General features: G+C 36.0%; 1 protein-coding gene, 1 long non-coding RNA gene and 1 other non-coding gene across 3 annotated transcripts; 2 read left to right on the top strand and 1 right to left on the bottom strand.

Annotated features, from left to right (window-relative positions):
- Nucleotides 1-2,330: 2,330 nt before the first annotated feature.
- LOC110777834 (uncharacterized) lies at nt 2,331-9,006 on the bottom strand. Its single transcript, XM_021982422.2, has 3 exons — nt 8,219-9,006; nt 3,339-3,524; nt 2,331-2,829 (listed from the first exon to the last, which is right to left on the bottom strand). The coding sequence occupies exons 1-3, from the start codon at nt 8,903-8,905 to the stop codon at nt 2,530-2,532; spliced, it is 1,173 nt and encodes a 390-aa protein (XP_021838114.1). The 5' UTR covers nt 8,906-9,006; the 3' UTR covers nt 2,331-2,529.
- Nucleotides 9,007-36,724: 27,718 nt separating this feature from the next.
- Nucleotides 36,725-47,515, top strand: LOC110793689 (uncharacterized). The gene is made up of 5 exons (XR_008927362.1): nt 36,725-37,161; nt 45,992-46,054; nt 46,145-46,254; nt 46,343-46,470; nt 47,211-47,515. It is a non-coding gene; the product is annotated as an uncharacterized lncRNA (long non-coding RNA).
- Nucleotides 47,516-51,770: 4,255 nt separating this feature from the next.
- Nucleotides 51,771-51,852, top strand: TRNAS-GCU (transfer RNA serine (anticodon GCU)). Its single transcript has one exon. It is a non-coding gene; the product is annotated as a tRNA-Ser (tRNA).
- Nucleotides 51,853-51,976: the final 124 nt, after the last annotated feature.

Below are 51,976 nucleotides of genomic sequence, written 5' to 3'. Positions count from 1 at the left end.
TTTTTTTTAATGTGATACGCCGCCGTAAAAGATGACTTTTATAGGATGATCGAGTACGTTAAATTTACGAATTATTGATAAGTGCTCACACACTTGAATAATTAAACACCAGCCCAGCCCGCCAACAAATATTATCAGCCCACTTATAAATTATATATGCTGGGGATATTAATTAATTAATTAATTAATATAATAATCTGCTGAGATAAGTGCACTTCAATTCTTTCTCATTCCAGGTATGTTGCCAATTGCAAATACCCACACCGGATTATTATTGTTAATTATTACATTAGTGTTACTAATTTACTACCATATGTTTGACACTCACTAATCTATATATATATTAAAACTTCAAGGCATTTTATGACATCTCTCCATGTGTCACGATTACTTGACAAGTGACATGGTATAGCAGTGACATGTCATATACACACATCGTTTATTGTATCATCATAAAAAAAATGTTGTTATCCATACTTGAACTTATGACCTCTTATATGTTAATGCAAAGTTTTAACCATCACTCCAATGACACAACTTATGACTTTAAAACAATTAAAAATGAGAAAAATCATACTTATGAATGCATAAATCTTTAATACCCAAAATTTATGTATTTGAATAATAATTTATGGTAACAAAAAGTTTCTTAATTTTTATTCATTTACTAATCAAATCATTTATCTTTTCTAGAAATGTATTTATATCAAACTGATAGAATATGTATTTGTAATTAATGTAATTTAATTATTTTGTAATTACTAGAATAGCCTTAGATAACCCTAATCTAGCTATGTATATATTCTGAGAAAATTAATGAGAAATCACGGCAAATGCAAAATTACTCAAAAAAATAGTTTAACGGCAGTTGGTTAACCAATTTTATTCTTAAATTGGACATGTAATGAAATTCATATTATGGTCAAACTGCGTATATGAGGAAATTTATAAGTGAATTTGAAATGATTAAAATAAAACTTGAATTATATGCAACACTCCGGGGCATCGACTGGGCCACTAACTAGTTATGAATTAAAGCTCCACTACAATATTATGTATTATTAGAGACGGATTTTGAGACGGATGTCGGATACTATAAACATCTCAAACTTAACACGGGTTACTAAAATTTTGTCTTTAGTAATTTATAATGTAATTAATAATATATTTTATGTAAAAAAAATCATAATTATACATTACTTTAAAATATTATTTTAATGATTAGGTTAGTTTTTTATGCAGGATGATATCACCCGTGGAAAGAAATAATTATAAGTTTAATTAAAATACCAAATCGTTTAAAATATAAATTACATAAATTAAAGACATATTTTCATACTTCGTATATAAATTAATTTTCATTATAATAGATGTGTCAAACAGGATAGATGAAGGTGAAAGACCAAAACCAATGCCTTCTTTATCTTTTACTTCGTATTTTCTAACATATTTTTATTTTCTAAGTATAAATTAGTAAATGTATTTTTTATTTTAATTTCCTATATAAGTAATATAAAAGTATTTTTTTTTCTAATTTCCTATACAAATTATAAACATTTTTCTGAAATGAAAAATTACATTTTCAATTTGTAAATTAGAATAGATTTTCCTACCTTTTTTGTAACATGTATAATATGTTATGTAAGTTAAATTTTTGGTTTCCTGTTACATTCATAAGTCATGACACATAACCATGGCATGTCATCATTGTGACACGGCTTAAAAGTCGCAAATTACGACCTTTATCATTTTTATTATTCCGATCCTCATGCATTGTGACACGATTTAAAGGTCGCAAGTTGCGACCTGTATATTTTCGAATTTATAATTAGTGAGTGTCAACATATAGTAGTAATACTAATGTAATATAATTAATAAATAAAAAGGTACGCGTATATTAATTAATTAAGCTTGATTATTAATGATGATATAGTGGATCATCAACTTTAAACATTCTTGGACTTTCTCAATCCGTGGACCGTGGGTTTAATGATGTCTTCCACTTTCTCAATCCTTTTTTTTAGTTTTTAGATTACTTGTATTTTATTTTATAGGTACTCCGTATATACGAGTACACTAGTACAGAGTTGATTCATGAGGTAAACTTGAATTAAAATATAGTCGATGGATTACATGCGTGTGTTTGGCATTCCCTTAGACGACAGATTTAGATTGAAAATTGGAAATGGCGTGTGTCCTCCACATGGTAACCTAAACAATTCCATCACTACTCTCCACCTAGTCACTAGTGGACCAAACACCAGCTCAAGTAAGATGCACTAATTTAATGGTTAAGTATATTACAGTGGTACACAAATACAAATACGGAGTTGAATACTTGAATGGAGTTAAAGTGGGTAATTAAATTAGTTGGTCCATTAACTAATATGGGAATACAGGATTATATGCTTCTCCATTCCCTTGATTAAATGACAAGAGAAGTTACAATAGAAATATACTGTTTGGACTTTGGTTGTGGGCTTGTACATATATAGGTCGATAACCACAAATTTAAGAAAATAAAAAAAATTAAGAAGATAGAAGGTGGCAGGTGGTATTGTAAGACTGGGTGATAGTGCGATGTTTTTGGTCATATAAATTATGAAGAAGCAGTAAACAATGAGCCTGATGATGGAAGCGGGAGTGAATCAAGTTTGGAACCACTCTGAAATACGAGTTGAAAGTGAGAGTGATAAACAAAGGTAGTCCACTTGGTGAATTAAGCATGTCTTTCATATTTGACCCACCTCCGTACATTGCCTTCTTCATTGTTCCTGCGTAAACTGACACTTCCCTCCATTCTCGGCTTCGAATGTACATCTTACTTCCCTACAAAACAAGTTCCAACCCATTCAATTACTAATTTACTAATTAATAATACGTAGTACGGACTACGGACTACTTTTCCGTACACCGTAATAGTATTGCAATCCAGATATTTAACCACTTATTTTTGGGTTGAAGCTTTCAACTTTCAACTTTCAACTTTCAACTGATGGATTTGATTTCAAGTTAGCAGTCAACTTTCAACTGATGGATTTGATTTCAAGTTAGCAGTTTGGGGGGAACATACAAACATTATACATTATATTAAACATTACAATTTTACGAATTACGACTACAACCACTAGCCTTCTAAATTCACCCGCCCAATTGTTTCATCAGCTTTTAAGTATATCGTACATCGGCCCATTCACTTTTCATTGGCCCAAAAGATTCCCTATGTTTAACCAATCACTTTTAAGTTTTAACCATTCACTTTCACTACAAATTACTTAACTAACCACTTGATTAAAAGTTTTAAACAAATCCAATTAAAACATAATTGATGGACTTACTTGAGATATAACGAAAGGTACACGACCAAAGTAAATATCTACCACCGGAGATAAAATATGGACACCAAATACTTTAGATTTGTTGTCAATTATAAGCGCCGTTGAAATGTTGCAACTCAATAAGGTTGTGGCTACACCCGTTAAATCCACTCCCTCCGTTAGCTCAAATTGCTTCACTCCTATCACCTGTAATACATTTTACCAAATTAATACATTGTTCAAACTTCAATTTCGTTTCATGGAATCCAAATGGGCTCTACTTGGAACTGTTATATGTACTGTATGTATACATATTGATTCAATATATATTGTCCTTTTGACTCATTCGCACATGAAAATATGAAAATCCATACAAATCTTATACTTGTATCAAGCTTGAAAAAGTGTGCCTAAGTTCCTCAATTCACACAACTTATAAATAGGCAGAGGAGATTATATATGTAAGGCCCTATTCCTTTTACCTTAATTTTAGTTTTAAGGCTTTATTTTCAGTTTAGTTCAGTTCAATTCAAAAGAACTTGACTTATTCCGGTGGACAACCTCATTGATTTTTCTGCATTTATTGCATGTGATACTTAAATCAAGATGCATCGTGCATGTGATATCCAATTAATGCAAATGGATAAAATGTCCTAGAAGTTGAAGTCCATTATCAACTCAAAGAGATGAGCAGTAAGATAGTAGTAGTAATAGCTGCTATGTAGGTTTAAGGCCCATTGACAAAATTTAAATTTGTTATGAACTCCCGTCTCTCCTTATCCCTTAATATCTGCCGTATTTAGACCTGATCAAAAGGCGGGTCGAGACGGGTTTGGATCGGGCCAAAGCTTAAAAAACATCATATATGTCGGCCCGGGCCGGGCCAAAATTAGGTCGTTTTTCCATGTCCAACCCCATTATTTCGGGTCTAAAACATCGGGCTTTCGGGCCGCCCAAAGTTATAACTAAAAATGTAGTTTTTTTACGTTTCCCAAGCCCGTCAAAAATTTTAAATTTTCGGACCGGACCCGAAAATCGGGCCTAAAACTTCTGCTCAGACCCGCCAAATTTTGGGTCGGGCTCATCCTAATCAGGTCTAGCCCCTATTTAACTTATTACTGTATCTAAGACGCGACTTAAAACATACTCCTTCCGTTTCTGAATACTTGCAACACTTATGTTTGCGTGTAGTTTTAGGAATATTTCTAGGTACGTAATACACAAAAACGAATAAATTAATGTGCAATCGGGACTAATAGTGATATTTTAATTGTTTATGTGAGATAGAAATAATAAAGAACTGGTGTAAGTGGGTAAAAAGTAGAGAGAAACAATAAAGAATTACTCCCTCCGTCTCTAAAAGATTGCCTCATTTCAATTTTTTGGGTCAAACTTTGAAACTTTGACCATGAATTCTCATTAGCCTATAAGAAATAATATAGTCATGAATGTCTTGTTAGATTCGTTTGAATATACTTCATATTTTTGGAATTTGAACATTTATAATTTTTACGCGTGTAGAATTAGAGATATTTACGTTTTAAGTTTTGTTTTGGAAACCGTAAAAAAGTCAAATGGGGCAATCATTTAGGGGCGGAGGGAGCAGTTGTTTCAAGCCAAAAGAGGAAATGTTGCAAGTACTTCGAAGTAAATATCTCTCTACAAGCGTAAAATTAAAAAAAAAAAAAAAATTGAATTGAGTCCAACATGACCCCACATAACCATACTATTTTTTATAGGTTGAACCTTTAACCCAAAAAAATGAAATGAGATGAATATCGAGGGACGGAGGGATTATACTCTTTCCACATGCTGTAAAAACTTAGGAGCAGTACTCCTTATACTTAGAGATGTCAAATCGGGTCACCGGATGGGTTGTGGGTAGACCCATGACAGTCCGGGTCTATTCGGTTCGAGTTAAAAGTTATCGGGATCAGATCGGGTTTGGGTCGAGTCTATTCAGTACGGGTCAATTTCAGGTCAATTGTTGTTGGGTCCGGGTAAATTTCAGGTCGGGTCAAGTTCGGTTCGGGTAAAAAACGGACCCGGTGATCCCGTGTCGGGTTCTAAACGGGTTTATCGGGTCAAACCCGGGTCGGGTAACTTTGGGTCGGGTAAACTTTGACTCGGGTCATTTCATTTCGGGTCAATTCAACACCAGTTCGATTTCGGTTCGGGTCATCACAGTTAGGTCTCGGGTTGGATCGATTTCATTCTAGATCTTCTCAAGTCATTATCGATTAATGTTTTCATTCTATTTCTAATTAAACAAGTTATTAATCTACGTATTTACGAGTATTTTTAATTTACTAAACTACAACATTGTTATATCAATAAGAGTTTGTTTTAAGTTATAAGATGGTTAATGATTATATAACGAGAACCATATGTAAACAGTTGATACACAATATATATAAATCTACAGTAGAATATAACTCTTTAAGTTGACACGAAATTAAACTTACTAAATAATAACAGTTCGGGTGGAGTTTAGGTCGGGTCAAATCGGTGTCGGTTAGACAACAATTCGGGTCAAACCAAATCGGGGAAAATCAGAAATTTACCGGGTCTAATCGGTGTCCGGTGAAGTTCAGGTCGGGTCAAATCGGTGTCGGGCGGAGTTTGGGTGGAATCTAACCGGTGACAGGTGAAGTTCGGGTCAGATCAAACTGGTTACGGGTGGAGTTCAGATCGGGTGAAACGGGTATCGGGTAAAGTCAAATCGGTTACAGATCGGGTTTCGATCCTGAACTTTCCGGGTCAAACCAGTTCGGTTAGAATTCGAAACAGATAATTTTTCGGAGTCGGGTCAGTTGCTGACACCCCAACTTATACTGGTATGGGATTGAGGTCCGTTAAGTAATCCAAAGTCCTAAAGACGTGTGAATTTAAGGCCCATAAAATATGTTATCACAGTTTGTACTAGTGTTTTTAGTGCACAAACTATTTCATGTAGTAATAAGATTGTTGTTATGGTGTTACTCCATTTTACACACCTGGGGCCTCAAGCCCTCAACCTCCTAACTATTAATCCGTACGGGAGCCCGGGTTTGACCGTTTGATCCATTGACCTACAAATCCGGAATGAAAAATGACTGGATAAAACAAATCAGACCAAGGTACTCAAAATCTCAATTATGTGTTTAAGGGTTGCCTAAACTTTACTTAATGTGATAATATATAGTTAAGTGTTACTCCCTCCGCTCCGGAATACTCGACCCGCTTTGATCGGCACATAGTTTAAGGAACTTGAATTGACTTATTTAATTTAGTAGGTAGTAGTTGATAGTGGGGTGTTATTTTAATGTAGTTAGTGAGAGGTGGGTTAAGAGGTAGGGTTGGGGGAGAGTAGGGGTTGAATTTTTAATTATTTTTTGTATGAAGTAAGGGGTAGGTGGGTTAATAGGGGTGGAGTGAGAAATAATATAATATTGTTAGAATATTTCCATTTTAAGAAACAGGTCAAGTATTAAGGTACGACCCGATAAGGAAAACAAGTCAAGTATTCCGAGACGGAGGGAGTACATATGAAAATTAATAGGCATAATGAGTGACGGTGAGCAGAGATTAAGGTTTCGTTTGTCTAGACGAAAAATTCCGAAAAATAATTTTCTCAATTTTCTTTGTTTGTTTTGTTGAGGGGAAAACAATTCTCTCGAAAGTAGAAAACAAAGTATTTTCTTAAAGAATACCTTAAATTACTTTTACTATCTCATTTTAACTTCTATGGTTTATTTTTTATAACTTTTTATTAATGAAACTATTTTTCCTTCTTTTTCCTTAAAAACTTATTTTACATGGAAAATCATTTTCTAAAAAAGTTTCCCGGTTACGAAGGGAGTCTAGGCAGAGCTGGAATATACAAAGAGATAAAAGAAGAATGATAAAACAATACACATCTATACTCTATTAACGGAAAAAATGCTAACATAAGCATCTACTTCCTCCACTCTTTTTTAAATGACACAATTATTTAGGCACGTTTGCCAATGCACGATTTCAAACATTAATAACTCTAATTATGGATAAAGAAAAATTATAAAAATTTGATATTTAATATTGTTGAGACAAACATAATAAAACCCATGCGACCGTATTTTTTCTTAAGTATAATCCACAAAAGGAAGTCAAATGAGCTTCTGTGAATAGAGTCCAACACCCAATTGTGTTATGTAAATAAGAACGGAAGAAGTATTACATTATACTAAAAAAACATCAGGAGTGACACGTGTCACTTCCTGGTGCAAAATTTTCTCGCCAAAAACGTTTTTCTGAAAAATATCAACTTTATTTCTTTTTTATTTTAAATCTTTTTTTTATATAAACTGCTTATGTATGGGGAAAAGTTAATAGATATCTATATTAATAATTTGTTTAAAATGATTTTGGTAATATTTTAGTCAAATAGATATATCAAATGGAAAAATTAGCATATTAAGTTTGTAATTAAAATATGTAATACGTATAGGATCACTACAAGAATTTGTATTTTTAACGACAACCTAATTATATTAAGACGGGTTAAAAATCCCGTCAATAAGGAAAAATATGTAATACGTATAGGATATTATTGACGGAAAAAATTACATAAGGAATGACATATGTATCGATGGAAATTTCATATTAAAAGAGTATGTTGAAGATGTATTAATTATGCATTTTCTTTACGAGGAGAAATATATCGATTAAATATTTTATTAAAAAACGATATTTTAGATATCCGTACGAGCAATGGATCTAATTTGGTAAGATGGGTAAAAGACATGCATGAAACACATAAATGGTTATTCCGATGGATCTGGTGTATTTCCTTTACATACTTGATACTTGTATGTGGTAGAACGGAGTAATTAATGAATAGACGTATATTTAAGGAAAGAAAATAAAAAAAGAAAAATTACCTTAAGAGAAATGTTGGGAGGAGGAGGCTTGGTGACGAGGTAGAAAACAAGCAAGGCAAGCATGGCACTGATGAGAAACCTCCACACAAGTTGTAAAGTAATCCAAACTGGAGAAGTGTAAGTGTTGAAGGAGAAATATTGGCAACACTTTCCTTGTTCATCATTATCATAATTATAGTACTCCTCTTCACCATGTTCAACTTTTCCCAAATTTGTAACACCAGTACTAGTATATGTAGTAGCAGGAACAATCATCTTATTATTATTGTTAAGTTTTTTGTTGTTTTTTGCAGCTGAATTATTATCAAGGAGATCAACATTTGCATAATGATGATCAGCAGCAGCATGAGGTGGTAGTAGATGATGAGCCGGCATCCTGATGATGTTATTCTGGTGGACGAAAGAAGCTCGTGAAGACGAGCAAGGAGAGAGATCTGTAGTAGAGTTAGTAATTTGGTTGAGAAGTGGTTTGGTATTGTAAAGTTGTTCTTCTTTTAATTGTAAAGGAGAGTGGTGAAGATGGTAATTAGGTTGTTGATGATTACGGCATAAATCTGCAGAATCGTCAATACTAATAGTAGTAGTGCTGTTAGCATGAGAGACTGAAGATGGGCTTTGAACGACATAGTAGTTGCTGTAATTACCATACTCTATAATTGATTCTTCTTCTTCTTCCATTTCTATCATTTTCTCAATTCAAACTTTCAAAGGAAATGAGGCTATTTTTTTGATGGGACTGCTATACAACTTATTTCCCGTGACCGCAAATAATAAGCTGGTCCTGCTATATATCACTGCTAGTGCTATGTGCCTGCCCTTTTATAACACTGCTTCCAAATTAAAGACTTTACTTTTTGTGATTATTATTTTATTTGTGGGGAATATAATTATGAATAATTATCAATAATTATTCATTCTTGAGAGGGTATGTGCAACTATAATACCTAGCTACCTAGCTAATAATGTGCATCGATTTTCATCATTTGCAATATCCAAAAATATTACTTAACGTTATTATAACATCAACCTTAGCTTGCTAATCAAGTTTTGCTTTACTTCACTTGTACTTTTTATTATTAACTTTCTAATCATTAATACTATTGCATTATATTATTTCTTAACTATATTTCCGCTATATCTATCTATACTATATATTAAAAAGCGTTTCTACAAACGTCTACATATCGCATGACGCTAATTTCATTTAATATAATAATTAATTGGTATTCACATAATACTCCATACTAGTTATGGAACAAAGAGGTGCAAATGAGCCAATATGTTCATGAACAAGCACGCGAAAAAGCTCGGTCAAAACTAGTTCATTAAGAAAATGAAAAAGCTCAATCAAATATGTAAGGCTCGTTTATTAAACGAATTTTACTCGAACATGATCGTGTTCGACTTGTTAGTCTCGTTAGTGTTCACAAGCATCTAGTTAATAACTCCTATAGTTTAATTAAATAAATATATTTCCAAAATTCCTATAATTAATGATAGTAAGGTCCAAATTTTTTACAACATACTTGTGTAAATTTATCTTTTATGTTCGTAAGAAAGAGGATTGGTTGCAAAACTTGTTTTAAAGCTCATTCGATTAGGAACTCGATCTCAAAGTACAAACAAGAAAGTTCAAGTCGAGCCAAACAAACATTTTATTAAACGAGCACAGGTCGAAAATAAATAAATTAAAAGCTCTTTTTAATTCAAACATGCTTAGATACCAATATTCCTTAACAAATTTTTATATCATACTCAGCTAGACTCGGCTCATTTACCATCCCATGACAGTCACAAGGCCCACAACCACAACATCATCTTGAACGTTAGCTCCCATAATTTTCTGTAGCTAGTGGGCAGTGGCTATAGCAAATAATAATGGATATGAGCTAAAGCAACAAATAGGAGTATTGCTTTACACCGAATGAAATTAAACACCCCATCTTTTTTTAGCGGAGAAATGATGCGAAACTAAATCACACTTTGTCCTTCAATTTCGACTCATTATCATTATGCTTACTAATATTTTAATCTAATAATATAAAGGTTACCTGCTTTTAGTGTATGTTCTTACTGTTGCCAAAGTACATATGCAATAGTCCACTACATTATACTAAAATAGGACAGTATAAAACAGATACAGAAGTATGTCATTCCTGATGTAAATTTTTCTGTCAATAATATTTTTCCTAAAATATCTCTATTCTTTTTAGCTTCTATCATTTTTTATTAATGGTTTAATTATAGAAAAAAAATATTACATGGCAAATTTTATTTTCACAATTTATAAACAAAATTATTTTTTTCCATACATAAAAAAGGAAAAGGAATAGCTAGGCGCCTAGGCCCCTAAGTCTGTTCGTATTTCTAATTTGTTTTCTAGATTTCAACATTATTACGTAAGCACGGTATACACCAATATACATATATTGGTGCATAGATGTTTAATTTGTATTGCCCTTTGTGACTCATTCAGGCAAAAAAATAAAAGTTTTGGTACATAGATTAAGTTTCCATTACAAAAAATTAAAATTGAACAGGTAACTTTTCATGATGATTATGGTATAAATTTGCATATTAATTGGATGAAAATACACAGGAATTAATTCGGTATAAGATGATGGATTGATAATAAGAAGCTAGGAGGAGAGTTCGGTACTGACAAATAATACTCAAGCTCGTATGTTCTCAATTTCTCATTAATAAGCAGGAGGAAACCTATTTATGTAACTTAGCATATAAAAGACTCTACTATACTCCATATTAATTAACATAATATTGATATCGTAACATCCTTTCTCAGGGTGGAGCATCAAGATCTCGAATGCCCATCTTGTCAAGAAAAAACTCAAACTGTGATATGTTCATATTTTATAGTTTCAGGTTTATCATTGTAGGAATTGACATATTTGAATGCATTTCCTACTCATTTGACCCATTACAAAAGGTGATGTACTTTTGAGAGCACGAACATTGAGTTGGAAGAGTTTTGAAGCAAAGCGAATAACGAAAGAAGTAGAAAAATGACAGTATTCCTCTATTTTCATCATTACTCAAGTTCTACAAATCCAAATTAAGTGATTCTAGACTTCAAGAGCTTTCCAAAGAGTGGTCACTCGCCTAATTTCGACGAATAACGAAGGAGATATGGCATTTCGAAGATAGGGGATCTTGCAGTTTGTAAGCGCGCCCGATCGCCAGATTGGGCGGCCATTACCCGATTGGGCGACGACAACCTCTGGCGCGCATTTTACTTTAATGATTCCGTTTTTAATTTGTTTTTCTTGGGCAAGAGTATAAATATTAAGCCCTAAGTTATTTGTAATCATCTTATTTTCTAGCACACTTAGTTTTCCTTAGTTTTATTTTGCTCTCAAATATTGTCAAACACTTATTTTTATTCAATTCAAGTTCTAATCTTTTAGTTTCAACCCATGTTCTTCAATTAGGTATTAATTCATTTCTTATCCTTATAATTTAATTTCAATTCGTTCTTTATTTTATTCTTCGAATTTACTCATGCTTTCATTAATCATGTTTGTTTTGTTTAATTTAAATATGTGTGAGTATTTTATTTTCTAGGGTTTAGGGGATCCATGAATGCATGATTTGAATTGGATTGGATTTTATTATTGATTGTTGATTGTAATTTCTATAGCTTGTTTTAATTGTTCGTCAATTCTTTCCGGCCGTACTATTTTGATTGAGTTTGATGAATCTTAGATTATGCGTCGAGAGGCATAAATCTGATGTTCATGATCTCTGGCTATTAGATATGAATTGTTTCTAGTAAATTGCGAGAGCCTGCTAGTTGTTTTTCCTAAGGAATTCATTAGATTCAAGAGATGCATGTTTTCCTAGTTATGGTTATTGATTAATTGTTATTGTCCGTTGTCCAATCCTAGTCTGCATTTATGGTGAACCATTGCCCTAGATTCCTTTAACATTGATATTTTCCGATTTAATTATTGTCGTAGTTTTAGTCATAAAAAAGCAATATTTTTATCTGTTTCCCAATAATCATCTTTGTTTTAATAGTGGAAAGAACGCCGTTTCCCCGTGGATTCGATCCTGACTTCCCTTGCTATTTAGCTAGTGATTTTAGGTTTATCTTTGGTTAGGCGATACGACTTTAGCCTGTCAAACTGCATCTTCCCCAAAGCTTTGGTGAAGTTATCTGCTAACCGTACCTTCGTTGACACATGCGAATGACAAATAATCCCCTCTTTGATCGCATTCACAAAAAGCATATGACTCAATATGCTTTGTCCTCTCGTGAAATACATGATTCTGTGCGATATGTAATGTTGATTGACTATCACAAATTAAACATACGCATACCTTGCTTGTGATCTACTCTCAAATCTCATACGTAGTAGTTGCTTCAACCAATTTAACTCACATGTCAATGCTAGCTACTGTGAGGGGGTTGGAAAAGCACGAGGCTAATGCGTGACCTTGTCCCTCGTGGGTGTGACGTTTCTTTTTGTCAAATCAAGTGTAATTGGATTTCCTGTGAGTTTACACCCAATTGACTAGTAATATAGAAGTCGCCATTCAGTTTTTAACGACAATGAGAAAAAATGACAAAACCCGGTTATCGTGACATAAAGGGAGTGCAATTATGTTTGACCACGACGGCCGTAGGTTCCCTTGTGATCCCTGGTGTGGGGATCTCTCAACATACACCCGCAAGGTAGAGACTGAGGGTTCGGGGGACTGTAACTACCGAGAGGAGTACTCGCTCTTCGATAACTCCAGAGGCAGGATATCCTTACTAGCTCAGCATAAATAATTGAAGGGACATGCGTTAACTATTAAACTAACATGAGTTGATTTTAACAATATGCAACATATAGTACTAGATCGATCGCGATTATCTGATTTAGATTGTTTTAAGGGACCTAGCATGATAATCCAATTTCCCAACATATTATCTTTTATTAGGCGTGATAGAACAATCAGATTTAATTAGTTTAACAGTTCATAAAAGGGCGAGGAAAGCAATTAAACCATGGAAGAGGGACACATTACGACGCACCCTTGAGAGGTGCGTCACGGTTCTCAGAAAACTAACCACTTTGACTTTGCTATTTCTCCTTTTATTTAACGAATCTCAAATTATAGGACAGGATACGTTCTGTTCGATGTTTGGATCGATTGCGACAGAATGCGTGATCAGTTTTGCAGCGTGAGGCTTAGGCTTAGGGGTTTAGAGTCAATACTCAGAATAATAATTGTGTGCTGATTATTTAATTAAAAATATATATAAAGGAAAGTGAGGTAGGATTTTCTCTCTCTCTAGGATTTTCTCTCGGTGCACGTCTTTCACACGCGACACCGTCGCCATTGCAGGGAAGTCGTGGGGAGGAAGAAGGGAGGTAGCAAGGGGAACAGTAACAAGCCACGAGGTCCGACATCCTCATCGGCGGCCGTGAAACACCGTTCGATGACGGAATTATCGGGTATTCCAGCACTGGAGGTGGCGGTTGAGGAGGAGATTTTCACTCCGGTTTCGGGATTGGCGGAGCTCCGTCGCCAATCAGAAGTCAGGCGACAATGTTCTGAGTGGTTAGGAGTGGTGCGAGGTGCTTTGACCACCGTTGGTGCGAAATCCACCAATTCGCAGGAGGTATGCTCTGTTTTTTCTTCAATGTCTGATAAATCTGATGAAGTGCCTTTAAATGTTGATTCGGAAATACATGTTAGTCCTAACTCAGTAAGGAGGCCGGAATTCCATAGACCTAGAGTCAAAATTACACAGGATGATATTTGTGATGAAATCCAATTTTGGGAATCCTCTGTAGTTTGCTTTGTGTTGGGGGCGAATCCACCATCTCATGTAATTGAGGGGTTTGTTCGACGCATTTGGGGGAAAATGGGTGTTGACAAAGTAGCAGCTCTAGGTAATGGGGTTCACATTGTGCGATTCACTACTCTGGAGAACAGGGACAAGGTGCTCAATATAGGGTACCAATTTTTTGATAAGAAACCTTTCATTGGGAAGCCATGGGAGAAATCAATGAGTATCAATAAGGATGAAATTCGTTCTGTTCCCATTTGGATTCAATTCCCACAGTTGAATTTCATGTACTGGGGTGAGAAGAGCATGTATAAAATTGCAGGGATGGTGGGGAATCCTGTGAAGATGGACCAAGCCACCAAAAGAAGAGAAAAATTGCAATATGCTAGAGTCTTAGTGGAGGTATGCCTATCACAGGAGTTGCCAGAGATGGTGGAATATGAGAATGCTGAAGGAGAGGTGGTCAACCAGAAGGTGGTGTATGAATGGAAGCCAACAATCTGTGATGTGTGTAAGGGTATGGGGCATTCCACTGATCAATGCACCAAGAAGGCAAAAACAGTTTGGAGGCCTAAACCTATTCCACAACAAGCACAGAAGGGGGATGGTGGGGGTTTTCAGGTGGTAACAAGGTCCCTTAGACCAATCAGAACAAACACAGTACATACACCAACACCTGTCAGAAACTCTTTTGATATTTTGGGTGAACATGTATCACCAAGGAACTTAATGGAGGGAGTGTGTGATGAACAACCAGCAGTCCATGTTGCACAGGGGGTGATTCTCCCTACACAACATGGATAGCATCCTTTGTTGGAACATAAGGGGTCTGAACAAGAGATCTAAGCAATATGAGATCAAGAATTTTCTCCTGAAAAACAACATTCAATTGTTCAGCCTCTTAGAAACAAGAGTCAAGGCTCCAAACCTTGGCTCCATGTACATAAATGTTTGCCCTGGTTGGTGTTTCTCTTCTAACATCTCAAAACATGCAGGGGGAAGGATAGTTATTGGGTGGAACCCAAACTGCTTCACTGTTAACATTGTTTCCATGACCAGCCAACTCATCCACTGTTAAATCATTACTGGCAGCAAGAAAACAAGTTTTGACTGTACTTTTGTCTATGCCATGAATGAGGCAAGGGATAGGAGAATTCTGTGGGATGATTTGGAAGTGATTGCTAGAAGGATTGGAGGTGCTTGGATTTGTATGGGGGATTTTAACAATGTCCTCAATCTGACAGATAGAATTGGTAGCCCTGTAAGATTAGGAGAGGTCCAACCTATGAGAACTTGCTTTTCAAACTGTGCTATTGAAGATATCAAGACTGCTGATTGCTTTTATACCTGGACAAATAAACAAGAAGGCTCCCATAGGGTTATGTCAAAGATTGACAGGGTGGTGGCAAATCAGTTGTGGTTAGACATGTTCAGTGATGCAGTGGCAAATTTTCTTCCTGAGGGGAGTTTTGACCATTGTCCTGCTATCATTCGTACCTACAACCATGATAGCTCACATAAACCTTTTAGGTTTTATAATATGTGGTGTAATTCACCACAGTTTGATGAGATAGTGCAACAGGCTTGGAGAGTTAGTATCACTGGTTGTGCAATGTTTAGAGTTTGCCAAAGGTTGAAATTGCTGAAAAAAGAGTTTCATAAGTTGAATAAAGAGGGCTTCAGTGAAATCCATGCTAGAGACATTACTGCTTTGGCTGATATGGTGGAAGTACAGCAACAACTTCACCAGAATCCTATGAATGATGACCTCAGAGAAAGGGAAAGAGAAGTCAGCCTTGTGTATACTTCAGTTCATAAGAGCTATTTGGAATTTCTACAACAGAAAGCAAAGGTGGACTGGCTCACTACTGGTGATGAAAACACCAGGTTATTCCATCAAAGTTTGAAGAAGAGAAGACAAAAAAATGCCATATACTCCATTGTTGATAGCAATGGATCATGGAAGGATGACCCTATGGAGGTGAAAAATGCTTTTCTGGAATACTACATGCAGCTGTTAGGCACCACCCCCCCATCCAGAACTCATGTGAAATCTAAAATCATTGCTATGGGACCTGTGCTGAATGAGAGCCACCATCTGCTCCTTGCTAGAAGTGTCACTGCAGAGGAAGTAAAAACTGCAATGTTCTCCATTGGAAATGACAAATCCCCAGGCATGGATGGATATGGCAGTAAATTCTATAAACAGGCATGGGGTATTGTTGGGCCTGAAGTAGTAGAGGCAGTGCAACAATTATTTGAAAATGGAAAGCTTTTGGGTACTCAAAATGCCACATCCATTACTCTTATCCCTAAAACCAACTGTCCTACTACAGTCATGGATTTCAGACCTATTTCCTGTTGCCATGTGGTCTACAAATGTATTACCAAGCTCTTATGTTCAAGACTGCAATTGATTCTTCCTGATATAGTTTCAAAGAACCAAGGAGCTTTCATCTCAGGAAAAAGTATCCTTCACAATGTTCTCATTTGCCAGGATCTGGTTAAACATTACACAAGGAAAGCAGGGCCAAAAAGCTGTATGATCAAAATTGACATCAAAAAAGCTTATGACACTGTGGATTGGTGTTTTGTGGAAGAGATGCTTAAGGCTTTAAATTTCCCTGATCACTTTAGCAAACTCATTATGGTGTGTTTTACCTCCACCAAGTACTCTCTTCTCCTCAATGGTAGCCCTCATGGGTTTTTCTCAGCCAAAAGAGGGCTTAGACAAGGGGATCCGCTCTCCCCCTTGCTTTTTGTTATCTGTATGGAATATCTTTCTCGCACAATGATGTATGGTGGCACCTTACAACAATTCCAGTTTCATCCTAGATGTTCTGGGTTGGCTCTAAATCACTTATGCTTTGCAGATGATGTTCTGCTGTTCTGTAAAGGAGACTATCAGTATATTTTTTGCATGATTCAAGGTTTGAATCTCTTCTCCCATACCTATGGCTTGGTGGCAAGTAAAGAAAAAACTGCTATCTATTGTGTGGGAATGGAAGACACTGATGTTCAGAGAATTGCTTCTGCTTCTGGTTTCTCTCTAGGATCTCTCCCCTTTAGATACCTAGGGGTTCCAATAAGCTCAAGGAAGATCAGAATTGCAGATTGTGAGCAATTGGTGGATAAAATTACTGCAAGAATTAGAGTTTGGAAGTCTAGAAATGTCTCTTATGCAGGAAGATTGGTGTTAATCAATGCTGTACTTATGAGTATTCATGTCTACTGGGGGCAAATCTTTCTTCTCCCCAAAGCTGTTTTCAAACAAATTATTTCTATCTGCAGGGCCTTCCTTTGGTCAGGTGATGTAAACAGCTCAAGACATGGCTATGTGAGTTGGGATAAGATGTGTGAACCTAAAAAAGCAGGTGGGCTTGGTCTGAGAAACATTATGCAATGGAACAAAGCAGCAATTGGGAAATTAGTTTGGAATGTTGCTCAGAAACAGGATTCACTGTGGGTTAAATGGGTACATGAGGTATATGTGAAGAATGGGGATTGGTGGGAATTTGAAGCTCCAAAAACTGCAAGTTGGAGTTTCAAATGTATTTGCAAGGTTAAAGCTGAACTTGTGCAGTCTGTTGGATGTAATACTTGGCCTAATGGTCAGTCTTACTCCATCTCTCAAGTGTACAAAAAATTGCTCCCAGAGCTTGTTCCACCTTACTGGTCCACTTTCATCTGGTTAAGGAATGTGGTTCCTAAACACAGGTTTATATTATGGCTAGCTATGCTGAAAAGACTCCCTACTAGTGCAAGACTATTCCATATTGGCATCAGTGATTCTGATGCCTGTGTGATCTGTGGGAATGCAGCTGAAACTCAAGACCATATTTTTTGTTCTTGCACCTATGCCATAGGTTGCTTCTCTGCTGTCATGCAGTGGTTACAGGTTCCTTATAGAACTGTTGGTCTGGACAATTTGTGCGGATGGATTAGAAATGGTTACAAAGCCTCACAGTGGAGGAAGCATGTTCTCCTTGCTGCAGTTGCTGCCACAGTTTACATGATCTGGCAAGTAAGGAACAAAGGGTATTGGGATCATAAAATTGGTAGGATTGATAAAACTGTACAGCACATACAATTCCTTGTAAAAAATAGATGCACTTATACAATAGGAAAGAAGGTTAGTCGTGTAGATAGGGAGTGGACTAACTCCCTATAGAGTGTTTTTGTTCTTTTGGTGTTTCTTCCCCAAGCTCTTCTTTAGGGTCCCTCCTAGAGGGTTCGTTTTGTAAGAGCTAACCTATGGGGCGTGTGTGTTTTGAGCCTTCTATAATACTTTACTCTTAACAAAAAAAAAAAAAAAAAATTGTGTGCTGTTTTTTCACGTCGAACTTGGGCTATATTTATAGAAAAGAGTTCGTGGAAAGATAGAATTGTAGAGCTCTAATCCACGGGGAATTAGGAAAGAACACGTCCCAGGTAATTTCAGCGCCCAGGCCTAGGCGCCGAAGATTTCGGCGCCCAGAGCCAGGCGTTGAAAATAGGAACTGGGCTGTTTACTTAGTCAGATTCGGATTCCTAGAATCCGGAGTGTACCAGACTTAATCGAGTCTTTTAGTGCGTATTAATTTTATGACGAGATGCGTCTGGGCCCGTTACAAACTCTAGGCTCGTTAGGATTTTAATTAATACGTAACTCTTATTTTCGAATCGTATTAGGAACAGGATTCTCTCGCAATTTCTATCTCATTTAGGATTTATGTTGGAGTGCAACACCTAATTCTGACAGGTTTCTATCTTTTATGACTTGCCACTTTTAACAACTGCCCATTAGCAGGTTTCGGGTAAAATGAAAAGGGGAATTGAGATTCGTTATTTTATAGGAGATGCGTTGTCAAGTGGAGATTTATGTTCTCATCATCGAACCTTCCCTTTCGGAAATGGGGACAAAAGTAGGTGTCTACAGTTAGCCCCCACTTTGACTGAGTCTTGGAGTAAGACGATGGTCAAAGTATTAGACGGAGTGCGCCACACAAGTCATGGTGACCTGCTTTTGCGAGGGTCTCACGAGCCCCCGAGTGATAATATTTGACTTAAGGGTCATCACTTGAAGTGTCGAAATATCCCTCACGTGTCATTGGGATTTTTCAACGGATAATATAGAAACTCCCTCACTTTGTCATTGGAAGTATCTAAAGAGGCGTAGGAACTCCCTCACTTTGTCATTGGGAGTAGCTACAGATGTTTTCGAAATCAAAGCTATAAAGTGTAATTGGGCCTGGCCAAGCCCAATCACGAGGTAAAAATGTTTTAAAGATTCTCATTTTCAGGGTTAACTAAACGAGAAAACCCCCTTGTTTTTATGGGACGTAAAACGAAGGAAAATCCAGCACATCGTTCTTTTTTTTTGGAAAAACGGAAAGCCAATCTTTTAAATTTTGGAAAAAGGGAAACTGCTCACATCGCTTTTTGGAAAAAAACGGAAAACCAAAAGCTACTCACATCGTTCTTTTTTGGAAAAACGGAAAACCAAAAGCTACTCACATCGTTCTTTTTTTTGGAAAAACGGAAAACCAAAAGCTACTCACATCGTTCTTTTTTGAAAAAACGGAAAACCAAAAGCTACTCACATCGTTCTTTTTTTTTGGAAAAATGGAAAACCAAAAGCTACTCACATCGTACTTTTTTGGAAAAACGGAAAACCAAAAGCTACTCACATCGTTTTTGGGAAAAACGGAAAACCAAAAAAAAGTTATCGCTGCAACGACTAAAGACCTGCGCGGTTAGTGGCGCAGACCCCGCCGGCTAAAGATGGCGGGCCTATCCGCTAAGGGTGGACACCCCGTCCGATAGAAGTGGACGAATCTGTTTTGAAATTTGTTTGTGCTTTTTGAAAATAAGGACCTACGCGGTTTGTGACGTAGACCCCGCCGGCTAAAGATGGCGAGCCTATTTTGAATTTGAAGATTCTATTTTTCGAAAACTGAGGACCTGCGCGGCTAGTGACGCAGACCCCGCCCGTTGAAGGTGGGTGAGCCCTGTCCGCTAAGGGTGGACGCCCCGCTCGCTGGAGGTGAGCGAACCTGAATTCGTCTTTTTGATTTGGGATTCGTGTGCCACGGTCTTGCCTGATTGAGGTGGACAAGTCCCTATTTCATTTTTTCTTGTGATTTCTCTTGGGAATTTCTTTTTATTCATTCTTGTAGGAGCGAATTCTTTCGAGGGATGCTCGGATTTAGTTGTAACCTGAATGTGGGTTGACAACGTGCTTAGACGGACCATTGTCTTGTGGTCATCATCTTTCATGGTTTTGAGCTAGTCTTTACGGCTCAATCTTGCCACTACCTGGGTCCTTGATTAGGGGACTATGTATAAGTGTCAATGGCGACCTTTGTCTTGAGGTCGTAAACCGGTTTTATTTTTTGAGACATCCAAACACGGGACTTCGTACAGCGTAGTCTGGGAATATTGTTTTAACTTTATATATTTTCCTTCGAGCCTCCAAGCACTCGTGCTTGATGGTCATTTCTTGTTCCTTGGGGATACGCATTCTGTAATGTCCTTGATCGTGTTTGGGATCGTGCTCGTAAGTGCGAGCGATCTTTGTAGTGGTGTGCTACTCTTAACAAAGCCGTGAGGTGCGACTTTCAGTAAAGAAATCGGCAATCTTCAAGTCGAATGAACATGGCAGGGCCCTATAGAAGTCAGAGCTGTTTTTGGGGTCTGGGATCATTTTCGGCGCCCATGCCTGGGCGTTAAAGATTTCGGCGCCCAACGCTGGGCGCTGAAAAAAATTTCTGGCGAGGTTCCTGGATGACACAGTTGGCCTCTTGTTCGTTCGTTTTCTTTTTTCTTTTCTTCTAGAGATTCTATTTTTGGAACGAACCGTTCATTTGAGATCACCGTTGATTGGTGAATAACAATTATTTCTCGAGAAACCGTAGCCGATTGGTGGACTACGGTGTTTGTCGTTTTTGGGAGATTATTTAAAGGGACTGTAACTCTTAAGGCGTGCAGTTATTGCAATAGTTGGGCGAGTCTATATGGCCCGAGGAACATACCTTGAGGCGTAAGATTTTGATCGCTCTTGTATATATTTTTTCTCTTGAACGCGTTCGTGAATGTTCGATACTTAGAATGATGATATGTATGTGCGAACGAGCGTTCATAGAATGGCCGTTGTGTGCGGTCCATTAATCAGTTTGCTTGAATCATTTCGTTTTTTTTTAGCAATGACTGATTTTGAATAGTTTGCTTAGAAGCTTGATAGGGTTCAGGCCCATTCACGAGGTGGGCTCAAACATCGTGCCCTTTTGATTGTTCAAAAATTTGCTTCGAGATTTTTTTTTATTTTGCTATGGTTGTTTCGTAGCTTGGAGGCCCCAAGTATGCATGTTGGGATGCTTCCTTTGGGCGTACGATTTTTGTAGGTTCTTTCGAGAAAGATGCCTTGGGGTTCCGCTCGTGTAGGTGCGAGCTATCCCTTCCGTGGTAGGTAATGTTTTGATACCTTTAATCCTTAATGTAGAAGTAGTGTGGCTTGCATTTTGAATTTGGGCGATAAGTAGTCTTTGCCTCTTTTACATATGCTCTTTAGTGCAATAGGCCTTACTCTCTTTTTTTAGACTTGTATCGTGGGACGGTTGAACTTATGGTGCGACGTAGGCTTATGTGGCCTAACGGCGTATCTTAGAACATTCCTCCAGGTGTTGGGATATCATTATTATTTTTGCATTGGAGTACTTCATCACGCCTCGTTCAGGTGTTTGAACAAGTGTAGCACCTTCTGCGTGGGTGTGCATGGCTTATTACTTCGTTCGATGCGAGGATTCATGGATGTTTCTTTCTTGTTTTTATATCTGGGAAAAACTTGGCAGCCGAGAGAATCAGCGCCCAGGCTGGGGCGTTAAAGATTTCGGTGCCCAGCTCTGGGCGTTGAAAATGAGTTCCGGGTAGAATTTGACAGTTTTTTTTTTATCCTTGATTTTTCTTTCGCTTTTGCTTTGGAACGACGTAGACTGTGTAACGGGTGCTTGTAGGGCGAGCGTTATGTGCAGTAGTTTGATCGGAGTTTTGGTGACTCGCGATTTTCAGTTACCCTTGATAGTGGGGTGGCTTTATATCTTCTAAGTAGTGCTTAGAATTTGGGAGGGGTTGTAGCCATTCGAAGGTTCGTTTTACACGATTAAAGCTTAGGATTGTGCCCCTATGACGTGTGTATAGCATTAGCGTCGAGAATTTGCGATAAAATCGTCATTTCGGGCATTTTTAGAGTGTTTTTCTCAGGCCCCCGATTGTAGCTACGGGATTGGTTTGATGCTATAATGCTTGGCACACGTTTTTATGCATTCATGGTGACATGGATCATGAATAGTTTGAACCAGACTCGTTTAGTGCGAGGTACGTTCGAGTAGTGATTTGCTACTTCTCTTGTAAATGTCGTATTGTGCGACATTGCCATGGTCAAGGTAGTCACATGTTGAAGTGTGCCTTGACCAAAAGCTAGGTGCCTTTCTTTACCCATAACCATATTTAGAAATCTTTTGACTCACTTGCAACATCGAGATAAACGCATACTTAGCTTAAACCAACGACACTTTATTATGTTCGAAGAAGTCTTTGAAAATTATTTGAAATCCGAGTGCTACTATGTACAATCCGAGGTGTCCTAAGCAAGTTGACTTATAGAAGGGTTCGTACAGGATCACATGAGTGAATCAAAATACTGTTACGATTTTTGGAATGCTGTCTAAGGATTTGCTGGAAGCCAGGGTGCATGCGTCAAGATATTACTTGTGCCGTGTGGTACATGCTTTGGGCTTTTAGGGCCATCTTTTCCAGAATTGCGGGAATATAAACCGTTTTCAAATTGACTTAGATTTACTTGGTGTATGTCTGTACAAAAGGTCAAGGTATACTTAGTTCTTTCCCTAGCTCTTTCATTTCAATTTTTTAGCCCCCAGTTGCTATTATGTCTTCCCATTAACGATGCTTTTAGATTTCGATTTTAGATGCCCGTGTCATATGTCTGAGTAGGGTGAGCCTTGGTTAAGTGCCAAGTCCTATTGACAATGTCTGATTTTTTTTTCAAAGGGGATTAGCAAGCATTCGAATTACCATGAACGGGTGCCCTGAGTTCGAAGGAACGATGGGGTGATGCCGTAGAACAATCCTCTTCATTGCAAGCTTACTGCCTTTACTACTTGTTGGCGACTATGACTGTGTCTAGTGGTGAAAGAAGGTCTTTAAGCGAACGACTATGTCTAGTGGTAAAAGAAGGTCTTTAAGTGTGTTAGTTCACTTTAGGTCAAGTCGAGTACTTTAGAGGTCCTGGACGCTTGCGCTAGCCCCCATTCAATTGAGGCAAAGTGGTTTTTGAGTCTTGGCTAAGTGCCTAGGAGTGTGAGTGCTCCTTCTTGGCAAGGGTATGTGCCCTTATTATTTTTCGATATGTGCTCGTTTTGGCATCTTGATGACTTGGATTCTTCCTTTGACTTAAATTTTTCTTTCGACTTGGGTTGCAAGTAATTAAATTTCAATAAGGGACTTTATTTCTTATTCTTGTTATTCTATAGGCTCTAACATCTTTGCAAATTGGTTGGACCGAATCATGGATTGCCTACGTATCCGCCTTAAATAGATTTAATTTGGAATCAGGTCTTGCGTAGTTCTTAGCCTAGAAAATGGTTTCTTAGAATGCCGATTTTAAACAAGTACGTTATGAGGTGGAAACATATTATTTGAAACGGTAGAATAAGTGAAGTTTATTATTATTTTAATATGTTGCTTTGCCGTAAGTCAAAAATTTGTTTTATATTTTTTTTGAGTACATGTATTTTTTTTTTTTGGTGGTACGTATATCTGAATACGTGTTGTACCCCTCCAAGTGTTCGTTATTTTTCCGTGTATGTGCGGATAAAATGACGAGCACTTCTGGACAAAATTTGGCGAGCAGAGAGATTCAGCGCCCAGGCTGGGGCGTTAAAGATTTCGGCGCCCAGCTGTGGGCGCTGAAAATGATTTATGGGCGGATCTTTTTTGGTGCGCTAAATGCTTCTTTTTTTTTTTCTTTTTAGACGAACTTTAAAGGCGCTTTGCAAAGTTTCTTTTGTATTATTTACATTTTTTGTACTTTTCATTTGTCTTCTTTTTTTATTCGTGACTCAAGACGGTTTGAAAGATGGGTTGAATGAGATAGGATAATTTGTATAGGTATTGGTCAAGCACGAGGATTGCATCAACCTAGGGCCAATGAATAGCATGGGGACGGCTCAAGGGTACATCAACAGGATGTATTAAAACAAGTTATATGGTCATTATGCTAACGGTGGTGTAATAATGGGTATGACGCACGTGTCAATGGCCGTGCGTGGTTTGCAGTTGACAACAAGTTCAAGAACAAGAGTCGAGGTAATGGTTTCTTGGGTTATGGCAATGAGAACATGGATGAGCTGAACAGGGGCCCCAGAGCGAAGGCGTCTAAGAACATAAGGATTGGAAAGGGTAGACATCGTAGAATTTTATGATTTGGATTGGGTGACTCAATTCTTTTCCTTCGTTTACTTGGGTAAATTTCGCACTTCGGGAGGTACGGGCTAAGTATTTCATGGCTCGCTCTTTTCGCTCTCCTTTCATGGCTTGCTCTTTTTGCTCTCCCTTTTCTCTTTCTTTTTTTTCTTTTTGCTTGGGATTTCTCCCCAACATAAATCCTTCAATTTTTTTTTTATTTGGGCTAAGAGGTAGATGGTTGCGGTCTTTGAGTCACGAGGCGAGACTGAGTGAGCCTCGTTTGGTAGGCCTATAGTGGACCTTTAATTTTAGTAGGCCTAGGGTGGACCTTTAATTTTAGCAGGCCTAGGGTGGACCTTTAAATTGTCTTACTTTGCAAGCGTATTTAGTCGTTTCTTAAAATGTGCAAATAGCGTAGATTCAAAATGTTGTTTTTACCTTATTGAAATTTAACGAAAGAATTACATCGAAAATAATTTTTTACAGTTTTCGGGATTTAATTGGAAGTTGTGATTTAGACTCGAACTTTCATTAATCTTTCTGATTATAACCCGTGTATGAATACAAGGGGGTGACCTAGACTCAAAATAATGACGTGGCGTAAGCCTATAATACTTGACCAAGCAACTCTCAGACTTAGGCTAATTGGACCATAACTTTCGTTGGTTGACACTTTAGATTTTAACCCTTGGGTGTTCATTTGTCATGCGCCATTTTGCTTAATGTTGGCAAGGTAGTTAATTGGGGAGATCGAATTTTCATTTTTGCAAGACTAGAATCATTAGTGCGGCTTCTCTCCTAGTGTGTATTGCTTTACCCCAATGGTAGCCTTATGGTATGCCGATTTGGGTATTTTCATGGTTGGTCATGTTGCATTCATGGAAAATCTTTTAGTCCGTACTTAGGAGTATTTAAAGGAGCGAGTGGCTCGAGAGGACTATGATGGTCGTGACCCAATGTGATCATAAGCCTTGAGGCCTTTACTTTTTCTTGCCAATGGTATTGACACCTTAGGTTCACTTTGGGGGTTGTGCGACTATGGGGGAATGATTTTCAGAATGTGACTGTTTCCATTTTGCGAATACTATAATATATTCTTTTTATTGGTTAGAGAGAGTATTGAGGCCGTAGATTCTTAGCAAGGGATGACAATTACATATGGGTGCTTATTGATTTAAATGTTAGGAAGGGAGACTCAATATGGTTTAACCTTTTAACTTGCAGAACGACACCAAGCATTAGGACCGATTCTATGGATAAGACAACTAAGACTTAGGATTTAGATTGTACTTTGGCATGGCCTAGTCTAGACTCGGATTTATTTTTTATTCGAACATTATTTTTCCTTGAAGACTCTATTTGAACATTATTTTTTGAAAACCTTGCCCATGTGACATTCAAGGTCATTAGCATGCTCAGTTTTGGTGCCGAACATTGTCTTCATAGGAGGCCTAACAACGACACAAAGAGTTATTTATTACTATATTTTTTTAGTCGCTTTTAGAATCGAGTGCCTTTTCATACGCCCTCGCAGCAATTTTTTTACGAAAAGTTTTTTTTTTTGCTACGTACTTTTTGCGCGGGCACTGAGGCTGCTGCGCCTGACCAAGAGGCCAGGCGGCAACTTCAGCGCCCAGCGTAGGGCGTGAGAAATTTTGGCACCCAGCCAGGGGCGTTGAAAATGCGTCCCTGGCTGGTTCTCGTTTTCTGTTTACGTCTACTTTTGTTTTTGCGACTTTAATCTTGCGTGCTTGCCTTATAACGTCGTTTACGCGTTGTGCAGCGTTTGTGGGATTCGTTACAGGCCATCCCGAGCGTCGCTTATTTTTGTGGCGAGCGTTCGGGTTTGCGGAACACGTACTTTGGTATAACTCTTTGGCCAATTGGTATATGAATGTTTGGGCAATTTTTTAAGGTCGTTGGTTTTCTAACATTGTTTGTCACACACAATCACATATTTCGCTACACATAACTAACATTACATCATGAGGCAATAATAATATGTCATGTAGTTTATGATAGGCTTCTATGGGTAGTATTTGCGCCGACTTGGTACCGCTTCTATCGCAGATCCAACACATGCCCCGGTCGAGGTAGTGCCTTCAACAGACGAATTTCGCCCAAGAGGCCAATCACGATGTAAGCCAAGGGGGCATGCACCAATGAGAGGGACCTAGTGGGCGAGCGATTGGGTTTGGGACGGGTGTACTACTAGCGAAAGTGCCGAGTGGACAACGTTCGAAGCGTATGCACCCCCCGGTTGGCGATGGGTATCCTTAGTCCCAACTCCCGAGATGAAACATCCCAAGGGAGCCAAGATTCGTTATGCGGTTCTGCCCGTTCACATTAATATGCTGATTTTCAGGTCGTCCCAACTTGATGGGGAAATAAACGCGGGGTAGGATCGTTTCACCCTTCGGCTATTTTGATTACCTACGAGCACGAGTATTTCCTTCACTATCCCCAGTGGAGTCGCCACTGTGAGGGGGTCGGAAAAGCACGAGGCTAATGCGTGACTTTGTCCCTCGAAGGTGTGACGTTTCTTTTTGTCAAATCAAGTGTAATTGGATTTCCTGTGAGTTTACACCCAATTGACTAGTAATATAGGAGTCGCCATTCAGTTTTTAACGACAATGAGAAAAACTGACAAAACCCGGTTATCGTGACATAAAGGGAATGCAATTATGTTTGACCACGACGGCCGTAGGTTCCCTTGTGATCCCTGGTGTGGGGATCTCTCAACATACACCCGCAAGGTAGAGATTGAGGGTTCGGGGGACTGTAACTACCGAGAGGAGTACTCGCTCTTCGATAACTCCAGAGGCAGGGTATCCTTACTAGCTCAGCATAAATAATTGAAGGGACATGCGTTAACTATTAAACTAATCTGAGTTGATTTTAACAATATGCAACATATAGTACTAGATCGATCGCGATTATCTGATTTAGATTGTTTTAAGGGACCTATCATGATAATCCAATTTCCCAACATATTATCTTTTATTAGGCGTGATAGAACAATCAGATTTAATTAGTTTAACAATTCATAAAAGGGCGAGGAAAGCAATTAAACCATGGAAGATGGACACATTACGACGCACCCTTGAGAGGTGCGTCACGGTTCTCAGAAAACTAACCACTTTGACTTTGCTATTTCTCCTTTTTATTTAATGAATCTCAAATTATAGGACAGGATACGTTCTGTTCGATGTTTGGATCGATTGCGACAGAACGCGTGATCAGTTTTGCAGCGTGAGGCTTAGGCTTAGGGGTTTAGAGTCAATACTCAGAATAATAATTGTGTGTTGTTTTTTCACGTTGAACTTGGGCTATATTTATAGAAAAGAGTTCGTGGAAAGATAGAATTGTAGAGCTCTAATCCACGGGGAATTAGGAAAGAACACGTCCCAGGTAATTTCAGCGCCCAGGCCTGCTTCGGCGCCCAGAGCTAGGCGTTGAAAATAGGATCTGAGCTGTTTTCTTAGTCAGATTCGGATTCCTAGAATCCGGAGTGTATGAGACTTAATCGAGTCTTTTAGTGCGTATTAATTTTATGACGGGATGCGTCTGGGCCCGTTACGAACTCTAGGCTCGTTAGGATTTTAATTAATACGTAACTCTTATTTTCGAATCGTATTAGGAACAGGATTCTCTCGCAATTTCTATCTCATTTAGGATTTATGTTGGAGTGCAACACCTAATTCTGACAGGTTTCTATCTTTTATGACTTGCCACTTTTAACAACTGCCCATTAGCAGGTTTCGGGTGAAATGAAAAGGGGAATTGAGATTCGTTATTTTATAGGAGATGCGTTGTCAAGTGGAGATTTATGTTCTCATCATCGAACCTTCCCTTTCGGGAATGGGAACAAAAGTAGGTGTCTACAGCTACCATCGAACTATATTCTACTTCTATAGAGGAACAGAAAATAGTATGTTGTTTCTTGGTCTTCCAAGACACATGTGACAAACTAAGTAACATTAACCAATCAGTCAATGAATGACGAGTCAATGTACAACTAGCCCAATCTGACTCGCACCGACCTTCTACTTAGCGCATTGTCAGAAAGTAGAAGAATTCCTTGACCCGGGCATTTTTTCAAACAATGCACCAGCCATTCTCAAAGTTTCTTCCCAATGCTCCTCCTTTGTTGCTTCCATAAATTGTTACAAAATATCCACCGAGTATGCTAAATTTGGTCGAGTGACTGCTAAGTAAATCAAAAGCCCAATTAGGCTGAAGGAAATATGTCCTTGCTCCAAGTTTGGATTTAATGCCAAGTCTAATAAATGCGGTTCAGAATTCATTAAGCAAGTTAATTATCCAGTGAGATCAAATAATCTGAATGCCTAGTGATGCACTCCTAGCGCTCGTCAAACACTAGGAGCGTCACACAAGCTAGTGATAATCATTTCCCACTTGACTCAATCCTATGACACTACACAATATATATTGTATAGTAGACAAGGGGTAAGTAAGGGGTCGAACTCTCGGTGATCAAGATTTTTTACACTAGCAAGGGACATGCACTCACTATACACTTTACTTGAACATAACACAATAATTAATGTTGATCGAGTTGTTTGCACAACTTTGCACTAATTGTACATATGGGGGGTAATCAATATAAAAGGAATAGGACTAGGGAAGAGGTATTCCACCTAGTATAGACATGGCATATCAAGGTCTCTCTACTCTACTCAAAAATGAACAATTGGTGAATTAAAAGTCAGTCTGGGGAGCATTGTACACTACTACAAACCATTACCACCCAGTGGTCATTGTGTGGTTCAAGAGTTTAGCATTGTGTTTCCGATTTTCTAACTAAGTTCCCGATGGTCACGTTGACAACTAGGCAAATAGAAATGATCGAGGCTCAACACACACAATAGTAACTCTCATAGGGTCGACACGAAGAACGGACGCTTATCCGTGTCATAGTGAGAGTTTCCGGTGTCAATGGCTCCGTGCTCAATGCCTATATAGGAGAACAACTATAGCACATGAATCACTTTTTTCCTTAGGGTTTGGAACAAGGCAACAAGCAAGCATGCAAGGTTTGTGCCTAAGTATCTATCATGCAAGCAAGGATCAACCTAAGGTATCTAGCAAGCAAGGGTCAACCTAAGGTACCTAACATGCTCATACACCCATCTCAGGCAAGGAAATAATCCCACAACAACTAGAAAAGCCCAACAAACACCAAAGTTACATACACAATTAAGTAGAGACAAAGAGAAATCATGCCATAATTCTACTAGGGGTTACCCAACCCCTAGGCCTAAGTAAACTACTTACACATAGCTACACTTAAACCTAGTAGATCTAAGAAAACTACACATGAAAACACGATTTATTATTTCGGGTAAAGAAACTCAACCAAAAGTATGAACTTGGGGATTAACATACCACTTTGGGTAAGAAACTCAATCACAAATCATGCACTAAAAACTCAGAAATTGAAACTAATGTAAATGCGTAAAATCTATAAATAAATAAACCATGAAATCTAAAACAATTACTTTAATTAAAAGTGGAGATCTTGCTCCAAGGATTTAGAAATCTAAAGACAATTAAGTTAATTAAACTAAACTAGAAAGCAATAAAGGTGGTGAGAGTGTGACTAAGAGAAAAAACTAAATGACTGAAAATAAACCTAAAGACACACTCCACACCTTACACTTAGGGTAACTGTAATAACTCTGATTTTAAGCAGCTCTTAATATGATATTAAGAGTAATTATCGTTTTAAAAATGTTATTAGAATTTTCTTTAAACCTAACTTGAGATTAAGATCTTTACTAAATTGGCGAATGAATTTGAATTGTATATTATTATTATATTATATTTAAGCTAGTTTTTTAATTGATCTCGAGTTTTAACTCGAGATACCTTTATGGAAATTTATTTATTTAAAGAGTTTTGATTTTGTAAATTTTAAGCTAATTTATTTAAACTCGCAAAATCTTTCATAAAATTAGGATTTCTATTTTTAAATCAAATTAGTGATAATACATTACTTTTTTCATTTTTTTTCCTTTGATATATTTTCTAAAAAAAACTAATTAATAAATAAACCTTAATCTAATTGTTTAATGTTTTAATTGGGAATTCACAAGTTTGATTTTGTTGATTAATTAGATAAATAAATCGTTTTACCTTGTTGTTAATTTTCATTACTCCTTAGCTTATGTGGTAATACATTTTCTAGAAAAATCCAAGCCAATTAGAACTCTATAAGCCTCTTATTCATTTACTTTTATCCCATTTTTTTTAAAAAAGAGAGGAACCCACCCATCTCCCTCATTTCCCTTCTCTCTCACCGACACTCTCTTGTTAAGATTAAGCATTAAATTAAAGATTAGAAATAATGATTTAAGGGTTGTGAAATGTCTATTTGGAATGTAGGGCAAGTTGTAGAGGTTGTAGCGTATGTTAAATAATTAATCGTAGTTCATTAGCCTTGTGGTAAGGTTTGTCAATGAAGTAAATCAGAAATAAAAATCTAAGTGGAGTTAGGAATTTGAAATTATGAGTTGAGGATTTCAGATTTCTTTAATTCCTTGTTTGCTTGTATGAAATTATTAGAAATAGAGTTAAGAATGGATAGTTCGGAGTCTAGGAATTAAGGATCTTGGTGATGAAAGGTTGGGTATTGTGACTATATATATATATATATGGGGTTATGGTGTTCCTTGAAGTGTGAACCTATAATTTTAAATGGTCTTAGGATTTTTGTTTTTGAATTTCGAAATTGAAACTTATTTGAAGAGAAATATAAAGTAAAAAGTTTTAAGGATGTTTTGATTTTGTTGATTAATTAGATAAACAAATCGTTTTACCTTGTTGTCAATTTTCATTACTCCTTAGCTTATGTGGTAACACATCTATACCTAGTATTTAAAAACTAAAACCATATATGCCACATGTCACTTTGTTGTTATTATCCTATTCTTCTACCCGCCACGTGTTTTCTATTCTTACTACCTATCTACCCTTTTCAGTTTTCACCCCTAACCTTTTGAGTCTTTAGTCTTTCCGTATCCCCCTTCACATTCAACTTCAACCTTTACTCTCTCATTTAATCCATTAAATATTCAATTACCCTTAAATCATAACCTTAATTCACTCCTCTCCTCTCCAAGTTTGGTATTCATCCGTTTTGCACCAAATAAAATAATGTAAGCCTTTTATTGACTCATAAATCAATTAATCCATTAATTAATAGAGAATGTATTCCAAAACATTTGGTTTTACCATTTGTATTTATCGTTCGTTATAAAAAAAATTGGGTAACTACTCCATTTTATTTATTTGATTTGCAAACTAAGACTATTAAAATGGAGGAGTTGCGTGGACAAGGATGGTGCAACTAATGGAGACAGCTTCATCAGGATGGAAGCGGTAGTGGTGGCTTTTGTTTCTTTTATTTTTGGGTTGGCTTTCCTTATTGTTGATGTATTTCGTTTTCTCTGGGCTTTTGCCCCTCAATTTCACCACACACACAAAAAAAGAATGGGGAGCTCATGGGAGTTGATGTATGTGCAGTAAGGTTCTATATTTTGTGTTTTCTTTTTAATCTTAATCTTTAGTTCATGGTTATTCAGTAATTGTGAATTCATGTTCACTATTTTTATTCATAATTATGTGAATTCATGTTAATCGACTTTTCAATCTTATACATTTGGTTAATTAATTGTTTAAATTGATTAATTGAACGTATTTAATTGAACTTATGTTAATTGATTAGTTAGTGATAATTACAGGAAAACATACAACTGTATTTGCTTCAAAACAAGCATCCTAAGAAGGTAATTCGATTTTTTGGAGGTTTTATGCAATTACTGTAATTAATTTTATTATATGAGATTAGAGAAATTTGAGATTGGTTAATTATATTAAATTAGAGAAATGGGTGGGATTGACAGTTTCTACATGAACTTTGAGGAACATAGCACAAAATCACTCAATTTTCTTCAAAGACTTCCTCGTGAGCATTGTGAAAGGCAGGTTAGATATCTTTTTGGATATACTAAAATAAGATATTGAAAGAAAATATGAAACACTTGGCAGGTGAGTTGACTCAGTATCTGTTAAGAAATAGGTAGTACAAAATAATATTAAGGTATACATATATAGTTTGGAATGTTGAGTAAAGTTGTAGTTATTTTCTAAAATAATACATGTCAGGCGATCTGCAGATTCTAAGATGTTTTTACTTGGAGTAAGTAAATCGTGCTTCAATCCCTTAACTATTAATCAAGAAGACGTAAGATACAATATATTTTTTCATCAACCAGGTGAAGAGAAACTCAAAAAAAAATTACCAAAAGAAAAGCAGCCCTAAATTGATGCTCAACTGTAGGATCACTACTTTTGTTATTAAGTGATATGCGTACTTTTGATGGGTATTGAATCAATAGAGTTTGTGAAACAAATTAGCAAAAGATTCTATCCTCGGTTTTTGGATTATAACATTCTAAATTTTTATAATTTGTAATACTAGGATGATTTCATAATATGAATAATTTAGTATTTTTGTTCTAAACTAACGAAATATGTTGTCATTCTTTGAACGGTTATGTGCCTTCACCCAAATCAGATTACTTATTTAACAGTGATGGTGGTCTACGTCAAATTGTAAGGTTAAAGGAAGCACTCGACCACTTTAAAGAGATGATATCAGAAGATTAGATTGTACCTAGCGGCTTAACTAATCAAGTTTGATACTTTGTACTTTGATTGCCTTCTTTGGTCGGGAAGGGAAACTTAAAGAAGCATAATTTTTTCTTAAAGAAATGAAAGAAGTAGACTGCTGACAAAGCTTTACATATAGTAAATTATTGTTGGGAGAAAGTGACATGTGTATGCAACGCACAAATGTTTAGCACTTTAGAATCACGAACAATATTGATTTACTTGGTTACTTTAAAATTTGATAATTATAATTTGGTTGACGTTATTGGTTATATAATTATTTTTAACTTTGTGTACCACAAAAAAATAACCATTCACACATAAAAGCCCGTGCAATAAACTAGTTTTATAGAGAAATCTAAGCCAACTAGAACTCTAAAAGCCTCTTATTCATTTACTCTTATCCTATTTTTTTTTAAAAAAAGAGAGAAACCCAACCATGTCCTTCATTTTTTTTGGGAGGATCTCCCTCATTTCCCTTCTCTCTCACCGACACTCTCTCTCTCTCTCTCTCTCTTCCTCCTTGCTATATGCACTGATGTGTCACCCGACAACAAACAATCAAATTACTTCGCAACGATGCATAAAAATTTCGAACATGATGGGGAAGTGGCTCCACCTACTGGCCACCCCCTTGACTTGTTCGAACCACATACCTAAGTGGTAACTAACCATGGTGCACTTAATTAATAAATAATTTAAGAAATAAAACACGTATTCCCTTTGCGTTGATTGCTCGAACTCACTTGAATTAAAATAATCTTAGAAACTTAGAGAAGAATGTTGAAAGAAAACTAAGTACTTTTATTGCTTCAATGAGAATTCCACATCCCTTTAACCATTGAAAAACTTGTTCAACTTATAAAACCATAAATAGTAGCTTTGGCACTTTATTGGTCAACAATAACTGAAAGAATGAACTAAAAAATAGAATGCTCAAATGCTAGCGACATCACGCCTATCATCTCTTTCTTTATAGTTCTTTGGAGTGAAGTCTTGATCTTCATGACCATCTATGTCTTCTTCTGGATCAGAATATTAATTCATAACCTCATCATCTTGTTGTGGCACACTATTGACCTCATTGTTAGCTTCAGACTCTGCCTCAGATCCACTAGATATCTCAATAGTAGGTTCGGGAAACGTTGGTTATGGATTCTCGATGTCAACATCATCATCATCATCACTATCACCATCCTAGCTATCCTCCATTTCATTCTCAATGTCATCATCACCTTCCACATACTCCAAACCTTGGCTCTTAGTAAGTCTACCATCCTCATAACAACTCTCAGCTAACTCCAGAATAGTAGTCATGATCTCAGTGTCATACCTCCATCTATCATCCCCAGTACCATACTTATGCCAATTAGGCGTACCATCCTCATAGTGCATATCATGAAACGTATTCTTAGCGCTATGTAAGATGTCCTATGAGGTAAACAATAGATGATCATTTCATCCATAACATCCCTATTCCTCAAATGTGGCATGTCCTTGAGTGCGGCAAATAGTTGCATGCAAATTCAATCTTCTTCACATACAAATGTGGAGTCTCACTATCAAGCTTCTCTAATTGGCCTAGATTGTAAAACTTGGAGGGCAACATTCTTAATTTCTCAAAATACACAACTTAAAAGTCTTAATAATGTGTTCCCATACAAGAATTCAACCCCCAAAAGAAAGCACTTTAAGTTCGTGGAGCCAAACAATTTCAATGCACAAGTACATGCTTAATCATAAATTATGATGCAATTAATCATATAAAGCAAAACAAAACATGATCAAAGCTTCAAATAAAATTTAATTAAGTAAACACTTAGCACATACAAGACACTTAAATGCATACTTAAATAAAATACACCCTTCTTAATCTACCCTTTCCTCACTTAGAATAAATGATAATTTCTAAAATAATTAAGAAATAAACCCTAAATAATCGAAATTATTTAAATTAAAATCGAAAATTATTATTAAATAATCGAATAATTAAAAATAATCATAATTGAATTTAAATAAATACTTTTCCAAAATTAAATAAATAAAAATTTCGGATTTTTTTTCTTCGGAAATTCGAAAAATAATCTCATATTAAATTTCGAATTTAAACCAAAATTTCAAAAAATTAAAGTAAATAAATAATAATTAAATATTATAAATTCAACTTAATTTCAAATAACTTAAATAATTGATATTTGACGTTTCAAAATATTGAGTATTCAAAAATAATAATTTGACTTTAGGAAAAATAAATTTTCAAAATATCCTAAAGTTCTGCAAAAACCACTCAAATAGTATGAATTACTATTAAGTAGGTTTTTAAATCGTAGTTTAAGGAATTACCACTTTGCACTATTATTTAATGCAAAACAACTCTCAAACTAGAGCTCTGCAAATACCGCTTTGTAGTATTCATTACTACAAAGTAGCCTTAGGCTTCTGAATACCACTTTTTCATGGTAACCTAAACCTTTTGATAACCACTTAGAACACCCTAATAATTCCTTGATTTTATAAAATCATTTTCCAACTTAAATTAAAGGAATTACTAAAGTATAATTACCGCCACCGTGATAACGGTTAGGGCTAGTACCAGAATTACGCAGCGGAAATAACGAACTTTAAAACATTAAATAATAGTTAATGTCCTCCATACAAGTTGGAACCATAAGGACCCAAACCAAAATACTTAAATCAAAATCCATTAACTAATTGAAACGTTATAGTCTAGACTAAATAAATAAATAGAGTTTAAAACAATTCAAGTGAAAATAAACTCGCTCAACCAATCCCATTGTTAGATAACTTCACTTGCAAGTCATCTCTACAAACCTGTTATTGATGAACTACTCCCTAACAATGCAAGTGAAAATGATGGATCATCATATGGTCATTAAGGCAAGGGCCATGACCAAAACACAAAGCAGGTAATCAGTGAAAGATGTGCACAAACAAGATAGCTAGAATGAAATCTTATATCTAACATGCTTCATTAATTCCAACGATAAATTTAATCACATGCTAAAGCCAATAAAGTAAACAATTAATCATGAAGACAAGACTCGACTCTTGGCACGAATCTTGACTCATAGATTAATTAGAATAAGGTTCGAATGGGCCTATAAAATAAATGTCCATTGGACGGGTGTTGGGAGTCCACCAAACACCAAAATAATAACAATAACCCAATTGTCGGACCATACCGACGGAATTCCAGCGCATAAAAGAAATGAAACAACGTCTTGTATCATACATAGGAGTACAAACCCCTTTGGTAAGGTACTCCCCCCATAGTTTATACTCAAGGAATATACGTTCCAAGAGTTTTGAAACTTGCTCAGATTGCACTTTACGTTTATTAATATTTTATTCACAAAGTCGACTCAAGACACAATCAAGTAAGACATTTAATAAACGCAACCAAACAATTCACTAGTAGAAAAACATTGATTTGCTACTATGCATTGGCGGCGTTAATAATAGAATGCCCCAAATCAACAGCTAAAATGGATCACTAAGAGGAGGAAGTATTAATTTGCGGCGTTATAACGCCTCTTATTGAGATTATTTTTATCTTAGCGGCGTATTAGGCAGCTGACACCGTCAATCAATCATTCTGTAATAAACTAAACCCTTAGCCAAATATCCCGCATTTTTGTTTCTCTTTACTTGTCTTCTTCCTTCTCCTCCTTCTCCCTTCTTCCTTCTCCACCTCCTTCACTCTTCTTCACCACTGACTGTCGCTGGTGTCTAACTAAAGCTACAGACTCTTCTCCATCATCGGGATCCGGTGTCTCACTAAAGCTACAGAGTCATCTCCACCGTCGGGCGCTGGTGACTCACAAACCACAGACCCAGATCTACTAAAATTATGGGAAAGTTATAGCAACCAACTGAAATCCGTCAATTCACGCCCTGGGTTCAAGTTATTGGGTGAATTTCACCGTAGTTTCAAGTTCGCCGGCCGTCGTGCTAGGTCTAGGTATGTGTCGCTCCTCATTCGTCCTCCTCCTTGTCAATTTTCTATTTGAATTACGTATTCTCTCTTTAATCTCTCAAATTTACATAATTATGAATTATTGAATTATTTTCGAATTCTATTTTTAAATTTCTAGGATTTGTGTAATTGTGGTAATTATAAAAGTAATTGTCTTCAACATTCATCTAATTTTGAAATTTATTTTGTGAATTTCGTTTTTTTCCCTGTGAATTTCGTGGGTAGTTTATGAATTTCGTTTTTTTGTTTTGTGAATTTCGGACTGTATTTACTTAGTAATTGGCCAATTTGAAAGGTTTTTTTTATGTAATCGCTTATGTAATCGCTTATCAGACTGTATTTACTTAGTAATTGGCCAATTTGAAAGGTTTTTTTTTATATATAGAGCTTCACAAATCATTCAGTTCCATTTATTGTTGTTTATTCCTGTTCCGAAATTTGAAAAGTTGTGTTGTTTATGTAATCGCTTATCACTTCTGCAACCCAGGCAGCTGTTCATCTTACTTTCATCTGTAGAATGCAGAGTTCTTTCATCTGTAGAATACAAAAAAAATCAAGCCAAAATTGACTATATATAAAGGTTTTATTTCTTAAGAGAGATCTGCATCCCCTTCTTATTTGCACACCATCCAATTGTTGCAAACTTGCAATGATACAAACCCTAAGAGAAGTAGTATTATGGATAGAAGACATTGAAATTAGTAACTTTAGGTTATATGTAGAAACCAAAGGTTATTTGTAGAAAGCGTTATATGTGACTGGATCAGACTTAATGGATCACTATTAGGATCATTGTGAGGGTGCTTACAATGTGTTTGATAGTTAAGGAGGTTCCCGCTCCACATGTTTCCATTCAGTTATGCAACCAGTCTTCTGAAAGATTCAATTAGAGGGGATAAGTACAAGCCACATCGTCTACTTTGTACATAAGCCCATAGGGCATCATGCAACAACGTTGAGTACAGAAGCCTAAGCAGCATAAGTACAAGAGACAACAAGCAACACCATTATAAATTACAATCATTCTTACTAGTGCACAATTGTTCTCTCCTGTCATAGAAATGTCTGGGCCTAAAATAATAGCAACCACCTAAGACAACTTAAATTATTAAGCTGGGAAGCTTTCCTATAGGTACACAATTTCTGGTACTTTGTGGTTGCGGCCGGTACCTTGTCAATAGCGATGGAAACGTAATAGTAAGGCTAGTTAATAAACAACCAACGTTTTTGTAGACCTTGTGTTAGTTAAAGTCGTTCTTCTAATTTGAATTTCTCATACTCCGTATATGCTTTCCAACCTGGGGTTTGTTTAACAAGTTATTGGTACATGGCATACTGCCTTACTACTCGATTATTTGCTTGCTCTTAATAGTCATTTAATTACCCTATATCCAGCAACCTGCCACGTTTGTAAACCTGCAACCATGTCATTGGCTACCAGCATGTTAAGCACCCTATGTTTTTAGATGATGACAGGCAAGATTCATAAACTTCCAATAGTCATAGTTCTTAAGTGCAAGCCTGAGTTTTGGGTAGTGATTTTTTGTCTAGTTAGCAGGCTTTTGGTACACCATTTCTTTACCGTCATACAATTTTCTAGCAACTATTATCAAAAAATGATACTTCTTTGTCAGGAGCAGAATTTACATTTGAAAGCTAAACTTGTCGAGTTAAATGATGTAGTCGTCATCCTATTGTTAGGATATGATACATATAAACGAATATAAATCATGCGGAAAAACCATAAAAGCCAGGATTCCAAATTAATTGCCACATAACAATTAACATATTTAGGATGCATACTCTTTGTAGCGTGCCCTCCCTTGCTGCGCCCGAACCGAACAAGGACAAGTCTTTAGGACTCCAAGTGTCGTCCCTCCGTAGAAAGTTTACAACACGTCCCGATCCGCCTTAAGATTGACTAACTAAAATCGCCCTTAAGGTACTATTATTTTCGGTCAATATGGGCAAAGTATGTGACTGAATTTTCTGCTCAAAATTCTCACCTTTTGAATACTTAAAAACTCGTTATAATTTATGAGCATTGATCTCATATTTATAGGCTATGGAAAAAGTAATCGAATCCTACTAGGATACGAATTAATTAAGTAGATTCTTATTAGAACTCTTATCAATTAATTTATCCATTAGGATTCGGAATTTAATCATTAAACGAATCCTATACGTTTTAGGTTTCGTACAGAAGCACAAACACTACACGAGCATGACCTGCAAGCGTGTAGGCCATGCCCTCGCACAGACCACACGGCCGCTCGGCCCACGCGAGCTACAAGCCCACGCGAGCTTCGCAGCAGCTACGCTTGCAGCCACGGCCTGCTGGGCCTGGCCTTGCGTTGGGGCCTGGCGTGGCCTTGGCTGTTCGTGTGGCGTGCTGGCTTGCTGGACGCGGGCCTGGCTTCGTGTTGGGCCTTCGTCTAGCAAGCTCGTCCGATGCTAATTCGTACGACGCGCTTCCGATTAATTTTCCGATTCCGGAATTTATTTCCGATACGAACAATATCATTTCCGATTCCGGAATTAATTTCCGTTTCGAACAACTATTTAATATTTCTGTTTCCAGAATTATTTTATGATTTCGATAATATTTCCGATTCCATCAATATTTCCGTTTCCGGGAATATTTCAGATTCCGGCAATATTTCCCGTTACGTACCATGTTTCCGTTTCCGGCAACATCTACGACTTGGATAATATTTATATTTCCGATACGATACATATTTCTGTTTCCGGCAATATCATCGTTTCCGGAGTATTCATTTATTTGCCTTTGACGATCTCAGCTCCCACTGAAACCAAGATCCGTCGATTCCGAATATTCATAGATGGAGTATTTAATGCCATTAAATACTTGATCCGTTTACGTACTATTTGTGTGACCCTACGGGTTCAGTCAAGAGAAATCTGTGGATTAATATCATTAATCCACTTGAACTGAAGCGACCACTAGCTAGGCATACAGTTCACTTGATCTCACTGAATTATTAACTTATATAATTAATACTGAACCGCATTTATTAGACTTACCATTAAATGCATACTTGGACCAAGGGCACTATTTCCTTCAGTCTCCCACTTGTCCTTAGGGACAAGTGTGCATTTCCTAATTCCTTTATTTGTCACTTGATGCTTGCTCTTGAACATAAGGTAAGAGTTGTCATCCTTATTATGTCCAGAGGTGTTTCTCGGTTTCAGAGTTCAACTGATCAAATAAACAGATAATCATAGCCTATGATTCATCTGAGCACGGCCATGCGTTTTACAGTTTCTAGCTCTCCGAGTGGCCTTGTACAACTTTCAGCATCTCATCCCGATTTATGGGAGGACAATCCCAATCTTGCGATCTGGAGATTAGACTTTGTTTGATAGGTGATTACCCGAGCGTTGCCTTTATAGCCTCCTTTTACGGTGCGACGGTTGACAACGTCAAAGTAAGCAGTTCTCAAACAAGTAATCTCAAATCACTCAGGTATTGAGGATTAGTGTCTACTAATTTTAATGAAATTTACTTATGACAAATTTTCATCTCTTACAGTAAAGTTTCATAGGTTTGTCCGATACTAGTTTTCCCAAAGTAAGTATCTATGCAAATGATTGCGACATTTCCATGTCCACATAGTTCAAGAAACAGAACTACTAGTCATCTTGCATTCTAGTCGTCTAATGTTTTCTATGCGTCCATCTTTATAGAAAACTCCGACCAGGGACCATTTTCAACTTTTGACATTCAAGTTCACTTGATAGACATTTCTTAGTCACATGACTAGTCCTGACAGTCTATCTTGAATATATCGTCAAATTAAAGGGACTCATCATTTAATACTAAACCAAGATTAAATGGAATATGAAAATACATTTCATATATGATAAATTTTTAACCCCAATATTTTACAACCATGGGCCTCGAACCCATCTTTAAAACAATTCGTGGAATTCAAAGCTATGCTTGATTTCCAGTGCCACAACGTGAGTGTTGTTTCTCACTTGCTGCATAGGTTTAGTTATCATGCTTTGCCAATCTTAATATCCTTTTCATCGAATGTTCTTCGAGATAGATGATAAGATCTTTTGAGTATGTTTATTTTGTGATCTAGTCTTTCTTGCTACAATAGTGGTTCTACGCATTTTGCAATGAAGAACCATCAAGCCAACATACATGTGATCTACCCAAGTTCAATGAAGAACTCTTTAACATAAACAACCCTGTTTTATTTCTTCTTAGGCAATAATTACTTCTACTTCAACTGTTTAGGTTGCTAGTGATGCTTTGTTTGGATTTACCTATCCAAGAAGTTCACGGATATGTGGAAGACTTTCCAGCTGTATCTTAGAACATAGAAATTATTATTTTAATTTCCCACGCAACAACTCATGGTCTCCAATCTATGTTGCCATTTCAAAACACGATGCTCTTTAGCTCGTCCTTGTCAATGGTTAACTCCAAAGGAATCTTGCTTGATCCTTTGCCAGTGTTTATGCGTGTAGCATCAATATTTAGCATATCTTTATTTCCTTGAATCAAGAACTACTCTTATGTACTTTTTCAAGTACCATAAGTTTTTCTTGATCTCAATCTACTTGATCTTTACTTAGATCAATAGAGATTGGTATATGTTCGTCATGCCTAAAGTCATACGACACGTTTTTGGTGATCCTTATATTATATCATACATGATAAATTCTTTTGCAGAATAATTCCCAATTGAATTCTATTCATGTAACTTTAGCTCATCTAGTTTCAGTAGATACTAAATCCAGCTAAATTCTTTGACATATAATATAGGTTAAGAATCTCACTTAGATCCTTTGATGTTTAACTTAGTAAATGCTTATACATAGTTCAAACATCCTTTACTTAGATTTATTCATATGGGTCGAATGTCTCCAATAGAGTCTTTCGTGTTTGATTTACTAAATGCCATTACCTAATCCAAAACAATATTGTAAGATATTTGGAAATAGATCTTAATACCCAGTATGTACTAAGTTTCGCCATGGTCCATCATTGATGAATAATTTCAAATCTAATCATTAGCATTTGAAAGTTATTTCACAATATAGAGATATGTGTGCGATACACATAGGACCAATTAAGTTTTACGTAATCCCACTAAACTTCTTATACATCTATAAGAATCATGTACATTTTATGAAACTAAAATACTTATTAGCTTCACTAAAATACAGTTCTAATTCCCATTTGCTTGCTTAAATCTTTACTTAGATTTCATAAGCTATCTTTCCTTTTCAAGCATTTATTTGGATCAACAAATCCTATGACATGCCATGTACATAGTTTCTTCCAACATTTGATTGAGGAAGATGTTTTGTCATCCAATTGCCATATGTACCAATATGCAATCATTGCTTGATTATAGACTTGAGTATTACGATTATGCATGGGGTTTCAACACAATCCACGCCGTGAATTTTCTTGTAACCTTTAGCAACTAATCTAGCTTTGTGTGTGAACACTATTCCATGTTTGATGGTTTTTATCCTTAAAACCAATTTGCAACCAATAGGTGTTTAATCTATTCTTGCAAATCAACAAAATTTCAATTTTGTCATCAAAATATTAAGTATGTTTTTATGGCCTTTAACCAATTAAACATTAAATCTATATATAGCCTCTAACCATTTAAGGGAATCTAGATTTCGTCATAGCTTTCTTACGAGTCACAAACTCATTAATCTACATGATAATAGTTTGACTGCAAGTTGTAGGTTTCTTCACTATCTAATAGAAGAATCGCATAGCTTCGGTGACATGAACTCTATGCCTACTTGGGTATTGAACATCAAACAATAGAATATCAACAGACACTTGAAAGTTTTTGAATATTCTGTTCTCCTTGAAACACTTGTAAAGTATTCTAAGAGATGTATATTCTTTAAAGCCACTTCTAAAGTCCTTAAAGAATAAGTGTTCGGATTTTCTGAAGAACTTCGAAAATCCTCCGGAATGTCCGTTTATGTTTGTTGTTCGCCTCGAAGACTTTCGAGGTCTATTTTCTCCCACTTGTCATTTTGGAAACGAATCTCCAAAATGAAATTATTTCGAGCAAATAAACATTATGTTCTCAAAAATTCGTGGTAGAAACAATACCTTGTGTCTCATTTGAATAAATCACAATGAACAATATATCTATACTTGGGCCTTAGTTTGTTGAATAACAAACACTAAGCTCCCACTGAGTTTAGCAACTCTTTAGATATATATTATTGAAAAGATATTCTGAAATTACTTTTCAATAGCTTTGACGAATTTGGTTTAGTTTGGTGGTAGTTGAGCATTTTGTTTTAGAAATTATAGGAAAGGTCTTTATGATTCATCATTGATCGAATCAAGCACTAATTGACTTCGATCATTCCAACTTAGATATGCCATATCTTATGGAGCTAGATCGTGAATACACAATCATTGATGATCATTTTTTGTCTCAAGTAATCATTAACATGATCTATCCTAGATCTTTATGATTTCTTACCAAGTGGATTTTATACTTCTGAATCTTTAAACTAGCCAAACAAATTCAAACTTATATCACTTTGAGTAAATAAACCCATATTCACTCAAATCTATGTGAAATAATAAAGTCATAAAATCTTTCTTTAGCTTTGAACTCTATTGTCTAGGCGTTCTAAGAATAGTTCATATATTTTGTTACTTTCAACAAGTAAGACTAGTTTGTCTTGAATGATCTAGAAATCAATCAACTTTCAAAAGTCCATCAAAATAGATCTTTTGAATGTTAACTTGTTGATATGGTCTAAGCAACAATGCTAAAGGTTAGTGGAACTCAAATCAAGAGATTGATTTGAACCTAGTAAAGTTCTTATAGATGGAATATTCATAGATGGAGTATTTAATGCCATTAAATCAAGATCCGTCGATTCTGAATATTCATAGATGGAGTATTTAATGCCATTAAATACTTGATCCGTTTACGTACTATTTGTGTGACCCTACGGGTTCAGTCAAGAGTAAGCTGTGGATTAATATCATTAATCCACTTGAACTGAAGCGACCTCTAGCTAGGCATTTAGTTCACTTGATCTCACTGAATTATTAACTTATATAATTAATACTGAACCGCATTTATTAGACTTACCATTAAATGCATACTTGGACCAAGGGCATTATTTCCTTCACCTATTTATATCGCCAGTAGAACCCAAGTATTTAACGTATCCCGTGTGAATTTGTTCTTCTACAATTGCTATTAGTAGTACTCTAGCTTTATCCTTATTATGTGCAAATCGTATTTCATTTTCATACAAAGAGTGCGAGCATAAGCACCTTACACAGTTGTGAATGATTCTCTCTTCAGCTACTATAGATCCAAAATACTGGACGAGTGGACGGTGTTGATAAGCATGCTGACCATGATTTATTCTTCCTCATTGATGTGTGTACGAAGTCAAATTTGTGATTATTGAATTTATATGAAAGTTCTCAAACAGCTTGGTGTGGTCAAATTCTACTATAGTTAGCCGACCTACTGTTAATTGGGTATGAAGGAGTCGAGCTTAGTATGGCCAGAGTAAAGAGTACATTCAGGTTGTTTGGTATTCTCCACCAAAAGTGTTTTCATTTTTCCTGATAATTGAGTAGTATAGTTGTTTGATAAAACTCTTGATTAAATTAAATCTTACCAGCACATTAGTTCTAATTCACCGACTTAATTATTTAGTCTTAAGCATGTCACGTGTTATAATAAATCTCTTACATGTTGATTGAGTTATATCTTTAAATTTTACATGGTTTTAGTTAGGTTAGATGTGTTATGTCTTTGCAAGTATAGTTGGTTTACATGTTAGTATGGCTAAGAATCTTTGCGTAAAGACGTGACTGCATGAGCAACTTCTGACAATGATACTACTCACACACGAAGTAATTTTAACTCTCAACCCGACTATTGAGTCGACTTAAGACTTAAAGGGGCTAGTTAGTATACTACAGTAATCAAAGTTAAATCCTTTTAGAAAGTAACGATGTGTGCAATCACTTTTAAATCCATAAGTTTTGTTAAGACGGTTTTGAACTCATAACCAGTAACAATAAAGCAGTTTCGTATTATTATGATGAAGAGTCATGGGCCAAGTCGATTGGTCCTTTTACTCGGTCATTTATAGTGTTGCTAGATCAAATTTTGGTTGGTAAGTACTTGAGTCCCTAAAACGGCTGCAAATTTATTGACTTAGAGTCAATTACCCACACACTCATATGTTTGTGCGTACACATAAGTACTAGTATGTGGTATCAGCATAAGTTCTATCGCTAGTCTAACTCCTTTTAAGATTCATAATTGATATTGTTGAGCAAAGATATAGCATGAAATTAACTCTCCTACCGGTCAATCACCTTTACCATCTTTTAAGAGGCATGTAATAAATACCTTATTATCTTTAAGCTTATGAATAATGTCTGCTAAATGCAAAGTGTTATGAGGATAGTGTATCCCAATCTCTATATTGACATGATTTGGCAAACTTCACTTATGTCTTTATATGCTCTACAACAAGATTGCAGGAAGAAAATAACAGTTATCATCTATTTTGTGCAAAGCCTAAACAGCATAAGCACTCCTGGCACGACTCGGTCGTTAAGCCAGCCATCATCTATTTTGTGCAAAAGCCTAAACGGCATAAGCCCTCAAGTGTAGACTTGGTCGTTAAGCCAACCATCATCTATTTTGTGAACTCTGAGCATGACACGATTAATTCTACCCTGTATTTTGCTTCTTTTTCTTTTGTTCTCTATTTCTTCTGACCATTTGTGCTCATGTTGCAGGTGTCAAGACCGTATAAACAAGCTGAATTTGATATCATTTTTGGTGAGGGTGCGAGTAAGTTGGTCAGTATCGTAAAAACAAAAAATCCACTATCTTTCTTACAAATATTTATGTCCTGGTATATAGGGCTCATCGTCATTTTCATTTCGTAGATGTCTGCCTTCTGGATGGATAGTGCTGTTATTTTCTACAGTTTTTACTCTGTTATCCGAGAAGATATTTCTGGACAGGAATAACTTTCTGACTACATGCGGACTAGAGGGTACCAACATTATCTCTTTTCATGAATAGAGGGAAGTTGCTCTATTAATATTTTCTCCTCACTCCCTGACTTGTGCTTTACTATGTAGGGTTTAAGATGAATGCAAGGGAAATAGAGTGCCTTTTGAGTTTCTCCAACACTTGTGTTCTGTTGACTTGAAATACATTATGCAGTAGGAGCTTTATTGATCTACCAATCAGCAGATCCTTGTCCTAGGTAATTTTGTTTGTTCTCCGTGAAATTTGATTGTATATATCTAAAGTGAAAATTTAGTTTCTTGGTCATTATTAATCATCAAAATCCATCATGTACGTCCATGTTTTACTCTGGTGGTTATATTTATAATGGTCTTTGTTCCTATTGAACGAATGTGGGGTTAAATTATGTCTTTTTCGACATAATGAATATAACGTCTGGTTGATACATATCTTCTGATTTTAACTCGTGTATGAACTACGAAGATGTTATTAATGTAATGCTCGGTATCTCTCTCTATTACCTGTTTTCACTCTGTCTTGTGGATCAGTGCATGTGTTTGATATAAACTATGGAGTATCGGATAATGATAACATAGGCACACTTTGTAAGAAAGTTGGGTTGTGTCGACTTGTAAATAGTTTAGTTTGTTATCTCTTATACATTGTGTATGTATTTAGTTTTCACCAGGTATGTAAACTGCAGATTTGTTCACCTATTCCATGGTCGTTTTAGCCATGAATCTGTATGTCAAGATGTTCCGATTTCCAGTTTGTTGTCTTTCTAATCATGTTCTTTTGTCGCTTCAGCATCCAGTGGCTGCTGGCATAATTAAAATGGTTGAACACCTATTTAGATTCATTAGTTGAGAGTTAGGAGCAAAAACAACCAACACCTGTTATTTTCTAATTTCCTAGCTGTTTTTAGATCATCTAACCGAAGATAACTTATTTTATGATACATATGTATTATTTTGTTAGGTTTGCACGTTACTAAGTGGAGATCCTTTCACCGATGAAATCAATTGATGACATACGAGACAAATGGGCATCATACTTCACCGAACATTGTGTGTAAATAACTAACACTTCATCGATCTCCTTTTGTGGATGTTTCTTGCTATTGAAATCATATATAATTGCCTTATTATAGTTTTGGTGCAAATTTATAACGTACGAAGTGTAAAAGACATAGTTATGATCGACTTGTAACTATTTAGGTGATTCATTTTTGTAAACATATGATGGTGGCTTTATATGTAAAAATCAAAGTTTCTTGCAAGTTATTGGTGGTTCATGATACTTTTGGACATTGTATAAATGTGACGTGAGTGCAGGTTCTACATGTTTGGGCTCGTTGAATATAGAAAATAGATTGTTTATAAAAAAGATTATACATTATTGGCGGCGTTAAACTCCCGCAATTTTACAATGTTTGAGGCGTTTAGGTAGAAAACGTTGACTAATAATACTATTAATTTGAGGTGTTTTATGTACCTATACGCCGCAAATGAATAATTCATTAGAGGCGTTTTTTAACGCCGCAAATCAATGCTATTCATTTGCTGCCACTCTATTTGCTACTACGCCAAAAACGCCGCAAATGAATATAAAAGTGACACCTCAAATGAATGTTTTTCTACTAGCAATACTTATTTTAGTATCATTAGGACTTGTGATCAACAAATTCAAGACTCAAGTGAAAATTACTCCATTGTTCCTTCTCAGCATGATTTTGAGTCCACGACATGCCTGTTAACACGCGGGTTGTGCACTAGGCACGAATAATTCCTAATTCAATTCACTTTTGACTCTTTCTATATATGTGTGGCTTACGTGAGCAGACCCTTCATACGTGACTTAGTAAATATGACTCGAAAGTCTACCCTACACATGCGGTGGCTTACATGAGCAGACATTTCATACGCGGTTAATGAAATAGTACAACATGGAACAAATAAACTTGGCTCATAACATGGTAGACTTTACGTACAATAGCATAAATAATTTCTTGCATGCGAATAAAACCATACATGCATAACATACTTGGACAACATGCTTGTTATTTAAATTCAACAAACATAACCAATCATAACATGCTTGTTCACTTCAATTCAACAAACATAAATAATATCCAAAACATGCTTGCTCACACAATAAAACATGAATCCATAATATTCCATGTAACATGAATCACAATATAAAACCACCACATGTATTCACATGAATATAAGTTGGTCACCCTAGACTTGTACGTACCTTGAATACCTAAGTACGGGGACCATTTTGATTCCATCCACTAATTTAGAAATCTCCTCCTATCATTAAAATAATGAAACTTAATTATTATCCGTGTTCATTAAATTTCCAACAACTTTATTTAGTTTTAAAACGCTTGAATTAATTAAAAATTAATCGTTAATCATTAAACTAATAATTATAATTTATCGTTTAAAACTCAAGCATGAAATTTAATACTTTTAATGCTTAAAACCATTAAAAATTTACCTTTAATACTTTTTATGAATCTGAAATTTATTATTGATTACCATTAAATTGTCATCTAATTATGTTCGTCAATTAGTCATAAGGTTTAAACCAAAACATAAGCCTAAATCATCATTAAAATCATTTAAACCCATAAAAATTGAAGCTTTATTTAATAAATCAAATCTGAAAATTAATGTCCTTCAAATAAAAATAGTCCTCAACATTCTAATCATCAAAATCCTCAACTTTGGTGTTCATAACCAATCCCAGCATAATAATAAATTAAAATCCAATATTAATCATAATTTAAAAATAGAGAAGATTAGGAAGAAGAGGAATTATACCAAGCCGACCTAAAGCACAACACGGAAACAAGGGACGGAGTTGTGCGCGACACGGCACGACAACTACAGCCGATGTTGCTTGTGCGTGCACGCGGGTGTGTGGCCAGAGCAGCAGGGCACAACTGCAAGGCACGAGGGAGACGCCAGGCAAGGCGCTGAGTGTGCGGGGCAACATGAGGCAGGGATGCATGCAACAACAACGAGACATTACGCAAGTGTTGTGTTGTTCGGGCTAGGCCCACAAAGAGAAGAAAGAAAAGAGGGAGATAGATTGTGAGGGTTTGTGAGGTTTAATGAGAGAGGTGAGGTGTATTTATAACTTTTCATATCCTAGGTGGGCTTGAATCTTGAAGTTGGCTTGCACAATGATTTGGGCTAAAATAACACAAGGCTATTGAATTATTCGTTTGGTCTTCTTATAAAAATTGGACCAGGCTTTAGAATAATTCAAATAGTTTTACTTTTAAAACCCAATTAAATTCCCAACTTGAAATTTAAATTCGTTTCGTAATTAATTAAAATAAATCTTTTTAATTAATTAAATACATTGAAATAACTATTTATGTACAATTTAATTTCACAAAATAATAAAAATGCTTTATAAATATTATAAAATATATTTATAATTACTTAAAAATACGAGTTTTTACAATGAACACCTTTTGTTACTATTGTTGAGTTTATATGATTTTGGTTTGAATTTGAATAAATATAATCTTGTTTATGATTTTTTTTTAAAATTTTTGTGCATATTTTTTAATTTATTACACAAATTAATTAAAATATAATAGGCGTTTTAAAATATATCAACCTATGGGGTCGACACGAACCAAAAAGTTCTGGATCTTGAACAAACATTTGTAAACCCGAACTTAAAAGTAATTTTCCTGAATTAACCTGAACGCGAAAGTACTTTTTTATAACCTGACCCGACCAATCCATTTGACAGGTTTAGGTAAGACCGGTTAAACAAACACGGCTAATCTGATAATATACCACTTTTAGAGAGACACTTTTTAGATGTTTACGAACTTATTTTTTTTTTAAAGTTGAATATGAGGGCTACGTTTTTTTTATGGTTTCCAATAAACACATATTTGTCTATTAATTAAGATATTAACATTATAACCATATACGCAGTACAAAATACGATAACATTTAAAAATAATATTATAGTGTTTTTTTAAAGGCGAATGAGCCATGAGAGAAATATATATTTCATGCAAATAGAGGAGGTGAGAACCTAAGACCTAGTACACGTGCCCTCAGCCTTAACTAAGGGTGAGAACAACAGGGTACCCTTTGAAGTTTCAAGATCTGGATCCTGTTGCAAATGGTTCCTGAAAATCGGAATCCGAATGTGTTGCAACATGTTCCTGAAAAATGAGAACTGGTGAGGGTACGTTGTCAATTTAACAATTTAAATAAATTATTGCTAATTTATTTTTTTGTTTTTTTAAAATCTAATTTATGATTTGGGTGTTGATATTTTTATAGTTTGAGCTTAGATAATATTTTCCGAAAATAAACTTGAATTCTTTATATTTTGGCCATATGAAGTATTTTTATTTGGTTTTGGTTTTGGTTTTGGATTTGGATTTGGGTACTCCCTATAAGAATTGGTGTATATATGATAGTCGTACCTGAAAAATTGAAAATCACAACCGAAATCGAAACTTGTTCTAGCAGGTTTCTAATTTTGTTACCGGAATAGAAACCTGGACAATAAGATCCAGTTCTAATTCGGGGTATCTTAAATTTTTTACTCACCCCTAGGCAGTCTTAACCACTAGGTTAAGCACTCGTTATAAATAATATTGCTAGTTTTAAATTACTCATTTATTGAGAAGTATCAAACAAAATCATATAGTCCCCACTTTTCACAAGTGATACTTCTGATATTTTACGAGTGGCAATATTTCATCAATGATCATTTTCAAATTAAACTTTATTAAATAAAACGTAAAATGTTAAATTTCAGAGAAATATGAAATGGGTCAGGACAACCCAATAAAGAGGAGGAGAGTTCGGTCCACTTATAAGCTCAATGGAGGCTACACACTAAAACCAATTGGCAATAGTGGAAGTGATCCACAAGTTTATAAGGTGGTATTTTCTCTCCTCTTTCTCCAATGTGGGACAACTCACATGTGGACAACATAGGGTCTTAACACTCCCCCTCGCATGTGAGTGTCCTTAAAATTTATAGCACACTAGAAGGTATGATACTATTATAGACCTCATTGGGAATGAACATCCAATAGAGGTCCCTTAACTAGTGGCTTAGAAAATGCTCAGTTATGAAAGACCCAACAAACCTAGACTCTGATACTCTATTAAATTTCAGAGAAATAAGGAGGAGAAGAATTCGGTCCACTTATAATCCCAATGGAGATTCCACACTAAAATCAATTGGCAATAGTGAGAGTGACTCCACAAACTCATAAGGTAATATTTTCTCTCCTCTTTCTCCAATGTGGTCCAATTAACATGTAGATAACACATGCATGATCTTTAACCTAAATTGTGACCCTTATTTAAAAACAGGCGGAGTTTCTAAATCATTAGGAATTTAGGACGATTAATATTGACAGCTCCCCACCAGACCATTACCTAGTACGGTCCGTAGGATATACGCCTTTTAGCTTGTTATCGCTTTTTAGGTTCTTGCTTAAATAGTTAAAAAACGATAACTAAACAACAAGTTGTCGCTTTGGCCGAGTGGTTAAGGCGTGTGCCTGCTAAGTACATGGGGTTTCCCCGCGAGAGTTCGAATCTCTCAGGCGACGATTTTTTTATTTTTTATTTTTTATTTTTTATTTTTAAATTTTTAACTTATTTATGGTAGTAAACTGGGCAGAATTAATTTAAGAGGAAAACATAAGAGTCATACAAAAGATTAGGGTACATTTT

This window comes from Spinacia oleracea, chromosome 1 (assembly GCF_020520425.1).
Source record: "Spinacia oleracea cultivar Varoflay chromosome 1, BTI_SOV_V1, whole genome shotgun sequence".
Taxonomy (NCBI): Eukaryota; Viridiplantae; Streptophyta; class Magnoliopsida; order Caryophyllales; family Amaranthaceae; genus Spinacia; species Spinacia oleracea.
Note: the sequence above shows the minus strand (reverse complement) of the source record. Positions and strands in the feature narration are given on the sequence as shown.

What these genes read in the sequence shown, in the direction of transcription:
- LOC110777834 (XM_021982422.2), bottom strand. Translation starts at nt 8,905, where the DNA reads ATGATAGAAATGGAAGAAGAAGAAGAATCAATTATAGAGTATGGTAAT. An exon ending in CTCCCAACATTTCTCTTAAG is followed by an intron (nt 3,525 to 8,218) that starts GTAATTTTTCTT and finishes AATGTATTACAG; the next exon opens with GTGATAGGAGTGAAGCAATT. An exon ending in TACCTTTCGTTATATCTCAA is followed by an intron (nt 2,830 to 3,338) that starts GTAAGTCCATCA and finishes CTTGTTTTGTAG; the next exon opens with GGAAGTAAGATGTACATTCG.